The sequence below is a fragment of the Hemiscyllium ocellatum genome, chromosome 44 (assembly GCF_020745735.1).
Source record: "Hemiscyllium ocellatum isolate sHemOce1 chromosome 44, sHemOce1.pat.X.cur, whole genome shotgun sequence".
In the NCBI taxonomy this organism is placed as follows: Eukaryota; Metazoa; Chordata; class Chondrichthyes; order Orectolobiformes; family Hemiscylliidae; genus Hemiscyllium; species Hemiscyllium ocellatum.
In genome coordinates, this window is record NC_083444.1 from 5,200,444 (window position 1) to 5,257,704 (window position 57,261).

The following is a 57,261-nucleotide window of genomic DNA, read 5'->3' on the forward strand; positions in this document are numbered from 1 at the left end:
GATGGCCTGATGTACCCGCGGATCAGGAATGGTGGGATGGCTCCCACGCAGACTCCCCCTTGCCTTGCTTGACCCCCACTTCACCCACAACACCCATACCCCCCCTTTCCCTACTCACGCCTCCACACCGACGATGCCCCCCCACCACCACCGTCGATGACCGGTGTGTTAATTCTGGGAGGAGGGTCTCATAATTCACCCACCCGTTCGTCTCTCTCCCTTGCTCTGTTTGCGAAGACAAGGGTTCCGGCGTAGTTCTTTCTGCGAGTCGCTGTACTGAGTGTAAAGCTGTGTCAGCAGACTGATGCACCTCGTTACCCTTCAGTTAATAAGTCAACTGCTCGAGTCTCAAGGCGGCCACTGACCGGAGGGCTCAGCTCCCACAGCAGCCTGTCTCCCCTACCTGTTCGATCCTTGCCCCAGCACCACCACCATTACACTGTTCACCCCCTTATCCAAGTGGTCTGCAATACTGGACTCAGGCCCGTCTCCACAGAGGCAGCGGTTTGACCAAGGTGGTAGTGTCCCCACCTCTGAGCCAGGACGTCCAGATGATGTGTCGTTATCCACCTTGACAGATTGATTTAAAGACATCTACAATTCAGCCAGTCCGCAGGATTTGAGTACAGGACGAGTGAAGAGTTGCTTGGAGATTTTAGCAGTCCGGTCAGTTTAGAACATAGAATGTTACAGCGCAGTACAGGCCCTTCAGCCCTCGATGTTGCACTGACCTGTGACCATCTAACCTACACCATTCCATTTTTCTCCATATGTACATCCAATGCCCATTTAAATGCCTTTAACATCGGCGATTCTACTACTGTTGCAGGCAGGCCATTCCACACCCCTACTACTCTCTGAGTAAAGAAATTATCTCTGATATCTGTCCTATATATATATCACCCCTCAATTTAAAGCTATGTCCCCTCGTGTTAGCTATCACCATCCAAGGAAAAAGACTCTCACTGTCCACCCTATCTAACCCTCTGATTATCGCATACGTCTTGATTAAGTCACTTCTCGGCCTTCCTCTCTCTCACAAAAAACAGCCTCAGTTCCCTCAGCCTTTCCTCATAAGACTTTCCCTCCATACCAGGCAACATCTCAGTAAACCTCCTCTGAACCCCTTTCAAAGCTTCCACATCCTTCCCATAATGTGGTGACCAGAACTGTCCGCAATACTCCAGGTGTAGCCTTAACAGTGTCTTGTACAGCTGAAGCATGACCTCGTGGCTCCTAAACCTAATCCCCCTACCAATAAACGCCAACACAACATATGCCTTCTTAACAACTCTATCAACCTGGGTGGCAACTTTCAGGGATTTATGCACCTGGACACCGAGATCTCTCTGTACATAGCGAGTTTTGAGAAGATTTGTAGCTCAGGTTGAGGTTCTGGATGTAGGTTTGTTCGTTGAGCTGTAAGGTCCATCTCCAGACGCTTCGCCACCCCACTAGGTAACATGTCCAGTGGGCCCCAGGCAAAGCAGTGCACATGACCCCCGCTTTCCACCTACATGCCTGGGCCTCCCCGGGCTGGTGATGTCACCTACCGCTCCCCCCCCCCCCACCCTTCCCCCACCAGGGGATGGCAAATGGGGCCCAACCCAATGCGTTCGTCGACAGAGCCACGCTTCCAAGAATTCTCTTGCATGTCTCTGTTTGGCTTGTCCTAAGATGGATGTGTTGTCCCAGTCGAAGTGGTGTCCTTCCTTATCTATATGTAAGGATACTAGTGAGAGAGGATCATGTCGTTATGTGGCTAATTGGTGTTCATGTATCCTGGTGGCTACTTTTCTGCCTGTTTGTCCAATATAGTGTTTGTGTAGACCTGCACCCCAGAGTGCTGTTTTGGTCTCTTTATCTCAGGAACTACATTATTGCCACAAAGGGAGCACTGAAGGTCTACCAGGGATGGAGGGATTTGCCTTATGGAGAGGGATTGCATAAACTAGTCCTGTTGTTCTCTAGAATTTTGAAGAATGAGAGGTGATCTCCCTGAAATTTGCAAAATAGTTAAAAGGACTGACAGGCGATAGAATCCCTACGGTATGGATAGAGACTATTTGGCCTACAGCAATTCTCAAAGAGCATCTCAGAAATCCCTCTACCTGTAACTCTGCATTACCCTTGGCTAACCAACCTAGTCTGCATATCCCTGGTCAATACACAATAGACAATAGGTGCAGGAGTAGGCCATTCTGCCCTTCGAGCCAGCACCACCATTCATTATGATCATGGCTGATCATCCTCAATCAGTATCCTGTTCCTGCCTTATCCCCATAACCCTCGATCCCACTATCTCTAAGAGCTCTATCCAACTCTTTCTTGAAAGTATCCAGAGACTGGGCCTCCACTGCCTTCTGGGGCAGAGCATTCCATACACCCACTACTCTCTGGGTGAAGAAGTTTCTCCTCAACTCTGTTCTAAGTGGCCTACCCCTTATTTTTAAACTGTGTCCTCTGGTTCGGGACTCACCCATCAGCGGAAACATGCCTCCTGCGTCCAGAGTGTCCAATCCTTTAATAATCTTATACGTCTCAATCAGATCCCCTCTCAGTCTTCTAAACTCAAGGGTATACAAGCCCAGTCGCTCCAATCTTTCAGCGTAAGATAGTCCCACCATTCCAGGAATTGACCTTGTGAACCTACACTGCACTCCCACAATAGCCAGAATGTCTTTCCTCAAATACCACGGGACGATTTGAGTCTGACCAATCCACCTGGATTGTGGGAGGAAACCAGAGCAGACGCCAGGAGAACATGCAAACTCCACACAGACAGTCGCCTGAGGGTGGAATCGAACCCAGGCCCCTTGCACTGTGAGGCAGCAGTGCTAACCACTGAGCCACCAAGTTGGCACTGAGCTGCAGATGTGGGTAGATGCTGGTAAAATGTTGCCTCCTGTTCGGGGAGTCCAGAATTCAAAAATAAGGGGATGCCACTCAGATCAAGATGAAGAGAAAAGATTTAACTCAGGTGGGCTGTGAATGTTTAGAATTCTCACCCACAGAGAGGGCTGTGAACGCTCAGTCTAAGGTTGGGGTTACTGCATTATTGCTGTTTCTCAGTGGGATGTTAAACTGAAGCCCCATCACATCTCAGTCAGGGACACAATCGAATTGCTGACCCTATTGTGGGGGTCAAGTCCTGGGCCAAAGTCGACCACCAAATAAGTAAGACCATAAGACCATAAGATGTAGGAGTGGAAGTAAGGCCATTCGGCCCATCGAGTCCACTCCGCCATTCAATCGTGGCTGATGGGCATTTCAACTCCACTTACCCACATTCTCCCCGTAGCCCTTAGTTCCTTGCAACATCAAGAATTTATCAATCTCTGCCTTGAAGACATTTAGCGTCCCGGCCTCCACTGCACTCCGCGGCAGTGAATTCCACAGGCCCACCACTCTCTGGCTGAAGAAATGTCTCCGCATTTCTGTTCTGAATTGACCCCCTCTAATTCTAAGGCTGTGTCCACGGGTCCTAGTCTCCTCGCCTAACGGAAACAATTTCCTAGTGTCCACCCTTTCCAAGCCATGTATTACCTTGTACGTTTCTATGAAATCTCCCCTTAATCTTCTAAACTCCAATGAATAGAATCCCAGGGTCCTCAGCCGTTCCTCGTATGTTAGACCTATCATTCCAGGTATCATCCGTGTGAATCTCCGCTGGACACGTTCCAGTGCCAGTATGTCCTTTCTGAGGTGTGGGGACCAAAACTGGACACAGTACTCCAAATGGGGCCTAATCAGAGCTTTATAAAGTCTCAGTAGCACAACGGTGCTTTTATATTCCAACCCTCTTGAGATAAATGACAACATTGCATTCGCTTTCTTAATCACGGTGAGCTCTTGAGTGTGGCACCTGCAGCGTGAATTAGCTGCCCAGTTTCCTACCTTAAGTGGGACCCAAAAGTAATCCAATGACCAAAAAGCAGCCAAGAATGTCCTGAGGTTGTGAAAGGCGCTACAGAAATTCAAGCCCTTTCTTTGCTTCATGAAGAAGTTTCTCGAGATCGCTTTTGTAAATGGCTCCCCTTATCGCCACACTTTAATTCCTGTCAATTCGCCTTTAGCGAGTCAACCTACACCAGGCAACGTTCTCTACCAATACCCTGCCCTTACCTTCGACTGAACATAAAGGGACCCCTTAAAATAAAAATGGCTTGTTCTTTCATTCTGGAATGTTCCAGTCAGCAGCTAATCCTACCCGTTCCCAGAATCCAAGGGTAAACCACCAAACGTCCAACTCTCACCGCCTCCCCCAGTATCCCCAACCACAATGCGACTTCAGTTTAACATCTCACCTTTAAGTGGTACTTCTGACAGTATGGCATTCCCTCGGCACTGCAGCAGGAATGTCAGCCTGCACTTTACGCTCGCATCCCCTGGTGTGGGAGTTTTGTGGGAATGAACTCAACAGCAGATCCAGGTTCACAGTAGGTGCAATATTCATGTTTTGGCTTTGCCTGGAATGCTGTCTTGTGTAACAGAATGATGCCAACAGTGTGGGTTGAATCCCTACACTGGCTGATGTTCCATTTCAGACTCTCTTTCTGCAGTCTCTACCTGGGTGACCCTCAGGTTAAACCCTCACAGGTTACCTCTCTCTAATGAAGTAGCGCTATGGTGACCTAATGGTAGGGTCCTGGGGAGTGTTGCTGGACAAACGGCCTTAGGGCAGGAAAATCGACGTTTCAGGCAAATGCCCTTCAACACAAACGTCAATTTTTGCCTGAAACATCGACTCTCCTGCTCTTCAGATGCTGCCTGACCTGCTGTGCTTTACCAGCACCACTCTAATCTTGACTCTAATCTCCAGCATGTGCACAGTACCCACTTCTGCCCAAAGAGACCAGGTTCATAGTTTTGTGAAGGTAGAGTCGCAGGTAGACAGGATAGTGAAGAAGGCATTTGCTACACTTGCCTTCATTGGTCAGTGCATTGAGTATAGGAGTTGGGAAGTCATGTTGCGGCTGTACAGGACATTGGTTAGCCTGCTTTTGGAATACCGCAATCAATTCTGGTCTCCCTGCGATAGGAAAGATGTTGTGAAACTTGAAAGGGTGAGAGGGGAAAGATATAAAAGGGACTTAAGGAGCAACTTTTTCACGCAGAGGGTGGTGTGTGTATGGAATGAGCTGCCAGAGGAAGTGGTGGAGGCTGGTACAATTACAACATTTAAAAGGCATCTGGATGGGTGTATGAATAGGAAGGATTTACAGGGATATGGGCCAAATGCTGGTAAATGGGACTAGATTAATTTAGTATATCTGGTCAGCATGGACGAGTTGGACCAAAGGATCTGTTTCCATGTTGTACATCTCTATGACTCTTTGGCTTTACCTTTACAGGAGGGAGCTGGGACAATGCACCCTCTGCAGGCACCCTGAAGAATTGCAGTAAAATTATGGGCTCCCATCTCCTCTCAATCAATTCTGCGATTTGCCCCAGCTTGTCCATTCAGAGGGAGTGAAGGGGATCATTCATGTTCCAAAGCTGGTCAAATTCTCTTTTCGATTAAGTGCTTTTGTTTTGAAGAGTGGAACTTTGAAGGAAACAGCCCACAGGAAACATCACTGAACCCAGATGGAATGCTCCCATCATCTGTTTGGTTAGGGTTGTTAAACACTCTCACAGCCTCATCTTTAATCTAGCCGGTGACAGACCCTGGAAATGCAACGACCAAGTGGTTCTCATCAGAGACCCTCCATGAGTCACACTGCCTCATATCTACCTTCCTTGACAATGCCTAGAGAGAAATAGCTCTTAAAGGGACCCCCCCCAGCTCAGAAATGCTTAAACTGACCCTTTAAAGGGGGTCACCATCCATGTTCCTGCTAATAGGAGAGGGGAGAGTGGGATTATGATCATGACCCCAGACCCTACTTGGCACCAGGATGTTCTCTGATGAGATTCAGCCCACCCTCCAGGGGCATTAATGCACCAGGTAGACCAAATTATCTTCAAATAGTGAGGCCATTCCCATTTACCTGCTAGGCTAAGTATTTAAGTTGCACGTGGATGCTGCAGAAAATGCACACACACTGTCACAGAGAAGCAGAGACACAGACAGACATACGGACACACAGAAATAGAGACACAAATGTGCGCGCACACACACACACACAAAAACAGAGACACATACAAACACACACACAGTCACAGTCACACTCAGACATAGACACACAGAGATGGTCACACTCAGATTACACACACAGACACAGTCTCACACACACACACACACTCACAGAGACTGAGAAACAGAGACAGACAGACATACAGAAACAGAGACATATACAGACACGCACACAAACATTCACTCAGACACAGACGCTCAGAGATGGTCACACTCAGATACACACACAGATAGTCGCACACTCACAGATACAGAGACACAGACAGACACAAACACACACTCAGATACATACACACAGAGTCACACACAGACATAAACACACAGCAACAGACAGGGATGAAGGCACTTATATACAGACACATACGGACACATAAGCCCACAGACACAGTCACAAACAGATAGACATCCACACACACATACAGACACAGAGATACAAACACAGGGATACACGGACACATAAGCCCACAGACACAAACACAGGCGCACACAGAGAGTCACAGAGACATTGACAGATGTAGGAATAGACAGTAGAAACAGAGGCAGAGAGATGAAGACATTCAAACACACACACACACAGGGTCAACCACATAGAGACAGACACACAATTAAAAACAGAGATAAACTCACATGAGTATTGCAGCAACTGTGAAAATAAGCAATTGTGTTCGCCACCCACCTCTTGGTTCTTGCTTGTTTGCAGAAACTTTTAAGGAAGATTGTAAGGGAAGAGGATTGGCTGCTCAAGAGTGCATTCCAGCTCCCTGCTCTGGACTCGAACATTCAGAGGGCTGTGCTCTCACTCCCTGGCTACTTGTCTCCCATCGCTCAACCTGTGATCGAATGAAAGTAATCAGCTAAAAGCAGCACTCACTGTCTCTTTCTCTCTCAGTCCCTGTCCGTCCTTCCCACACCCTGACTTGCTGCTCACTGTTAAATGCTCTGCACAACGCAACAGCTGAGCATCTCGGTTCCCTTGCTTAACGCTTTAAACAAGCATTGGTTTACAAAGCCTTGCGAATGAAGTTGATCTTGGAGCAAAGGAGGTCGAGAGGGGAGCTGCAATTGGGGCGGACGAGATGATGAAGCGTTCGAGAAAAAGGTGCAGGAAGCAAAGCTGTGCCCTCGACCTGATGGAAAAGGACTGGGAGGGACACAAATCTCACAGTTTGGGCTCGAGATGCTGAGGGCAGATGGGAGGAAGAACTTTTATTGACATTGCGAGTGTTAATGGCCTGGAACCCCAAGAGAGGTTGGGAGCAGGGTGGCAGGAATGGAAGTGGGGATGGTGGATGATTTTGAAGGAAAACTTGGAGGGGCACTTGAGGGAAATGAACTGTACGGGGAAACAGGGATTGATTGAAATAGTATGGAACTGACTGGATTGCTCTGCTAGAGAGAGCTAGAAAAGATTTGATGGGCTGAATGGCCTCCATCATGACACTACATTATTACACTAGACTACACGACATTACTACCTTGGGATTCAGGTAAATAATTCTTTGACATTTGCATCACATATAAAGTGGGTGTTTATGAAGGTGTTTGGCAAGTTTGCCTTCAATGCTCAGCCCTTTGAGTGCAGGAGTTGGGACGTCGTGCTGAGGTTGTACAGGACATTGGTGAGGCCTGTTCTGGAGAACTGTGTCCAGTTCTGGTCACCCTGTTGTAGAAAGGACATTATTAAACTGGAGAGGGTTCAGAAGAGATTTACCAGCACGTCCAGTTCTAAGGGAGCGTCACTGGACTTTCTCCCCACAGATGCTGCCATACCTGCTGACTTTTTCCACCAGTATCTTCTTTTGTTTCTGATTTACAGCATCCGCAGTCCTTTCAGTTTGTATTTACCAAGATGTTGCCGGGGAAGGGAGGGCTTGAGATAATAAAAAATAAACTGGAAAGGCTGGAACTTTTCTCGTTGGTGCGTAGGAGGTTGAAGGGTGACCCCTTACAGAGATTAGATTACTTACAGTGTGGAAACAGGCCCTTCGGCCCAACAAGTCCACACTGACCCGCCGAAGCACAACCCACCCAGACCCATTCCCCTACATTTACCCCTTACCCAACACTACGGGCAATTTAGCATGGCCAATTCACCTAACCTGCACATCTTTGGACTGTGGGAGGAAACCGGACACCCGGAGGAAACCCACGCAGACACGGGGAGAATGTGCAAACTCCACACAGTCGCCTAAGGTGGGAATTGAACCCGGGTCTCTGTTGCTGTGAGGCAGCAGTGCTAACCACTGTGCCACCGTGCCGCCCTTTACAAAATCACAGGAGGGGCATAGACAAGGTGAATGGCAAGTGTCTTTTCCCTAGGCTCGAGGATTTCAAGTCAAGGCATTTATTTCAAATGAGAGGAGAAAGATTTAAAAAGGGACACTAGGGGTAAATATTTTACACAGTGAGTGGTTCGTGTGTGGAATGAACTTCCTGAGGATGTGATGGATTGTGGGTTCAATTACAACTTTTAAAAGACATCTGGACAAGTCCGTGAATAGGAAAGATTTGGGCCAGGCAGGTGGGACTAGTTTAGTTTGGGATTATGGTTGACATGGATTGGTGGGACTGAAGGGTCGGTATGACTCAATGACTCAATGACTACAATCTCAGGGAAAGGCTTGAAACCTCCTTCCAATTCACAAATACGCAGAATGGTTACAGCACGCAGGAGGCTATTCAGCCCAACTTGTCTGTACCGGCTCTTCAAATGAACTTCATTACCTAATGCCGATCGCCTGCATTTTTTTTCCCCCGAGGATTCTCCACACTCCCGGACTCTGCATTCCAGATTCTGGAAGAGCTTCCTCTTCCATCCCATTTCTGAATCCTTCTTGATATTGATTGACACACAGAACGTGAATAATGATCTTTCTTTTGCGACTGAACACTCTCCCCTCACCAAAGGAAACAAATTCTTCTGCTCAGACAAACTTCTCGAGAGTAATTTGAACTTTGTTGTTTAAAGGGTTTTAAGAGTTAAGGCCAATAGGTAAGTGGGGGCCATATACAGATCAGACTGGTAGGATAGGCTCATGGGGCTGAATGGCCTGTCTTAGAATCCCTATAATACAGAAGCAGGCTATTCAGGCCCATCAAGTCCACACCAACCCTCCAAACAGCATCCCTCCCAGACCCACTCTATCTTTGCATATTCCACCTCGCCTGCACATCTTTGGTCACTACAGGGAAATTTAACATGACCAATTCACCTAGCCTGCACATCTTTGGTCACTACAGGGAAATTTAACATGACCAATTCACCTAGCCTGCACATCTTTGGATTGTGGGAGGAAGCCCATGCTAACTCCACACAGACATTTGCCTGAGTCTGGAATCAAACCCAGGTCCCTGGCGCTGTGAGGCAGCAGTGCTAACCACTGAGCTGCCCCCTGTTTGATGCAGTAGTGTTTGTCTCTTTAAGGGATCTGATGCCTTCCTCCCCTCAATCCTTTACGTCAACTTCATCGTTTAGGGGTCAGTTGGTTGGATGAGTCACTGGAACACTCATCACACAAGTCCTGCCTCTCCGCCCAGTAGAAACATTCCCATTTTGGAGTAAATCACATAGCACTGATCAAAGTAAATGCAAAGTGTTTTTTTTTAATGCCCTCATTTCTTTCCTTCAGGATTTTACCCCCAGCTGGAAGTTCCAATTGCTGATCAGTGTTGGAGTGGGAGTGGGGGCAGGTTCGTGACTCTCGGTGTTCATACAGCAAGGCCAAACAGTAAAGAGTGATTGATGGGATATTGAGCGTTTGTAATTTCCTCAACCATCTTCTCTTTCAGTGTCAGGGAGTGGGGGGGGTGAGGATGTTGGTGAGATAGACAGCAGGAGAGAGAGAAGCTGGAAGAGGCAGAAAGAGAGAAAAGGAGAGAGATTCTGAAAGGGACAGAGAGATAGCTGGGGTTGGCATTGTGTGAGGCATAGACAGAGAGAGCTGAAAATTTGTTGCTGGAAAAGCGCAGCGGGTCAGGCAGCATCCAAGGAACAGGAGATTCGACATTTCGGGCATGAGCCCTTCTTCAGGAATAGACAGAGAGAGAGAGAGAGAGAGACACAGAGACGGGGAGACAGAAAGAGACAGACACAGGAGGAGACAGAGAACAGGAGAGACAAAGAGAAACTGACAGAGAGAGAGAGAAGGCAGGTTCTTGGAGAGTGAGCGAGAGAGAGAGAGAGAGACAGTGATCGAAACAGACAGAGCAGTGAGACAGACTGAGTAAGAGACTAACAGAGAGAAAACGAGGGACAGAAGATAAGGGCTGAGAGAAAGAAAACCAGGCAGATGGGGAGAGAAAAAAGGCAGGGACTGAGAAAAAAAGAGAGAAGAGACAGGGAAAAGAAAATGGGACAGACACAGAGTGAGAAAGAGCAAGAGAGATCAGGGACTGAGAGAGTGAGCACCTCTGTCAGCAGAATGTGTTTTGAGTTTGAAGGACTTGATAAAGTGGTGGCTATTTGAGAAGATTAAATATGTAAACAGCAGCATTCTGTTCAAACAGAAACCGAGAGTGATCAGGGCATTTGCCCTTAGTAACACAACGTCTTTAAGCCCAGCTTTATACACAGGGGTGGGCGGGGGGTGGGGGCATCAGGCAGGTTCCTGTGTCACTGTGGCTCAGGAAGCTCCCCCAAAACCCTGTTGGACGGGGACGTCAGGAAGTTGGGGGTGGGGGAGAGATCTATCCAAGTGATCCCACCCTGAGAAAGATAGCGAGCAATTGGTTGAAAGCCGTTCTCTGTAAGTGACATCTTCACATTGGCAGATTGCTGGGTTTTTATTGAGATGTGGAGGGAAGGAGGGATTGAGGATTACGGAACGTAGACAGGGAGTGAATCTACGTGGAACCAATACTTCTCCAAATGAATGTTCCTGGACCACAAACCACCTTCGAGTTTATCCAAAAGGCTGGAAGATGGGAGACTGAGCCAGGTGCGGTGGAAGCGAACAAAAGCCGAATGTTTGATTGAAGCTGGGGCGAAGTTTGGATGGGCTGTTCAGCCCATTGTGGCTGTGCTGTCCCATTACCTGCTTCCCCGTTTCCTCCCCCTCCCCCGACTGCGACCCTGAAAATTGTTCCCCTTCAGATGATGTATTGTGGAGGAAAGAGCTGTTTAGTTACAACATTTCATCAAGATAGTCACAAGAGTGTAAAGTAAAGGGGGGCAACATTTCATACTGCATGGGACAAGAGGGCCGATTGGTTAGCAAATGGATTTTGATTGGCAGAGGCAGTGCCACGGAGAATACACTGACTGACGATGATCGACAGTCAACTGCCACACTTCTAACCAGGTTTCTCAAGTCCATATTTAATCTGCTTCCACCGCTCTTTTAGATCAGAAAACTCAATCAGTCCAAATCTTTTCCCCTTTTTTTCATTGCTGAATATCATAAGATTAGATTAGATTACATACAGTGTTGAAACAGGCCCTTTGGCCCAACAAGTCCACACTGACCTGCCGAAGCACAACCCAACCAGATCCATTCCCCTACATTTACCCCTTACCTAACACTACGGGCCAACTCACCTGACCCGAACTTCTTTGGACTGTGGGAGGAAACCGGAGCACCCGGAGCACCCCCACGCAGACACGGGGAGAACGTGCAAACTCCACACAGTCAGTCGCCTGAGGCGGGAATTGAACCTGGGTCTCTGGCGCTGTGAGGCAGCAGTGCTAACCACTACGCCACCGTGCCGCCCACTGCATCGCCCTGGTTACTGACCCTCCAGCCATTGGTCACATTTCCTCCTTGTTCACTCAACCCTCAGTGAGATCTCAGCGCCTCAAATAAATCTGCCCCTTAATCTACTTTGCTGCAAGGGTGCTGGCAGGTGGGACTAGATCTGGTCAGCATGACGGCTATGACTCAGTGAGAGAAATCCCAGCCTCTCCAGGTGACTTACTGAAGTCTTGCTTCCCTGGAATCATTCTGGCAAATCTCTTTCCAAGGCCTTAGGTATTCTTCTGAAAGTCCAATGTCCATGAATTGGCTCTGTAGAGGGTATATTTGATCTGGAGCTGGACCTATCACTGAGTCTGACACTGGGGTTATGAACAGCAGCTGGAAGTGAGGGAGAAGGATGGATAGAGTCAGTGACTTGAGAGCAGGGCTTGTGGAAAGGGGTGGGGAGCCTCAAGACCTCTTCCCAGCCATTCCTTGAAGAGCCATTCCGGTTTAAAATGACCAATCCGATGGCTCTGGGAGGGAGGGGGTGGTTATGTCATGGGGTAGGGTGGATCTCCATTGGAGATTAGAGTGACCCTACTGGTTCACATAAGATCCTGAGGGAAATTAAAAGAGCAGGGATAAGTGCCAGCCAATTTGGAGAATTGTCATTCCCTGTTACGTTGTACATAATTTTACCAAAGTGGAAGTTCTTCCAGTGAGAATGAAAAGAACAATTCCAGGAAGATCGAGCCACAGCAGGCTGCGTTTTTTTTAAATGCACTTGTGGGATTTGGCATTGCTGGCTGGGCCCAGCATTTATTACCCGTCCCTATTTGCCCCTTGTGAAAGGGGGAGGGGGGGTGGTTGAGCTGCCTTCTTGAACCGCTGCAGTCCACCTGCTGTGGGTTGACCCACAATGCCCTTAGGTGGGGAATTCCAGGATCCTGACCCAGCGACACTGAAGGAACGGCCGGTATTTATCCAAGACAGGGTGGTGAGTGGCTTGGAGGGGAATCTGAAGGTGGTAGTGTGCCCACGTATCTGCAACCCTTGTTCTTCTAGATGCCCTTATGACTGTGACCCCCTGGGTTCTGGACAACACCTACCCCCTCCCCGGGTCATCAGGAACATTCTTACTGCTTTTACCCTGTCTCGACCTGTTAGAGGTTTATAAGTTTTTACAAGATTCACCCACCCCATCCTTCTATCCAGTGATTATATCTGATCCAAATCTCTCTTCATTGCCAGGATATCAGTCTGATTATCTTCAGAGTGTGGCATAAGCATGATCATAGATTAGACTCCTTACAGTGTGGAAACAGGTCCTTTGGCCAAACCAGTCCACACCGACCCTCCGGAGAGTAACCCACCCAGATCCACTTCCCCTCTGACTAATGCACCTAACACTACAGGCAATTTAGCCTGGCCAATTCACCTGGCCTGCACATCTTTGGACTGTGGGAGGAAACTGGAGCACCCGGAGGAAACCCACACAGACACGGGGAGAATGTGCAAACTCCACACAGACAGTTGCCTGAGGCTGGAATCGAACCTGGGACCCTGGTGCTGTGAGGCAGCAGAGCTAACCCCTGATGCTACAGTGTGGAAGCAGGGCATTTGGCCCATTGAGTCCATACCAATCTTCCGAAGAGTATCCTACCCCCTACTCTATCCCTGTAACCCTGCATTCTGCATGGCCAATCCACCCTGACCTGCACATCTTTGGACTGTGGGAGGAAACCCACGCAGACACAGGGAGAATGTGCAAACTCCCCACAGATAGTTATAGAGTCAGACAGCATGGAGACAGACCCTTCGGTACAGTCCATGTTCCCAAGCTAAACTAGTCCCACCTACCTGCTCCTGGCCCATATCCTTCCAAACCTTTCCTACTCATGTCCTCATCCAAATGTCTTTTAAACGTTGTAACTATACCCACCTCCACCACTTCCTCATTCCACACACAAGTAAAAAAAAAGTTACCCCTCATGTCTTTTTAAAATCTCTCTCCTCTCTCTTTAAAAACACATCCTTAGTCTTGAACCCCTCCCCCCCCCCCCAGGGCCTAGATTAGAGTGGTGCTGGAAAAGCACAGCAGGTCAGGCAGCATCCGAGGAGCAGGAAGGTCGACGTTTCGGGCAAAAGCCCTTCATCAGGAATGGAAGCAGGGAGCCTCCAGGGTGGAGGGATAAATGGGGGAGGGGGGAGGGGTGGGGCTGGGGAGAAGGTAGCAAAGAGAACAATAGGTAAATGGGGGAGGGGATGGAGGTGATAGGTCAGAGAGGAGGGTGGAGTGGATAGGTGGGAAGGGCGATTGGGAGGTAGGACAGGTCATGAGGGCGGTGCCGAGCTGGAAGGTTGGAATTGAGGTAAGGTGGGGGGAGGGGAAATGAGGAAACTGGTGAAGTCCACATTGATGCCCTGAGGTTGAAATGTTGAAACACCCCACCATCCTAAGGACAAGAAAACTACCATTAACCCTGTATATCCCCCTCATTATTTTGAAAAAGTGCACCACCCTACATGGTAAAAACAAGGACTGCAGATGTTGGAAACCAGAGTCTAGATTAGAGTGGTGCTGGAAAAGCACAGCAGTTCAGCCATTCACCCCTGGACACTTTACTAGCTTCCCCCACCCTCCTCTCTGACCTATCACCTCCATCCCCACCCCCATTCACCTATTGTACTGTGTGCTACTCTCTCACCACCCCCCCCCCCCCCCCTCATTTATCTCCCCACCCTGAAGGCTCCCTGCCTGTATTCCTGATGAAGGGCTTTTGCCTGAAAAGTCGATTTTCCTGCTCCTCGGCTGCTGCCTGACCTGCTGTGCTTTTCCAGCACCACACTCTGATCTAGACTCTGGTTTCCAGGATCTGCAGTCCTTGTTTTTACCTTGTTGATTTTAACCCGACTGCGAACCCTCTTGCAAGGATGCCTGCTCAAAGTTTGTGAGAAGATTTGTAGCCCGGGTACTCGTTGTTGTGGTTCTGTTCCCCGAGCTGGGAGTTTGTGTTGCAGACGTTTCGTCCCCCTGTCTAGGTGACACCCTCAGTGCTTGGGAGCCTCCTGTGAAGCGCTTCTGTGATCTTTCCTCCGGCATTTGTCGGGCACGCCCCTCTCATTTATCTCTCCCCCCTGCAGGGCTTCCTGCCTCTATTCCTGATCAAGGGCTTTTGCCCGAAACGTCAATTTTCCCGCTCCTCGGATGCTGCCTGAACTGCTGTGCTTTTCCAGCACCACTCTAATCACCACCCTATATGCCAGATTGACATTTATACTGCGATTGATGTCTGGTAAACACTGGCTGGGGACAGGAGTGGGGAAGTGGTCTGGATTCTGTATTGCAATATGGACCTGACTACAACCTGCACTGTAAAAAATGAGGTCTGCAGATGCTGGAGATCACAGCTGCAAATGTGTTGCTGGTCAAAGCACAGCAGGCCAGGCAGCATCTCAGGAATAGAGAATTCGACGTTTCGAGCACAAGCCCTTCATCAGGAATGAGGGGCTTGTGCTCGAAACGTCGAATTCTCTATTCCTGAGATGCTGCCTGGCCTGCTGTGCTTTGACCAGCAACACATTTGCAGCTACAACCTGCACTGATCAGCTTTCAGTAAAACACCACTTGTAACAGGCAGAGAAGAGCTAACAGACTTGATGGTGAAAACAGCTGGCCTTTGGTTGCTTGCTCAACACATTTTGATTCCGAACTGTTTGTTCAGGAGCGGAAAAAAGGACGAGGGTGCGTTTGCTCCAGAGATAATTATTGAGTGGAGGACAGATTACAGGGAGTGTGTCACTGTTAACTGAAGCCATTAGGGAGCATCTGTCAACAGTTAAGAAGAACAATATCAGTCAATTATTCTATCCAAGGCAGGGCCAGAAATAGCTGGGCTCCAGTGAGCACATTAAAGAGCATGTTAAAAGCATGAAAGGGTCATTGAGTGCAAGTCACTTGCTCCACCTCCCACTCCTATCCCTCTTCCTGCTCTTCGACTACGGAAACCCTCATCCGTGCTCCAGATTCTTCTAGTCCAATGCACTACTGTCCAATATCTGAAATTCAGATCATCCAACGCTGCCCCATGTCCTCACTCACATTAAACACTTTCCCCAACCCCTTTCTCCGTCTCGGTAACCTCCTCCAGCACCTGCTACCTCCAAGATCTCTGCAATCTCCTCCAGTTCCAGCCTCTCGCCTCTCTCCTGCTTCAAGACTCTCCTTAAAAATGTCTTTAAACTGAGCTGTCAGTGATCTGTGACACCGATGGCCGCTTCTGTCAATTGCCTGAGGTGGTGCTATATAAATGCAGCTGAACAGTTCTCTGAGGACTGTAGTAATTTATAGAATCCCGACAATGTGGAAGGAGGTCATTTGGCCCATTGAGTCTGCACTGACCCTCCAAAGAGCATCCGACTGAGACCCATGTCCCTTCTCCAGCCCTGTAACCCTGCATTTCAGCATATACTCATCCACATATCCCACACCCCCGGGCACGATGGGACAATTTAGCACGGCCAATCCACCCTAACCTGCACATCCCTGGGCACTATGGGACAATTTAGCACGGCCAATCCACCCTAACCTGCACATCCCTGGGCACTATGGGATAATTTAGCACGGCCAATCCACCCTAACCTGCACATCCCTGGGCACTATGGGACAATTTAGCACGGCCAATCCACCCTAACCTGCACATCCCTGGACACTATGGGACAATTTAGCATGGCCAATCCACCCTAACCTGTACATCCCTGGGCACTATGGGACAATTTCCCATGGCCAATCCACCCTAACCTGTACATCCCTGGGCACTACGGGACAATTTAGCACGGCCAATCCACCCTAACCTGCACATCCCTGGACACTATGGGACAAGTTAGCACGGCCAATCCACCCTAACCTGCACATCCCTGGGCACGATGGGACAATTTAGCACGGCCAATCCACCCTAACCTGCACATCCCTGGGCACTATGGGACAATTTAGCACGGCCAATCCACCCTAACCTGCACATCCCTGGGCACTATGGGACAATTTCCCATGGCCAATCCACCCTAACCTGCCCATCCCTGGGCACTATGGGACAATTTAGCACGGCCAACCCACCCTAACCTGACAGCTGAAACTGACACCTGGAAACGGCAAGAACATCCATCAACAGACACATCGACCTGGACCCCACATACAAATCACTGCAGCTGAAATTGACACCCGGAAGCGGCAAGAACCAACCAATATAAATACCGGAAGAAACATCAAAGCAGCGCTTCACACGAGGCTCCAACAGCACTGATGATGTTCCCTAGCCAGGGAACGAAACGTTTGCAGCAAAAACTCCCAGCTCGGCGAGCAGAACCACAACCACCCTAACCTGCACAGCCTTGGACTGTAGGAGGAAGCCAGAGCACCCAGAGGAAACCCACACAGTCACCCAAAGCTGGAATTGAACCTGGGACCCTGGTGCTGTGAGGCTGCAGTATAACCACTGAGCCACCGTGCTGTCATATTCACATTGCCTCTCCTCCAGCTTTGAGATTAAAGGAGTGTTTTTGAAAGTAACCACCTTTAGCACCACTCCTCCCACCATCAATACTCAGTAGCATCAGTGTGTACCATCTATAAGATGCACTGTAGAAATTTACCGGGCTCCTTTGAACTTTTACACCATCTTGAGTGAGGGCAAGAGCCTAGGTTCAAGTTCTCATCTGAAAAGCTGCACCTCCAGCAGTGTGGCACTCCCTCACTACTGCACCAGGCAGGCTCGGCCTGGATTTTGTACTCATTTTTATGGAATGACTTGAAGCCCAGACTCAGTGGTGACCAACAGAGAGAGAGAGAGACACAGAGAGAGAGAGAGAGAAAAATAGGAAGGTAGGTTTCAACATTCCTGGAGTAAAAAATGAGGTCTGCAGATGCTAGAGATCACAGCTGAAAATGTGTTGCTGATCAAAGCACAGCAGGCCAGGCAGCATCTCAGGAATAGAGAATTCGACGTTTCGAGCATAAGCCCTTCATCAGGAATGAGAGAGAGTAGCCAAGCAGGCTGAGATAAAAGGTAGGGAGGAGGGACTTGGGGGAGGGGCGATGGAGGTGGGATAGGTGGAAGGAGGTAAAGGTGAGGGTGATAGGCCGGAGTGGGGTGGGGGCGGAGAGGTCAGGAAGAGGATTGCAGGTTAGGAGGGCGGTGCTGAGTTGAGGGAACCGACTGAGACAAGGTGGGGGGAGGGGAAATGAGGAAACTGGAGAAATCTGAATTCATACCTTGTGGTTGGAGGGTTCCCAGGCGGAAGATGAGGCGCTCCTCCTCCAGCCGTCGTGTTGTTATGTTCTGCCGGTGGAGGAGTCCAAGGACCTGCATGTCCTCGGTGGAGTGGGAGGGAGAGTTAAAGTGTTGAGCCACGGGGTGGTTGGGTTGGTTGGTCCGGGCGTCCCTGAGGTGTTCTCTGAAGCGTTCCGCAAGTAAGTGGCCTGTCTCACCAATATAGAGGAGGCCACATCGGGTGCAGCGGATGCAATAGATGATGTGTGTGGAGGTACAGGTGAACTTGTGGCGGATATGGAAGGATCCCTTGGGGCCTTGGAGGGAAGTGAGTGTGGAGGTGTGGGCGCAAGTTTTACATTTCCTGCGGTTGCAGGGGAAGGTGCCGGGGGTGGAGGTTGGGTTGGTGGGGGGTGTGGATCTGACGAGGGAGTCACGAAGGGAGTGGTCCTTGCGGAACGCTGATAGGGAAGGGGAGGGAAATATATCCTTGGTGGTGGGGTCCGTTTGGAGGTGGCGGAAATGACGGCGGATGATACGTTGTATGCGGAGGTTGGTGGGGTGGTAGGTGAGAACCAGTGGGGTTCTGTCTTGGTGGCGGTTGGAGGAGCGGGGCTCAAGGGCGGAGGAGCGGGAAGTGGAGGAGATGCGGTGGAGGGCATCGTCGATCACGTCTGGGGGGGAATCTGCGGTCCTTGAAGAAGGAGGCCATCTGGGCTGTACGGTGTTGGAACTGGTCCTCCTGGGAGCAGATGCGGTGGAGACGAAGGAATTGGGAATATGGGATGGAGTTTTTGCAGGGGACAGGGTGGGAGGAGGTGTAGTCCAGGTAGCTGTGGGACTCAGTCGGTTTATAATAGATGTCTGTGTTGAGTCGGTCGCCCGAGATAGAGATGGAAAGGTAAGCAGGAAGTGAATTTGGCAGGATGGTGACAGGATGGAATACTGTCCAACGTTGCCCGAGATAATTCCTGAATGGGAAGACGTAAGCTCAGTGTCCGCTGCTAAATGCTCTTCATGGTCAATGAATAGCCAATTGTGTCCCTCATCTCATGTGACCCCCATCATTTCCAGGCTGACAGGACTGATGTACGAAGAGAGACCTGAAATTGGTTGGGACTACATTCTCTGGAGTTGAGAAGACTGAGGTGTGATCACATAGAAACCAATGAAATCCTAACAGGACGACCCAGGGTCAACACAGGAAGGATGTTCCCACCGATCAGGCAAGTCCCGAACCGAGATGGGGGGTGTTCACAGCCTTAATGGCACAGGGTTGGCCATTTAGGACTGAGTTGAGGAGAAATGTCTTCACCCAAAGAGTAGGGAGCCTGTGGGATTCTATGCCACTGCAAGTGGTGGAGGCTAAGAAGGAGTTAAGATATAGTTCTTAGGGCTAAAGGCTGGGAAAGGGGGCTGAGTTGGATGATCAGCCATCATCATGTTGAATGGTGGAGCAGGTTTGAAGGGCCAAATGGCCTACTCCTGCTCCTATTTTCTACGATTCCACGAGAGAAAATGGGCCTAACCGACCAGGTGACCCAGGTGGGCAGCTTGGGCTGGGAGTGAGGGCTCCTGGGCCCACACTAATCTGGACTTGACTCGGGGTGGGAGTGGGGGTGTTCTGGAGCTGGAGTGATGGGGGTGGGGGGGGTCACTCGCCAAGAGCAAACCCAACAAGCCCCTCGCACCTCCCAAAAGCGAGGCTTATCTTCCTCAAGGGCCCATGGAGTAGGCTGGTGTCTTGTCTAGGCCGTAACCACAGCCTTCTCCAGTGGGCCACGAATTCTGGGCGAGGAGGATGGAGCCTTCAGATCCGGGGCCCATGTTCCAGCAGAAAGGCAGCCAACCAGCTGCCCACTTCCCCCTAAGAACTGGTGGGAATTCTCACTCGTAGAATGTATTGAGTAGACGAAGACTGCACTCGTTATGATTTAGAAGAGTGGGGGGGTGAGGGGGGAGTCTTATAGAAACGTACAAAATTATGAAGGGAATAGATAGGATAGAAGCAGGGAGGTTGTTTCCACTGGCAGGTGAAACTAGAACTAGGAGGCATTGTCTCAAAATAAGGGGGAGGAGATTTAGGATTGAGTTGAGGAGGAACTTCTTCACCCAGAGGGTTGTAAATCTGTGGAATTCCCTGCCCAGGGAAGCAGTTGAGGCTATGTCACTGAATGTTTTTAAGGTAAAGAATTGTAAAGGAATTAAGGGTTAGGGTGAGCGGGCAGGTCAGTCCATGGAAGGATCAGCCACGATCTTATTGAATGGCGGAGCAGGCTGAAGGGGGAGGGGGGGGGGGGGCCGGCAGACGGCCTACTCCTGCTCCTAGTTCTCGTGTCCTTATGCCGCACGTTCGCCTCCCTCAGACACGGCCTGTGCACCGAGAAAAGAAAACGGCAACCTTCGAAGCACTTTTCTGAATATTTATTGCCTCCCCGAACATTTTATTTGCTCCCTCTTTTCAACAACGTGGTGGTAACAGTTAACATGTGGAAAACAGCAACTTAAAAAAATATATATCTAAATATATATATACAAAAAAAAAATGATTAATATGGGAATACTGACTGAGCTGTGGCCCTCATTGTCACAGCTAGGCCTGTGTTACAAGCAGCCTAAATAATACGGCCTTCACAAATAGGCTCAGAGCTGCAGGCCTTGTCTGGAACCATGTGGGAGGCACAGCGAGGGGAACGGAAGTCTGTTGGGACCAGAACAAGGTGTGGGACGGAAGGGACGGGAGTGGGGAGGGGGGCTGTTGAAACTCCTGAAACACAAATCCGCAGAGTATTTCATCCTCCCCCAACCGGCCTTTATCAATCCCAACCGACCTAATAGAACCTATTAACCTTTATAATAGAACCTATTAAACACTGAATGTTGGCCTAAGGGTTGAGGAAGGGATGAGGGTGTTAGACGTGTAAAAGTAGGGAAGTTCATTACAGTTGGGGGTGTCATTGATCAAACCACATCATGAAGATTGTACACTTTCTTATACTTCCTTGCTTGTAGAAAGACAGGCCTCCACTACCCCGAACTCTGGCTCATTGAGTATTTTCAAGGCTGAGATTTTTAATCAGCAAGGGAATCAGGGGTGACAGCGATAAGTCGAGAAAATGGGAGTCGAGGATGATCAGATAAGCCGTGATCTCACTGAATGGCAGAGCGGACTCAAACTCCTACAGCACGGAAACAGACCCTTCACCCAACCAGTCCGTGCCGACCATAATCCCAAACTAAACTAGTCCCACCTGCCTGCTCCTGGCCCATATCCCTCCAAACATATCTAAATGCCCTTTAAATGTTGTAACTGTACCCACATCCATCACTTCCTCAGGAAGTTCATTCCACACGCGAACCACTCGGTGTAGGAAAATGTTGCCCCTCATGTCTTTTTAAAATCTCCTTCACCTCACTTTAAAAATATGCCTCCTAGTCTTGAAATCCCCCCTCCACTCTAGGGAAAAGACACCTTATCTGTACCCCTCATGATTTTATAAACCTCTATAAGGTCACCCCTCAGCCTCCTACAATGTACAAAGCCCCAGCCTTTCCTTAGAACTCAAAGCCTCCATTCTCAGCAACACCCTGGTAAATCTCTTCTGAGCCTCCTCCAGCTTTATAACATCCTTCCCATCATAGGGTCACCAGAACTGCACACTGTACTCCAGAAGAGGCCTCACTGATGTCCTGTACAACCTCAACACAACTCAAGGGGCAGAATGGCCTACTTCTTCTCCCGTCCCTGTCGGTCATTGAAAGCAGCTTGGAGATGGTTCACTCGAGTGATTCCCGCAAAACCAGGATTGCCTGATGGAGGAGAGACTGAGTAGGTTTGGATGTGTACTCATTTTGGGGTTTAGAAGAATGAGAGGCCCCAATATTTCGAGGGGGATTGACCGGGGAGACGCAGAGATGCTTTCTCCCCTTGCGCAGCGATCTAGAATTGGAGTGGAGGGGCACAGTTTCAAAACATAGGGCCCCCTTTTTAAGGTGATGAGGAGAATCCTTTTCTCTCAAAGTCGTCATCATTCGGAATTCTTTCTCCCAGAGAGCAATGGGCACCAGGACATGGAGTAAAGTTAAGGGTGAGATAGAATTTAATTAGTAACGGGTTATGGGGAACAGGCAGGAAGGCGAGTGGAGGCTGAGGTGACCGTATTGAAAGGGGGGAGCAGGTACAAGGGGCTGAATGGCCTACCCCTTGCTCCTAATTCTGATGTGCCTGACTCTCAAGTGCCCTCTGCAATGGCCCAGGAAGTCATTCCGTGGCAGTTAGGGATGGGCTATAAAGGAATAAAGGGAAAAGCAGCACAGGGAATGGGGAGAATATGGACAGAACAAAAGCTGGAAAATACTCTCCAGGTCATGGAGAAGCCACGTTAATGTTTCAGATTGAGTGACTTTATCTCGTAAAGTTTGGATTCTGCATCATCTCAGACCTGTTACGGAGTTATTCCAGCTTTTATATCAGTCTTATTTCAGATCTGCCCCCTTCCTCAGCATTTCAGAGTCACTGAGATGTACATCACGGAAACAGACCCTTCAGTTCAACTCGTCCATGCTGGCCAGATATCCTAAATTAATCTAGTCCCAGTTTGCAGCATTTGGCCCATACCCCTCTAAACCCTTCCTATTTATTTACCCATCCAGATGCCTTTTGAATGCTGTAATTGTACCAGCCTCCACCACTTCCTCTGGCAGCTCATTCCATACGCGCACCACCCTCTGTGTGAAAAAGTAGCCCCTTAGATCCCTTTTAAATCTTTTCCCTCTCACCTTAAACTCTTCATCCTATCCACGCCCCTCATTATTTTATAAACCTCGATAAGGTCACCCCTCAGCCTCCAGCGCTCCAGGGAAAACAGCCCCAGCCTGTTCAGCCTCTCCCTATACCTCAAATCCTCCAACCCTGGCAACATCCTTGTAAATCTTTTCTGAACCCTTTCAGGTTTCACAAGTTGGTGCAGACACGATGGGTGTTATTACTGTAACAATTCTGTAACCATCACCTCCACACTAACCAGAAAACGATGAGTGTCCTGGGCACGTTAAGCCTACATTTATCAAGTAGGAGAAAGTGAGGTCTGCAGATGCTGGCGATCAGAGCTGAAAATGTGTTGCTGGAAAAGCGCAGCAGGTCAGGCAGCATCCAAGGAGCAGGAAATTCAACGTTTCGGGCATAAGCCCTTCATCAGGAATGAGGAAAGTGTGTCTTTAATTGCGCATGGCTGCAAGGGTGGAGCGGAGGATCCGGAGGGAGGTCTGTTGCTGGAGGCTTCGGATTCCTTGTAGGTACAGGTTGTCCTGGTTGGGTCCAAATTTTGTTGGTCGGAACGTAGTCCGGAGTCTGTGCGGGATCAGTCGGTTCCGTAGGCAGGTGCTGAGGAAGGAGATCTGGCTGTGGCTCTGGTGGTGAGTCTGTTTGAGAACGTGGCTCACTTTCCTCATTCCTGATGAAGGGCTTATGCCCGAAACGTTGAATTTCCTGTTCCTTGGATGCTGCCTGACCTGCTGCGCTTTTCCAGCAACACATTTTCAGCTACATTTATCAAGTAGCCTGGTCATGGGGCTTCTCAAAACCGGTGTGCAATCTCACCTCTGTTTCGCAGGCAAGTCTAAGACAGACATAAAAGGAGTAGATTCACCCCAAACCCCTGTGTTCACTGGCCAATTTGGACCATTTAAAACTCACACCGCTGTTTCCAAACGCTTCCTGCGTCTCACCTCCTCCCCGTCTCTGTAATCTGCTCCAGGCCCACAGTCATTTGAGATCTCAGCTCTCCTTTAATTCTGCCCTGATATGTATTACTCCGATTTCCATCTCTCCGACTCTGGGCCCTCAGCAACCTAGGGGACCCTAAGATCTGAAATTCCCTCCCTAACCCTCTGTCTCAGAGACACCTTGTCAAACTGACCCACTGTAACACACATGTCTGGGTCTTGTCCCTCCTTGATGTGACTTAAGTTATTCCTGACGATGTTTCCAATGATCGCGCCCTGTTCAGGGCACCACATAAATGCAGGTTGTTGTTGGCCCACAGATTTTAGTCCACCTTCTCAGACCCAGGGTCTGCACACGGACTCATTTTACCTCAGGATGAGAGGGCATCCCACCTTTCCCACAGGAAAGACGGAACTTGCATTTACGTGACGCCTGATAAAAAAGAAATCCCAAACAGAAAAAGTGCTTCACAGCCAATTAATGTAAGTTCTGAAGTGTAGTCATTGTTGTAATGCAGAAAACACAGCATCCATTTTACGCATAGCAAGATCCCACAAATGTCACTTTTTTTTTGTAGGTCTGATCTTGGCTCAGGAATAAATATTGATCAGAGGACATCTGGGAGACCCCTCCCCAGTGTGGGACCTTCCACGGTCCTTCCACGGTCGCTTAGAGGTTAGACATCATTTCAGTCGAGATGGCACCTTCAGCAGTGCGGCACTCCCCCAGCGATGGCACTGAGGAGGGAGGGAGGGCCAGGCCAGGGAATTAATCGCTGGATAAAGGTGGATCCATGGTCGGCAAAATCCAATGGCGGCAGATGGAGCGAAGATACAGATGGGGCCCCGAGATCTCACTGAGCGGCGGGGTGAGGGAGGGGTAGGACAGGTTCGTCAGGCCGAATGCCCTCCCCCTTGTCTCGTGTTTCCTGCAGGCCCCTGGACACGAACTGAGCAGCTCCAAAGATACAACCCTCCCGACTTTGGAATTCAGCCGGATTCGAATCCTGGACTGGAACCCGGAATCGGAGATTTCCCACTGGTGCAAAATTCGCAAACAAATGAAAAAATAAAAGACAGGAAAGGAAGGAATCCCTATCGTATAAACCTCTTCACTTCTGTTTTTCTTTGGTTGAATTATTCAGAACCTGAGGGAGAGAGGAAACAGATCAATCAGACTCACAGAATCAGAGAGATGTACAACATGGAAACAGACCCTTTGGTCCATGCTGACCAGATACCTTAATTAATTTAGTCCCATTTTCCAGCACTTGGCCCATATCCCTCTAAATGCTTCCTATTCATACACCCATCCAGATGCCTTTTAAATGCTGTAATTGTATCATCCTCCACCACTTCCTCTGGCAGCTCATTCCACACATGCACCACCACCTCAGTGTGAAAAAGTTGCCCCTTAGGCCCCTTTTATATCTTTCCACTCTCGCCCTAAACCTGTGCCCTCTAGCTTTGGACTCCCCTACCCTGGGGAAAATTCCTTGTCTATTCACCCTATCCATGCCCCTCATGATTTTATAACACTCTATAAGGTCACCCTTCAGCCTGTGACGCTCCAGGGAAAACAGCTCCAGCCTATTCAGCCTCTCCCTAAAGCTCAAACCCTGTAATCCTGGCAACATCCTTGCAAATCTTTTTTAACCCTTTCAAGAAGCACAATATCCTTCCTCCAACAGAGAGACCAGAATTGCACGCAGTTTTCCAAAAGTCGCCAATTAGTGTCCTGTATAGCCACAACACGACCTCCCAACCCCTGTACTCAATGTTCTGACCAATAAAGGCAAGTGTACCAAACACCTTCTTCACTGCCCTGTCTACCTGTGACTCCACGTTCAAGGAATGATGAACCTGTATCCCAAGGTCTCCTTCAGACTGGATCCAGCTACACGGCTGGTGCTGTCAAACAACAGGAGCAGTCAAAGAAATTCCACTGCTTTATCACCTTTCATCACCTCCGGGTGTACCACAGCACTTTTAATGTCAACTGAAAGTGTGGCACACAGCAAGCGTGGGGCTGAGGGGCGAGCTGATCGAAGTATATAAAATTATGAGGTGTACAGATAGGAAGGGGATAGTCTTTCCCCAGTTTGGAAATATCAAATATTCGGGGGCACAGGTTTAAGGTGAGAGAGGTCGAAAAGTGTGGCGCTGGAAAAACACAGTAGGTCAGGCAGCATCCAAGGAGCAGGAGAGTCGATGTTTCAGGCATAAGCCCTTCTTCAGGAATGTGGCTTTAAGGTGAGAGGGGGCCATTTCAAAGGAGTTGTGCGAGGCAAGTGTTTTTTTTAAACACAGAGGATGGTATTCAAAGTTTGTGAGAAGATTTGTAGCTTGGGTGCTCGTTGATGTGGTTCTGTTCGCCGAGCTGGGAGTTTTTGTTGCAAAATAGTGGGACAACACTACTATTATAGGGCAGGCCAAACAGAGAACAACCAGGGAATTCCTAGAGGCATGGCACTCATCCACAAATTCTATCAACAGACACATCGACCTAGACCCTATATACCGACCACTGCAGCGGACAGCAACTGACAACCGGAAGCGGCAGATTCAAACCACTATAAATGCCGGAGGAATCAGCACAGAAGCGCTTCACAGGAGGCTCCCAAGCACTGAGGATGTCACCTAGAAAGGGGACGAAACGTTTGCAACAAAAACTCCCAGCTCGGCGAACAGAACCACAACACAGAGGATGGTAGTTGTATGAAATGCACTGCCAGGGGAGGTGGTCAAAGCAGAAATGGAGGCATTTAGACAGACACATGAACAGGCAGAGAATAGAGGGAAATCAATCATGAGCAGGGAAGTGGTCGACACAGACATGATGGGCCAAAGGGCCTGTTCCTGTGATGTACCGTTCTATGTTCTACATAAACCCAGATCAGTTGCCTACACTGGCATTGACTCAGAAGTAAATATTGGCCTCAGGACCCTGTGTGGAATTTTCTCTGTATGACAACCATAACCCCCCCCACCCCACTCCAATATCTCCATTTACAGCCCCCTTCAGTGTGCAGTGCACTAGGGACCTCAGCTTAACATGGCAGCCAAAAGAAGGCACCTCTGACAATGCAGGGCTCCCTCAGGCCTGTTCAAAGAGTGTCAGATTGCTGCTTAATCCTCTGGACTGCTGGAAGGTGTCAGCTCAGTGAAGGCCTTGTTGACATGCAGCTCCAGACAGAGCTCTCCCCCTGGACTGCAGCCTTGTGGTCCAGAGAAGGGAAGCTAATCAACTCTGCCAAGAAAACAGAACGGCATGCATACAGGAAGAGAGAAGCCTTCTGAAAGGAGGTAGTGCAGGCAGCCATTGGAACTCGCTACATGCTTGGGATGATTGCATAGCAGAGTAGTCACCCATTCCCTTTAAAACTAGCACATTGGTCAGCCATCCCCTTTAAGACTAGCACATTGGTCAGCCATTCCCTTTCAGACTAGCACAATGGTCACCCATCCCCTTTAAGACTAGCACAATGGTCACCCATCCCCTTTAAGACTAGCACACTGGTCAGCCATTCCCTTTCAGACTAGCACAATGGTCAGCCATTCCCTTTCAGACTAGCACAATGGTCACCCATCCCCTTTAAGACTAGCACAATGGTCACCCATCCCCTTTAAGACTAGCACATTGGTCACCCATCCCTTTTAAGACTAGTACATTGGTCAGCCATTCCCTTTCGGACTAGCACAATGGTCACCCATTCCCTTTCAGACTAGCACAATGGTCAGCCATCTCTTTTAAGACTAGCACAATGGTCACCCATTCCCTTTCAGACTAGCACAATGGTCACCCATTCCCTTTTAAGACTAGCACAATGTCACCCATTCCATTTCAGACTAGTACAATTGTCACCCAATCCCTTTAACAGACCCATGCACTCACCTTCATTTGCACTCAGTGTGTCAAGTCTCCAATTTCGACCAGTAAGGCATCTTGCTTGGTCTTCAGCTCATCCCGGGTTTCCAGAAGCTCCATCAGTTGGGTGTTGAGACCTGAGCAGGAGAACCAAACCAGGGTCAGTATTGACCAATCAGAATTCAGTGGCTGCAAGTGTCCATGGGAGGCCAGTCGCATGATCGATGTCAACAGGACGTTGATGGAAGGGAATTGATCGTGTAATCTCCAGTGCACATACAAAAGACCTCCTCAGTTCTTGTGGCGCAGTGGTACTGTCCTTACCTCTGAGCTGAGAGGACAAGGTTCAAGTCCCACCTGCTCCACAGGATATGTCATAACATCTCTGAGTGGGTTGGTTGGAAAGTATCACTCGAGGTGTCTGTTCTCCAATGGTTACATCCACTCCTGGGGCATTCTGAAGGAGGACCCTTCCAGCACACGATCTATGATCAGTGGGCACCACAGAGGCATCATCTCCCCACATACAAATATATTTTAATTTAAATTTACTCAGATTCCTTTCACAATTTTTTGCCACAGTAACCCTTTAAAAGGGGATGTCATCTGGATTCATTGGCTTTTCGATTTAAAACTGGGATCATTAATTAACCATTACTCAGGCGACTGTCTGTGTGGAGTTTGCACATTCTCCCAGTGTCTGCGTGGGTTTCCTCCGGGTGCTCCGGTTTCCTCCCACAGTCCAAAGATGTGCGGGTCAGGTGAATTGGCCAGGCTAAATTGCCCGTAGTGTTAGGTGAAGGGGTAAATGTAGGGGAATGGGTCTGGGTGGGTTGCGCTTCGGCGGGTCGGTGTGGACTTGTTGGGCCGAAGGGCCTGTTTCCACACTGTAAGTAATCTAATCTACTCTAATCTAATCTAATTACTAGACTTTCCTCTCCAGAGCTCCTGGATGTCCTTAGAGAGTGCTCCCTCTAGAGGCCCCCATGATGATGACAGGGCCTCCAACACATTATCTCCCCCAGTGCAATTTTATATTAATCTAAAATATATACTTTTTGTTCCACTGTTGTTATTTTTTAAAAGGGCCATTAATCAATATGCCACCTTGGTTAAGGTACAAATTAACAGCTAGGGTCACCACCACCACCACCCATTAAATAATAACAGAAGTAAGCCACTCAGTCCCTCGAGCCTGCTCCATCACTCAATGAGATCATTGCCGGTCTGTGGCCTAAATCAGCAGACCTACCTTTGGCCCATATCCCCACAAGATCTTTGCTTAACAAATATTTATCCATCTCAGACCTGCTGCAAATCTGTTGTTTGAAATCACTCAACAATCAAGGGTCAAAATCTTATTTAAAAATAAAAGAATCTTGAGCTCAGAAGGCAAAATACAAGGAAGTTAACATGAGCTGAGCCATAGAGTGAACATGAGCAGAGTTATAGAGTCGTACAGCACAGAAACAGACCCTTTGGTCCAACTAGTCCATACCGACCAGATATCCTAACCTCATCTAGTCCCATTTGCCAGCACTTGGCCCATATCCCTCCAAACCCTTCCTATTCATATACCCATCTAATGCCTATTAAATGCTGTCATTGTACCAGCCTCCAGCACTTCCTCTGGCAGCTCATTCCATACACGTACCACCCTTTGCATGAAAAGAGTTGCCCCTCATTTTACATTCTTTCCCCTCTCATCTTAAACCTATGCCCTATGAGCTTTGGACTCCCCTACCCTGTGGGAAAGATCTTGTCTATTCACCCTGTCCATGCCCCTCATGATTTTATAAACCTCTATAAGGTCACCCATTAGCCTCTGACGGTCCAGGGAAAACAACCCCAGTCTACTCAACCTCTCGCTGTAGCTCAAACCCTCCAATCTTGGCAACATCCTTGTAAATCTTTTCTGAACCCTTTCAAGTTTCACAACATTAAAAATCACATGACACCAGGTTATAGTCCAACAGGTTTAATTGGAAGCACTAGCTTTCAGAGCACTGCTCCCTTCACAACATCTTTCCTACTGCAAGGAGACCAGAACTGAGTTTTTATGAACCACTGCTTCAGACTCAGTTGGAGGACTGGATCCAACTCATTAAGGCTTTGGAAACGCTGCAGAACAGACTTACGAGAAAAGGTCCCAAGAGATGAGGAGAGACTGGAGTGGTCAAGATTATTTTCTTTAGAAATGTTGAAATATGCTTAACGATAATGGCACTGGCAGAATAAAGGAGGGGAATCAGATTCCACTGACAATGGGCCAATACCGAGAGCGATATCGATTGTAGATGCCAGCTAAAGGATCTGGTGGTATTGGAGGGGGGGAGGGGGGAGGGGAACGAGGAGAATTGGTTTCTGACGCAGCAAGCGATCTGGAATGCACTGCCTCAGAGAGAGCAGATTCAAGAGGAACTTTCAAAAAGGGAAGTTGAGGAAACATTTGGAAGGGGGGGGATGGGGTAGGGAAGAAAGTTGCACGGCAGTGCAGAAAGAGCAGGGAGGGAAGTGTGATTTATTAGCAAGCTCTTCAAGAGGGCCAGTACGGACACAATGAGCCGGGTCACCTCCTGTTCTGATTTTTCAGGGGCATTTTTTTTTGAATTCAAAGAGAACGATGGTTCACTTTGTTTTTTCAGACTGTGACCCCCTGCAGTGGGGTAAAGGGTCCACTGTTGAACCCAGTCTTCAGACCATTGGGGAGCAAGGTATGGGGAGCAAGGGGGAATGATGATGATGTTTATGCAGTGAATCAGCAGAATCCCTGCCAGCAGCTGGACAAATAAAAACAAGGACGCATCCCAAAGGCCAGTTCCACGCACACACTGAACAAAAAGTCTGGGAATCACGCCAAATGGCTGCACTGATACAGGGGGAACATAGGGGAATGTACAATTCTTCACATTTTAGGCCTTTCACAGGCTCACTATCCCAGAGCGGGTTACTTTTTGGAGGCATCATAAGGGGACATAGCTTTAAATTGAGGGGTGATAGATACAGGATAGGTGTCAGAGATAGGTTCTTTACTCACACAGTCGTAGCGGCGTTGAATGCATTGCTTGCAACACTGGTAGAGTCGCCAAATTTAAGGGCATTTAAATGGGTTGGCACATAGAGTCGTAGAGATATACAGCACGGAAACAGACCCTTCGGTCCAACCCGTCCATGCCAACCAGATATCCCAACCCAATCTGGTCCCACCTGCCAGCACCCGGAAGATGGGCTTCAGATCGGTTCCACAGGTCGGCATCACAGAGGGCTGAACGATCTTAACTGTGCTGGAATGTTCTACATTCTAATTTGTACACAGAAAGTTCCCACAAGGAGCATTGTGCCAGTGGCACATTACAGCCGTCTGGGCTCAATACTAAGTTCAACACCTTCAGGTTGTGAACCCACTCCCATTCCTTCCGTTTTTATTTTAGCTTTACTGCTTGCATTCTCTGTCAACATGCCCTCTCTCTGCTCCCTTCCCTACTCCAGTTGGACTGTGTCTGTCCTTCCCAGTCTGGCAGTTGGACACATCATTCTTCTGCCATTCTCACATTCCAGGTCCTTCATTTGCCCTAATCAGCACCCTTCCTCCCCCGGCACTCCACCACCACACCCCTCACTAAGTGCAAGTGCTACCCCCTCCACACTGATGAAGAGTCACCTAGACTTGAAACATTAGCTTGCTCTCTATCCACGGATGCTGCCTGACCCGCTATGATCTCCATCTTCAGTGACTGGCACTCCGGACAATTAGGGATGGGCAATAGATGCTGGGCCTAGCCAATGACAATCACATCCAACTGTTGTGTCACATGTAAGCCAGACCAGGTCACAGAGTCATAGAGATGTACAGCATGGAAACAGACCCTTCGGTCCAACCCGTCTATGCTGACCAGATATCCCAACCCAATCTAGTCTCACCTGCCAGTACCCGGCCCCTATCCCTCCAAACCCTTCCTATTCATAATCCCATCCAAATGCCTCTTAAATGTTGCAATTGTAACAACCTCCACCACTTCCTCTGGCAGCTCATTCCATACACGCACCACCCTCTGTGAAAAAGTTGCCCTTTAGGTCTCTTTTATATCTTTCCCCTGTCACCTTAAACCTATGCCCTCTAGTTCTGGACTCCCCGATCCCAGAGAAAAGACTTTGCCTATTTACCCTATCCAAGCCCCTCATAATTTTGTAAACATCTCTAAGGTCACCCCTCAGCCTCCGACGCTCCAGGGAAAACAGCCCCAGCCTGTACAGCCTCTTCTTGTAGCTCAAACCCACCAACCCTGGCAACATCCTTGTAAATCTTTTCTGAACCCTTCAAGTTTCACAACAACTTTCCGATAGGAAGGAGACCAGAATTGCACGCAATATTCCAACAGTGGCCTAACCAATGTCCTGTACAGCCGCAATATGACCTCCCAACTCCTGTACTCAGTACTCTGACCAATAAAGGAAAGCATACCAAACGCCTTCTTCACTATCCTATCTACCTGCGACTCCACTTTCAAGGAGCTAAGAACCTTGAAGGTCTCTTTGTTCAGCAACACTCCCTAGGACCTTACCATTAAATGTATCAGTCCTGCTAAGATTTGCTTTCCCAAAATGCAGCACCTCACATTTATCTAAATTAAACTCCAACTGCCACTTCTCAGCCCATTGGCCCATCCGGTCCAGATCCTGTTGTAATCTGAGGTAACCCTCTTCGCTGTCCACTACACCTCCAATTTTGATGTCATCTGCAAACTTACTAACTGTACCTCTTATACAAATGATTTGGATGTGAACATAAGAGATGAAAAGTAGTGGACCCAGCACCGATCCTTGTGACACTCCACTGGTTAAATGACTCCAGTCTGAAAAACAACCCTCCACCACCATCCTCTGTCTTCTACCTTTGAGGCAGTTCTGTATCCAAATGGCTAGTTCTCCCTATTCCATGAGATCTAACCTTGCCAACCAGTCTCCCATGGAGAACCTTGACACACGCCTTACTGAAGTCCACATAGATCACATCAACTGCTCTGCCCTCATTAGTCCTCTTTGTTACTTCCTCAAAAAACTCAATCAAATTTGTGAGACATGATTTCCCACACACAAAGCCATGTTGACTATCCCTAATCAATCCTTGCCTTTCCAAATACAGTACATCCTGTCCCTCAGGATTCCCTCCAACAACTTGCCCACCACCGACATCAGGCTCACTGGTCTATAGTTCTCTGCCTTGTCCTTAGGTGAGGATGACTAGTGAACCATGTGGGTATTGCCCCCCCCAATAATTGACAAAAGACTCATAGTCATCATTAATTTCAGATTTTATATTACTGACTTTAAATTCTGGTGTGGTGGGATTTGAACCTGGCTCCCCAGAATGTTTATGTGCTGTCTGGATTAGTGAAAATACCACTAGGCCATCATCTCCCTTACATTTCTACTCGACGTAAGCCCTTTTCCCTTCCCCAGCTCTCCCACGTCTCCTTAATCATCACTGCAATTTCCTCTTAAATGTCTCATTATTATTAACTGCAGCCACACCCTGGGAGTTTCACTTTCCCTCGCACTGCCCTCGTTTGCCTGAACTGAACTTGCTCTCTCAGCAAACCACTTCCCCTTCAAATCCGCTCACTTCCTCTCAAATGAGAGGTGTCGCTAACAGAACGTCTGTAGGTCCTAGCTCCTTTGTTTCCTTTGCACAGCCTGATACAGTCTCCCTTCCCTCTCCCGCCACCCGACTAAGGACTCAACATTATCAAACCCTTGCTGAATTTCAAAGGCCAATTGCAGGTTGGCTTTCTGTGTCCAGAGAGAAAGTAAATGCCCCAACCTGCATCAACCCATGCAGAGATGTATCCGCTCTCAATTCCGTTGGGTTTTTTATTGCACCTTCTTCGCTCAGTTGGCTGGAAGGCTGGTTTGTGATGCAGGGTGACGTCAACTGCATGGGTTTTTATGGGTGGCACGGTGGCACAGTGGTTAGCACTGCTGCCTCACAGCGCCTGTAGACCCGGGTTCAATTCCCGACTCAGGCGACTGACTGTGTGGAGTTTGCACGTTCTCCCCGTGTCTGCGTGGGTTTCCTCCGGGTGCTCCGGTTTCCTCCCACAGTCACAAAGATGTGCGGGTCAGGTGAATTGGCCAAGCTAAAATTGCCCGTAGTGTTAGGTAAGGGGTAAATGTAGGGGTATGGGTGGGTTTCGCTTCGGCGGGTCGGTGTGGACTTGTTGGGCCGAAGGGCCTGTTTCCACACTGTAAGTCTAATCTAATCAAAAAACTCCCAAGTGACTGAGTTTACCGTGAAGATCCCCCCTTCTCTACCCTATGATTTCTGACATTAAGAGATTATTTTGTCTGGTTTTTGTTTTGAAGAAACGTTGTAAGGCAGAGGCGCTTGAACAACTGGAGTAACCAACTTCAGAGACCTGGGGTTCTTTTCTAAGACAGTTTGAATGAGTGTGGCCGGCTCTCACTGATCCAGATGTCTGAGTCTTGCTTTTTTCCGCAATGTACTCTCCTAGCTCCTGGATTTTCTCTTGATGTCTATTTCCTCCTGGATTGGATAACTGCATGTGAGAATCTGTGTCTGAATTTACCAAGGGGTGTGTTTATGGGATGTTCCTATATTGTAACAGTTGATTAGTAATAGGTACTATATCTGTTACTTAGTTAAGTTTTCCAATAGTTGAAGTATTCTAAATTCCTCTTTCTTTCAGTTTGTATTTTAACTGTAGCGTTTTAAAAAATTGTGTTTTGCTTAAAGTTGTGTAGTTTGACGAGGTGCATCCCATCTGCAACACAGTACTTCACATCTATCTTTAAAATAGGAAAATGTTAAGGTCTAGGCTACCTTCTTAATGGGCGGCACGGTGGCTCAGTGGTTAGCACTGCTGTCTCACAGCGCCAGGGACCCGGGTTCAATTGCAGCCTCGGGCGACTGTTTGTGTGGAGTTTGCACATTCTCCCCGTGTTCGTGTGGGTTTCCTCTGGGTGCTCCAGTTTCCTCCCACAGTCCAAAGATGTGCAGGTTAGGGTGGATTGGCCATGCTAAACTCCCATAGTGTTAGGTGCATTAGTCAGAGGGAAATGGGTCAGGGTGGGTTACTCTTCGGAGGGTCGGTGTGGACTGGTTGGGCCGAAGGGCCTGATTCCACACTGTAGGGAATCTAATCTTAAAGTATTTTGATGGGGTCTGACCTGCTCCATAACAGAGTGGACCCTGAGGTTAAACCCACCATGATTGTCTCTAGCCCCATGGTATGGTAGGTCAATGTGACTTTATCTTTTATGTCTTTTGATATTACAGAAGCCAGAACTGCACCCAGAAGCATGTTCTAACAAATAGCACGGGCTTCTTAAATAACATTTCTCTGCCCCTCAACTACAAGTGAGGGTAATGCCCCAATCCAAGAGGCAATATCTTTCATGAAGCAATGGTTACAGCGAAGTACTCAGCTCCCCAAGTTCAGGCTTGAATTCACGACCTTCAGATCTGGGATCAGAAAAGCCGACCCAGTCTTGTTGGCACCACTGACTAAGTATTCCTCAACTCTTACGAATCTCTCAGGAGACAGAAAGCAAAGTCACCTTCAAGGTAAATGCTGACAATACAAGGCAGACCAGAACAGGTCTAAAACCGCAGGTAACAACTCCTATGTGACTCACTGTCACTGGGTCAGAAGTCTGGAATTCCCTTTCTGAACAGCACACCACACACACACACACAGTGCAGCTGTTCAGAAAAGCTGCCTCTTCTCACAAGATCAGAAGGAATAGGGACAGGAGTGGGCCATTCAGCCCCTTGAGACTGCTCTACCGTTCAATAGGCTCCTGGTTGATCTGACAGCTGTAACCCTCGATTCCCCGACTGATCGAGAATCTATCTCAGCCATCAATACACACAAGGACTCTGCCCCCGTGACTCAGCCTGCTCCCTCTGTTTTCTGTTTCCATCAGGCAAGGGCAGATAGTGGGAATAGGCGACTGAGTTGGATGGTCAGCCATTTTGAGTGTCAGATCAGGCTCGAAGGGCCAAATGGCCGACTCCTGCTCCTATTTTACACACAGCTCACCACCACCTTCCCAAGGACAATAAACTCTGGAAGACCTGAACATCACTCACATTCCACAAAAGGAAGCAAAATAAGGCTTTAATGTAACAAAATGACTCCACGTGCTCTGGAGGAGGGCTAGGAAGGACACCACGATACATAAGGAGATATTACGTGTTGCTGGAAAAGCGCAGCAGGTCAGGCAGCATCCAAGGAACAGGAAATTCGACGTTTCGGGCATAAGCCCTTCTTCAGGATTCCTGAAGAAGGGCTTATGCCCGAAACGTCGAATTTCCTGTTCCTTGGATGCTGCCTGACCTGCTGTGCTTTTCCAGCAACACATTTCCAGCCCTGATCTCCAGCATCTGCAGACCTCAGTTTCTCCTCCAAGGAGATATTACGAACAAGTGACCAAAGGGGTTGGTCTTACGTAAGGAGTGGGGTGACAGAGGGGTTTAGGGAGGGAATTCCAGGCAGCTGAAGGCACAGCCCCCAGTGGCAGAGCGGTGGGAATCGGGGGGATGGTCAAGAGGCTGGAATCGGAAGGGCAGAGATATCTGGGAGGCTTGAGGGCCAGGAGGAGATTACTGAGCGGGGAAGAAACAGTCAGTGAGGCACTGGAGAGATTTGAGAACAAGGGTGAGAATTCTCTGGTCAGGATGTTTGATAGGGAGAGTTTGGACACACACACAGAGTTTTGGATGATCGCAGACTAGGAGGGTAGGACCTGGAGAGCAGACATGAGTCAAAGGCCTGGATGAAGAGGCTTTCAGGGAGGTGGAGTTGGAAGAGTGTGGGGCCTTGGGTCAGTGATGCTACAAAGGTAGAAATGATCAAACCTTCACAAAGCTGTCAAACTGAGGGCAGAAGTTGCTTGAAGTTGGAGGTTGGTGAACAGACTGGTTTAATCCCTGAATGTCACTGGGGAAAGGGATGGAGAATCAAGTGAGGCCTGAAATTAGTCGTTGTCGAATTTAACGGCAGTAACTTTCTGCTGGACGTTGGGGAGACTGCCTGAACATTTACAGACAGCAGAAATGGGCATTAGAGTCACACACAAAAAGCTAACTCTGGGGTTTCAGACAACGCACCAAGGGGCAGAATGGAAATCACAACTTTGAGGTTTCAACGATAAATGCTTAGTGAATTCGAGGGCATAATCGTGAGGGAGCAGTAAAACAAATCATTTGGACTGCTGACAGTGAACAAGCTCCATTCTGGTATCTCACATTTGCAACACTGGGGTTAGATACAGAGTAAAGCTCCCTCTACACTGTCACCCTATCACACACTCCCAGGACAGGGACAGCACGGGGTTAGAAAAAGAGTAAAGCTCCCTCTACACTGTCACCCTATCACACACTTCCAGGACAGGGACAGCACGGGGTTAGATACAGAGTAAAGCTCCCTCTACACTGTCACCCTATCACACACTCCCAGGACAGGGACAGCACGGGGTTAGAAAAAGAGTAAAGCTCCCTCCATATTGTCACCCTATCACACACTTCCAGGACAGGGACAGCACAGGGATAGATACAGAGTAAAGCTCCCTTTCCACTGTCCCCCATCAAACACTCCCAGAACAGGGACAGCACAGGGTTAGGTAAAGCTCTCTCTACACTGACCCCCATCCAACATTCCCCAGGGACAGGGAAGCACAGAGTTAGGTACAGAGTAAAGCTCTCTCTACACTGTCCCCCATCAAACACTCCCAGGACAGGGACAGCACGGAGTTAGATACAGAGTAAATCTCCCTGTATACTGTCCCCCATCAAACACTCCCAGGACAGGGACAGCACGGGGTTAGATACAGAGTAAAGCTCCCTCTACACTGTCCCCCATTAAACATGCCCAAGACAGGGACAGCACAGAGTTAGATACAGAGTAAAGCTCCCTCACACTGTCCCTCCCCCCATCAAACACTCCCAGGACAGAGACAGCATGGGGTTAGGTACAGCATAAAGCTCTCTCTACACTGTCCCCCATCAAACATTCCCAGGACAGGGACAGCACGGGGTTGGGTAAGAGTAAAGTTCTCTCTACACTGTCTCCTTATTCCCACCCGTGGAGATTCACAGACTTACCGTGAATTTGCGAGTAGAGGTGCGATTGCAGATCCCAGATTTGCGGCAGCTTCATTGTTTGCAGGTCACTTCGCTCCATAGATTTGCCCCTGCCCTCGGCATCTTTCAGCTGAGGGAGAGAACGACCACTTCTGTTATGGAACTCACAGAGTACAGGAAACCAAAGAAGATTTCCATAGCATCTTTTCCAACCTCAGCAAGTATCAAGCCAATCAGGGACCTTCAGAGGCGGAATCACGTTTTTACTGTTAAAACCAGCAATGACTCTGTACACAGCCTCCGCGGAGCAGCTCACTTTCAATGAAAGAACGAGTTGGAGGAGCTGGTGTTGGACTGAGGTGGACAAAGTTAAGAATCACACAACATCAGGTTATAGTCCAACAGGTTTATTTGGAAGCACTAGCTTTCAGAGCGCTGCTCCTTCATCAGGTGGTTGTCAATGACAGACAGACAACTACCCGATGAAGTGCAGCGCTCTGAAAGTTAGTGCTTCCAAATAAACCTGTTGGACTATAACCTGGTGTTGTGCGATTCTTAACTCGTTGAAGGAAGGTAATGGGCCCAGGGGATCAGAGAACCTCTATGTTTTTCATCAAATTACTGGATATCTTACACGCAGCCAAGATAGCACAGATTGTCTGATCTTCATCGCATTTAAAGATGGTTTGCCCAACAGTGCTGCATTCCCTCAGCGCTGACCCTCCGACAGTGCCCACGCCCTCAGCGCTGACCGTCTGACAGTGCCCGCTCCCTCAGCACTGACCCTCCGACAGTGCCCACGCCCTCAGCGCTGACCATCTGACAGTGCCAATCCCTCAGCGCTGACCCTCTGACACTACCCACTCCCTCAGCGCTCACCCTCCAACAGTGCTGCACTCCCTCAGCGCTGACCCTCTGACAGTACCCGCTCCCTTAGCACTGACCCTCCGACAGTGCCCGCTCCCTCAGCACTGACTATCCGAAGTGCCCACCCCCTCAGCACTGACTATCCGACAGTGCCCACTCCCTCAGCACTGACCCTCCGACAGTGCCCGCCCCCTCAGCACTAACTATCTGCACTCCCTCAGCGCTGACCCTCCGACAGTGCTGCACTCCCTCAGCGCTGACCCTCCGACAGTGCCCACTCCCTCAGCACTGATCCTCCGACAGTGCCCGCTCCCTCAGCACTGACCCTCCGACAGTGCCCGCCCCCTCAGCGCTGACCCTCTGACAGTGCCCACTCCCTCAGCGCTGACCCTCTGACAGTGCCCACTCCCTCAGCGCTGACCCTCCGACAGTGCCCGCTCCCTCAGCGCTGACCCTCCGACAGTGCCCGCCCCCTCAGCACTGACTATCTGACAGTGCCCACTCCCTCAGCGCTGACCCTCCGACAGTGCCCGCTCCCTCAGCGCTGACCCTCCGACAGTGCCCGCCCCCTCAGCACTGACTATCTGACAGTGCCCACTCCCTCAGCGCTGACCCTCTGACAGTGCCCACTCCCTCAGCGCTGACCCTCCGACAGTGCCCGCTCCCTCAGCGCTGACCCTCCGACAGTGCCCGCTCCCTCAGCGCTGACCCTCCGACAGTGCCCGCTCCCTCAGCGCTGACCCTCTGACAGTGCGGAGCCACACCCATCCTGGAAGCTTGTGCCTGTGCGAGTTTGGAATGCTGAACAAACTTGCTCTTGAACAACAGTCGGCCGAACTCACCCGCTCGGCGGCTGCCCGCAGCAGCTGCTTCTCCTGGTCGAGTCTCTGCTGTAACAAGGCGAGACTTCTTTTGGCCTCACTCTCCAGCTCCTTCCTGCGGGATTCCAGACTCCCCTCAATGGGGGAGGATTCACCTGTAGTTGGCTGCGAACACAAACATTACAGTCGCACTGTCACAGATGGAAACTCCGCAGCCTGCCTTTCGGACCCTCCTCACTGTTTACTACAATCCCAAACTGTGTGTGCACTGCAGGCTTTGAAAAGATGGTGTTTTCCAAAGGGATGATGGGCTGAATTTGCCTTTCTGTGCTGCTTACCCCCACACCTCTTAAACTAAACCCTCATTGTTACAAGGTTCCCAGTCTACAGGGCCAAACATCACAATGAGATGTCAGAGAAACAGCACTGAACCAGTACGTTTGACCTTGCTGCACTGACAAATAGGGCCTGTCTCCCATGGACAGTAGCAAATGAACGCTCTCAGTACCTGAGGGGACGGTGTGCTGGAAACTCCCCCGACTGCCTCCTCAGCCTCACTCTCACTGCTGCTGTCATTGATGAAACAGAGCTGCAGGTTCATCCGACTGTGGAACCTGTGGGAGAGAGAGAAACAACGAACAAGGATTCACTGAGACACCATGAGGCAGTAGGATCTGAACAGGGGGCTGTACCCAACAGCGAGGCAGAATTGGCACACCCACCTCAGGTCGAAGGTCAGTGCCAAGGGAGTGGGTGCTGTTGGAGGGGCAGCGCTGAGGGAGTGGGCACTGTCGGAGGGTCAGTGCTGAGGGAGCGCCGCACTGTGGGAGGGTCAGTGCTGAGGGAGTGGGCACTGTTGGAGGGTCAGTGCTGAGGGAGTGCTGGACTGTTGGAGGAAAAGTGCTGAGGGGGCACCGCACTGTCGGAGGGTCAGCGCTAAGGGAGTGCCGCACTGTCGGAGAGTCAGTGCTGAGGGGGTGCCGCACTGTCAGAGGGTCACTGTCAGAGGGTCAGCGCTGAGAGAGTGCCGCACTGTCAGAGGGTCACTGTCGGAGGGTCAGCGCTGAAGGAGCGCCGCACTGTCGGAGAGTCAGTGCTGAGGGAGTGCCGCACTGTCAGAGGGTCAGCGCTGAGGGAGTGCCGCACTGTCAGAGGGTCAGCGCTGAGAGAGCGCCACACTGTCGGAGAGTCAGTGCTGAGGGAGTGCCGCACTGTCGGAGGGTCAGTGCTGAGAGAGCGCCGCACTGTCGGAGGGTCAGTGCTGAGGGAGTGCCGCACTGTCGGAGGGTCAGTGCTGAGAGAGCGCCGCACTGTCGGAGGGTCAGTGCTGAGGGAGTGCCGCACTGTCGGAGGGTCAGTGCTGAGGGAGTGCCGCACTGTCGGAGGGTCAGCGCTGAGGGAGTGCCGCACTGTCGGAGGGTCAGCGTTGAAAGAGTGCTGCACTGTCGGAGGGTCAGCGCTGAGAGAGTGCCGCACTGCCGGAGGGTCAGTGCTGAGGGAGTGCCGCACTGTCGGAGGATCAGCGCTGAGAGAGTGCCGCACTGTCGGAGGGTCAGTGCTGAGGGAGCGCCTCACTGTTGGAGGGTCAGCGCTGAGGGAACGCCTCACTGTTGGAGGGTCAGCGCTGAGACAGTGGCGCACTGTAGGAGAGTCAGTGCTGAGGGAGTGCTGCACTGTCGGAGGGTCAGCGCTGAGAGAGCGCCGCACTGTCAGAGGGTCAGTGCTGAGGGAGTGCCGCACTGTCGGAGGATCAGCGCTGAGAGAGTGCCGCACTGTCGGAGGGTCAGTGCTGAGGGAGTGCCGCACTGTTGGAGGGTCAGTGCTGAGGGAGCGCCTCACTGTCGGAGGGTCAGTGCTGAGGGAACACCTCACTGTTGGAGGGTCAGCGCTGAGGGAACGCCTCACTGTTGGAGGGTCAGCGCTGAGACAGTGGCGCACTGTAGGAGAGTCAGTGCTGAGGGAGTGCTGCACTGTCGGAGGGTCAGCGCTGAGAGAGCGCCGCACTGTCGGAGGGTCAGTGCTGAGGGAGTGCCGCACTGTCGGAGGGTCAGCGCTGAGGGAACGCCTCACTGTCGGAGGGTCAGTGCTGAGACAGTGCCGCACTGTAGGAGAGTCAGTGCTGAGGGAGTGCTGCACTGTCAGAGGGTCAGCGCTGAGAGAGCGCCACACTGTCGGAGAGTCAGTGCTGAGAGAGCGCCGCACTGTCGGAGGGTCAGTGCTGAGGGAGTGCCGCACTGTCGGAGGGTCAGTGCTGAGAGAGCGCCGCACTGTCGGAGGGTCAGTGCTGAGGGAGTGCCGCACTGTCGGAGGGTCAGTGCTGAGAGAGCGCCGCACTGTCGGAGGGTCAGTGCTGAGGGAGTGCCGCACTGTTGGAGGGTCAGTGCTGAGGGAGTGCCGCACTGTCGGAGGGTCAGCGCTGAGGGAGTGCCGCACTGTCGGAGGGTCAGCGTTGAGAGAGTGCTGCACTGTCGGAGGGTCAGCGCTGAGAGAGTGCCGCACTGCCGGAGGGTCAGTGCTGAGGGAGTGCCGCACTGTCGGAGGATCAGCGCTGAGAGAGTGCCGCACTGTCGGAGGGTCAGTGCTGAGGGAGCGCCTCACTGTCGGAGGGTCAGCGCTGAGGGAACGCCTCACTGTTGGAGGGTCAGCGCTGAGGGAACGCCTCACTGTTGGAGGGTCAGCGCTGAGACAGTGGCGCACTGTAGGAGAGTCAGTGCTGAGGGAGTGCTGCACTGTCGGAGGGTCAGCGCTGAGAAAGCGCCGCACTGTCAGAGGGTCAGTGCTGAGGGAGTGCCGCACTGTCGGAGGATCAGCGCTGAGAGAGTGCCGCACTGTCGGAGGGTCAGTGCTGAAGGAACGCCTCACTGTTGGAGGGTCAGCGCTGAGGGAATGCCTCACTGTTGGAGGGTCAGCGCTGAGACAGTGGCGCACTGTAGGAGAGTCAGTGCTGAGGGAGTGCTGCACTGTCGGAGGGTCAGCGCTGAGAGAGCGCCGCACTGTCGGAGGGTCAGTGCTGAGGGAGTGCCGCACTGTCGGAGGATCAGCGCTGAGAGAGTGCCGCACTGTCGGAGGGTCAGTGCTGAGGGAGCGCCTCACTGTCGGAGGGTCAGCGCTGAGGGAGTGCTGCACTGTCAGAGGGTCAGCGCTGAGAGAGTGCCGCACTGTTGGAGGGTCAGCGCTGAGGGAGTGCCGCACTGTCAGAGGGTCACTGTCGGAGGGTCAGCGCTGAAGGAGCGCCGCACTGTCGGAGAGTCAGTGCTGAGGGAGTGCCGCACTGTCAGAGGGTCAGCGCTGAGGGAGTGCCGCACTGTCAGAGGGTCAGCGCTGAGAGAGCGCCACACTGTCGGAGAGTCAGTGCTGAGGGAGTGCCGCACTGTCGGAGGGTCAGTGCTGAGAGAGCGCCGCACTGTCGGAGGGTCAGTGCTGAGGGAGTGCCGCACTGTCGGAGGGTCAGTGCTGAGAGAGCGCCGCACTGTCGGAGGGTCAGTGCTGAGGGAGTGCCGCACTGTCGGAGGGTCAGTGCTGAGGGAGTGCCGCACTGTCGGAGGGTCAGCGCTGAGGGAGTGCCGCACTGTCGGAGGGTCAGCGTTGAAAGAGTGCTGCACTGTCGGAGGGTCAGCGCTGAGAGAGTGCCGCACTGCCGGAGGGTCAGTGCTGAGGGAGTGCCGCACTGTCGGAGGATCAGCGCTGAGAGAGTGCCGCACTGTCGGAGGGTCAGTGCTGAGGGAGCGCCTCACTGTTGGAGGGTCAGCGCTGAGGGAACGCCTCACTGTTGGAGGGTCAGCGCTGAGACAGTGGCGCACTGTAGGAGAGTCAGTGCTGAGGGAGTGCTGCACTGTCGGAGGGTCAGCGCTGAGAGAGCGCCGCACTGTCAGAGGGTCAGTGCTGAGGGAGTGCCGCACTGTCGGAGGATCAGCGCTGAGAGAGTGCCGCACTGTCGGAGGGTCAGTGCTGAGGGAGTGCCGCACTGTTGGAGGGTCAGTGCTGAGGGAGCGCCTCACTGTCGGAGGGTCAGTGCTGAGGGAACACCTCACTGTTGGAGGGTCAGCGCTGAGGGAACGCCTCACTGTTGGAGGGTCAGCGCTGAGACAGTGGCGCACTGTAGGAGAGTCAGTGCTGAGGGAGTGCTGCACTGTCGGAGGGTCAGCGCTGAGAGAGCGCCGCACTGTCGGAGGGTCAGTGCTGAGGGAGTGCCGCACTGTCGGAGGGTCAGCGCTGAGGGAACGCCTCACTGTCGGAGGGTCAGTGCTGAGACAGTGCCGCACTGTAGGAGAGTCAGTGCTGAGGGAGTGCTGCACTGTCAGAGGGTCAGCGCTGAGAGAGCGCCACACTGTCGGAGAGTCAGTGCTGAGAGAGCGCCGCACTGTCGGAGGGTCAGTGCTGAGGGAGTGCCGCACTGTCGGAGGGTCAGTGCTGAGAGAGCGCCGCACTGTCGGAGGGTCAGTGCTGAGGGAGTGCCGCACTGTCGGAGGGTCAGTGCTGAGAGAGCGCCGCACTGTCGGAGGGTCAGTGCTGAGGGAGTGCCGCACTGTTGGAGGGTCAGTGCTGAGGGAGTGCCGCACTGTCGGAGGGTCAGCGCTGAGGGAGTGCCGCACTGTCGGAGGGTCAGCGTTGAGAGAGTGCTGCACTGTCGGAGGGTCAGCGCTGAGAGAGTGCCGCACTGCCGGAGGGTCAGTGCTGAGGGAGTGCCGCACTGTCGGAGGATCAGCGCTGAGAGAGTGCCGCACTGTCGGAGGGTCAGTGCTGAGGGAGCGCCTCACTGTCGGAGGGTCAGCGCTGAGGGAACGCCTCACTGTTGGAGGGTCAGCGCTGAGGGAACGCCTCACTGTTGGAGGGTCAGCGCTGAGACAGTGGCGCACTGTAGGAGAGTCAGTGCTGAGGGAGTGCTGCACTGTCGGAGGGTCAGCGCTGAGAAAGCGCCGCACTGTCAGAGGGTCAGTGCTGAGGGAGTGCCGCACTGTCGGAGGATCAGCGCTGAGAGAGTGCCGCACTGTCGGAGGGTCAGTGCTGAAGGAACGCCTCACTGTTGGAGGGTCAGCGCTGAGGGAATGCCTCACTGTTGGAGGGTCAGCGCTGAGACAGTGGCGCACTGTAGGAGAGTCAGTGCTGAGGGAGTGCTGCACTGTCGGAGGGTCAGCGCTGAGAGAGCGCCGCACTGTCGGAGGGTCAGTGCTGAGGGAGTGCCGCACTGTCGGAGGATCAGCGCTGAGAGAGTGCCGCACTGTCGGAGGGTCAGTGCTGAGGGAGCGCCTCACTGTCGGAGGGTCAGCGCTGAGGGAGTGCTGCACTGTCAGAGGGTCAGCGCTGAGAGAGTGCCGCACTGTTGGAGGGTCAGCGCTGAGGGAGTGCCGCACTGTCGGAGGGTCAGCATTGAGAGAGTGCTGCACTGTCGGAGGGTCAGCGCTGAGAGAGTGCCGCACTGCCGGAGGGTCAGTGCTGAGGGAGTGCCGCACTGTCGGAGGATCAGCGCTGAGAGAGTGCCGCACTGTCGGAGGGTCAGTGCTGAGGGAGCGCCTCACTGTCGGAGGGTCAGCGCTGAGGGAACGCCTCACTGTTGGAGGGTCAGCGCTGAGGGAACGCCTCACTGTTGGAGGGTCAGCGCTGAGACAGTGGCGCACTGTAGGAGAGTCAGTGCTGAGGGAGTGCTGCACTGTCGGAGGGTCAGTGCTGAGGGAGTGCCGCACTGTCGGAGGATCAGCGCTGAGAGAGTGCCGCACTGTTGGAGGGTCAGTGCTGAGGGAGCGCCTCACTGTTGGAGGGTCAGCGCTGAGGGAACGCCTCACTGTTGGAGGGTCAGCGCTGAGACAGTGGCGCACTGTAGGAGAGTCAGTGCTGAGGGAGTGCTGCACTGTCAGAGGGTCAGCGCTGAGAGAGCGTCGCACTGTCGGAGGGTCAGTGCTGAGGGAGTGCCGCACTGTCGGAGGATCAGTGCTGAGGGAACACCTCACTGTTGGAGGGTCAGTGCTGAGGGAGTGCTACACTGTTGGATGGTCAGTGTTGAGGGAGTGCTGCGCTGTCGGAGGGTCAGCACTGAGACAGTGCCGCACTGTAGGAGGGTCAGTGCTGAGGGAGTGCCGCACTGTCGGAGGGTCAGTGCTGAGGGAGTGCCGCACTGTCGGGGTCAGCGTTGAGAGAGTGCTGCACTGTCGGAGGGTCAGCGCTGAGGGAGCGCCTCACTGTCAGAGGGTCAGTGCTGAGGGAGTGCCGCACTGTCGGAGGATCAGTGTTGAGGGAGTGCTGCACTGTTGGAGGGTCAGTGCTGAGGGAGTGCTGCACTATCGGAGAAGAAAGAGAGAGAAAGAGAGAGAGAGAGTGAGAAAGATGGAGAGATTGTGAGGTAGAGACAGTGAACTACACACTGAGCAGCACTGCCCCATACCATGATGCACAGTGCTCTGAGGACTGTTTCCGTTCGGTTGCCGGGAGTCTATCGACTTGCATTTGGGCCAGTCTTGGTTAAGAGAGAATATTGACCAGCTCACATGTTCTGCCCCTACCTCGTGGTGCAGTGAAAGTTCGTCATCTGCCAATTGCTGTTGCTTGCTCTTTCCCAGGAGCTGAATCTCTCCATTCTCCTTCTGCTCCGCGGCTGGAATACAAAAGGGAATGCCGTCGGACTGGGAATGCAAACCAATGACATCGGTTAGGCCACTCTCGGAATACTGTGTGCAATTCTGTTGTGGGAGAAAATCCGCTACCCTGTCCACCCACATAAGGAACCATGTCTCCTAGGCCGCAACGCAAACTACCCAGAGTGCCTCAGCCTTCACCAAACAGACTAACTAAGACTCAAGGCAGTAAACAGGGAGATGGCTCAAGCTACTTCCAGACTGGGGAATCCATTCCCCGAGACAGCCTGACAATAGACTTCCTCACCCTCAGTAACCACAACCCCTCCCAAATCCCTAAGGGCAGCCTCGCTCCTCACACGCACTGAATGCAGTATTCCAAAAGCCGAAGGACAGTAGAAGGGGAGAGATTATAATGACAAAGGGATGGAGGTTACGAAAACAGAAATTGCTGGAAAAGCTCAGCGGGTCTGGCAGCACATGTGGAGAGAAATCAGAGTTAACGTTTTGGATTGAGCGACCCTTCTGAGGAGAAGGGATGGAGGTTTCCAAATGACAAGGTGTTGTTGATGGGGGTCATGAAGAGAGATCGAACTTTTCACAGCACAGAAACAGGCCATTCAGCCCATTCACTGCGGTGTAGGGATAGGTTGAACAGGCTGGGGCTGTTTTCCCTGGAGCGTTGGAGGGGTGACCTTATAGAGGTTTATAAAATCATGAGGGGTATGGATAGGGTAAATAGTCTTTTCCCTAGGGTCAGGGAGTCCAGAACTAGAGGGTACAGGTTTAGGGTGAGAGGGGAAAGATATAAAAGAGACCTAAGGGGCAACATTTTCACGCAGAGGGTGGTACGTGTATGGAATGAGCTGCCAGAGGAAGTGATGGAGGCTGGTACAATTACAACATTTAAGAGGTGGATGGGTATATGAATAGGAAGGGTTTGGAGGGATATGGGCCGGGTGCTGGCAGGTGGGACTAGATTGGGTTGGGATATCTGGTTGGCATGGACGGGTTGGACCGAAGGGTCTGTTTCCGTGCTGTACATCTCTATGACTGGCTTTCCCAGCCATTCCCTGCACTTTCCCAGGGCTCCGGGAGTTTGGAAATCTGTCTTATTGCAGCAACATGTTGGCTCCCAGGCGCCAGGGCAACAACTGGCCACCCCACTACCCGTGCCGGTGGGCGGTTGGCACACTCACCGACCCTTCTCCGGCAGCGGTGCCTGTTTTGCGGTTCCGCTCTCGGGCCTGCTGCCTCTCGTCCTCCTGTAGCTGGAGGCCGGCGATGTGACTCTCCAGGGTCTCCCAGTTCATGATGGGCAGCTCGCTCGCTGCTGCCTCCGACGGAGAGGTGCCCTCAGCAGGGGGTGGGGGCCCAGCCGGCGCCGCTCGGAGCCCCCAGCCAGACAGGCTGCCTGTCGGACTGGCACTGCTACCCTCCCCCACGGCCAGGCCCACTGGCCCATCCTGCGCCTGACCCTCGGGCGTTCTCAGCTCGCAGTCCTGAAAGCCCTCGTCGTCGGAGGAGCTGGATCCCAATCCCACCGGGGGCTTCTGCCCGGAGAGCCGGAACCTTCCGGAATCTGGCCTCGCCGTCAGGGAACTGAAGAGTTCACCTCCCGAATCCATACCATAGCTCTGCACCATTAAAAGAAAATAAAGGACATCCAGTTGGTCAGTGGCAATGTCACTGGAATTACAGCTGAGACATTCATCTTTGGGGGACATTTGTTTAAATCCCACATCAACAACTCATCAAACTTTCATTTGGCCAATCAAATGGGTCAGCACTTAAAAATGACAGGACATATGTACCAAGTGCAGGTGAACGGGATTGGTGAGCGGTTACAGACATGGCGAGGCACATGCTAAGTCTGGAACAGAAATCTCACCTCAGTGATGAGAAACCGGGCGTCGTGAAAGTCCATCTGGGGGTCACCAAATTGCGTTAGGGAACAAAATCTGCCATCCTTACCCGCTCTGGCCTACACATGACTCCGGACCCACGGCAATGGGGTTGGTTCTTAACTGCCCTCTGAAATGGTGGCACGGTGGCTCACTGGTTAGCACTGCTGCCTCACGGCGCCAGGGACGCGGGCTTGATTCCAGCCTCGGGCGACCGTCTCCGTGTCAAGATTGGAGTGGTGCTGGAAAAGCACAGCAGGCCAGGCAGCATCCGAGGAGCAGGAAAATCGATGTTTCGGGCAGGAGCCCTTCATCAGGAATCATCCTGATTCCTGCTCCTCGGATGCTGCCTGGCCTGCTGTGCTTTTCCAGCACCAATCCAATCTTGAGTCTGATCTCCAGCATCTGCAGGCCTCACTTTCGCCTACACTCTTCCCAGGACTGTGTGGGTTTCCTCCAGTCTCCTCCAGGTGCAGGTTAGAGTGGGTAGACCACAGGAAATGTTGGGTTATGGGGATAGGGAAGGAGGGTCCAGGTGGGATGCTATTTGGAATGTTGGGGTGTACTGAATGGGCCGAATGGCTTCTGCTTTCACTTCGGCATCTTGTGAACAACAGGAAACACTTTGGAGTTCTGTAAGAAAATGTCTGGGACAGCGAATAGGAAACTGGAGGATTATCACGTCAGCCATGATCTCACTGAATGGCTGAGGAGATCCAATGGGCTAAATGGCCTACTCCTCCTGATAAAGAGGTCAGTTTTCAGACATGGTGAGAGAGTGAAAGAGTGCGAGTGTGAGGGAGAGAGAGGGAGAGTGAGGGAGGGGGAGGGAGTGGGAGGAACTTGTGGGGAGGCTACGTATCTTGGAGGGTTGCTGGACTGGAGGAGGTTAAAGAGATCACTTGGTTAGAACATCATGGGTTTAAGGGATGTGTTCGATCACAAGCAAAAACAAAAAAACAGCACGAGCACAATCCAATCCCAGCTGCTCTCAGGTGAAAAACATTTGAACTGGCTTTTCAAAGGTTAAAGTACACAGGCAGAGCACAGAAACATGACTTACTGTAGTCCTTTGATTACAGAAGATTGAGCAGTGACAGAGAGATAATGGCCTCCAATGTTTGAAAAACAGAAAACAATATCACATCGCAACCGAGGCGGAGTTGGGACATTCCCCAAGATTTTCAATCTGCTGAACCTAAATGGCATTTGTATAGCACCTCTCTCGCAACCCAGTGTTCCACAAGGATCTGTTTTGGGACCATTGCTGTTTGTCATTTTTATAAATGACCTGGAGGAGGGGCTTGAAGGCTGGATGAGCAAGTTTGCGGATGATACGAAAGTCGGTGGAGTTGTTGACAGTGAGGAAGGATGTGGCAGGTTACAGCGGGATATAGATAAGCTGCAGAGCTGGGCAGAAAGGTGGCAAATGGAGTTCAATGTAGGTAAGTGTGAAGTGATACACTTTGGTAAGAGTAACAAGAAGATGGGGTACTGGGCTAATGGTCGATACTTGGTAGTGTGGACGAGTAGGATTTTGGTGTCCATGAACAGATCTCTGAGAGTTGCCACCCAGGTAAATAGTGTTGTGAAGAAGGCATATGGCGTACTGGCTTTTATTGGTAGAGGAATTGAGTTCCAGAGTCCTGAGGTCATGTTGCAGGTGTATAAGACTCTGGTGCGGCCGAATCTGGAGTATTGTGTGCTGTTTTGGTCGCCATACTATAGGAAGGATGTGGAGGCACTGGAACGGGTGCAGAGGAGGTTTACCAGGATGTTGCCTGGTATGGTAGGAAGATCGTATGAGGAAAGGCTGAGGCACTTGGGGCTGTTTTCATTGGAGAAAAGAAGGTTTAGGGGTGACTTGATAGAGGTGTACAAGATGATTAGGGGTTTAGATAGGGTTGACCATGAGAACCTTTTTCCACATATGGAGTCAGCTATTACGAGGGGGCATAGCTTTAAATTAAGGGGTGGTAGGTATAGGACAGATGTTAGGGGTAGATTCTTTACTCAGCGAGTCGTGAGTTCATGGAATGCCCTGCCAGTAGCAGTGGTGGACTCTCCCTCTTTATGGGCATTTAAACGGGCATTGGATAGGCATTTGGAGGATAGTGGGCTAGTGTAGGTTAGGTGGGCTTGGGTTGGCGCAACATCGAGGGCCGAAGGGCCTGTACTGCGCTGTATTTTTCTATGTTCTAACCCTCAAAGCAGTTAGCCATTAGTGGGTCCCATCTGCTGGGACACGGAAGATGCAGTGACCAATTCGCACACAGCAAGTTCCAGCAGACAGCAGTGAATAATTAACGTGATCAGATTTCGATGACAGTAGATTCGAGGGATAAACTGGGATAGAAACTGGGGAGCACACCCAGTGCTACCAACCTCCCTTTCACCCTTCATGGTACACTTGCCTTTATTGGTCAGTGTATCAAGTGTAGGAGTTAGGAGGTCATGTTGCGACTGTAGGGGACATTGGTTAGGCCTTTTGGAATACCGCGCTCAATTCTGGTCTCCCTGCTGTCGGAATGATATTGCCAAACTTGAAAGGGTTCAGAAAAGATTAACAAGGACGTTGCCAGACTTAGAGGGTTTGAGCTATAGGGAGAGACTGAATAGGATGAGGCTGTTTTCCCTGGAGCGTCGGAGGCTGAGGGGTGACCTTATAGAGGTTTACAAAATCATGAGGGCCATGGATAGGATGGATAGTCAAGGTCTTTTCCCCAGGGTAGGGGAGTCCAAAACTAGAGGGGCATCGGTTTAAGGTGAGAGAGGAAAGTTTAAAAGGGACTTCAGGGGCAACATTTTCACACAGAGTAGTACGTGTATGGAATGAGCTGCCAGAGGAAGTTGTGGATGCTGGTACAATGACATTTAAAAGGCATCTGGATGGGTATATGAATAGGAAGGGTTCAGAGAGATATGGGCCAAATGCTGGCAAATGGGACTAGATTAATTTAGGATATCTGGTCAGCATGGACGAGAAGAATCAAAGGATCTGTTTCCGTGCTGTATGACTCCACGGGGTGTCTGGAGAAGGCAGGATTGGTTTTACCTGAGGGGTGGCACCTCTGACAGTGCGGCACTCCCTGTGCAATGGCACAGGGTGTGTGTGCGCCCGCGTGGTTTACAACCAGTAGTGAGTGACTGGCTGTTAAAGAGGGCAGGTCCCACAGGATGATGGGTGTGCAAAGTGCCCAATTTGGGAGCCAAGGCAGAGAGAGATGGGGTACGCGTGAGGAATTTCAATAGGCAAGTCACACTGGGACTGGAGGATAATCCCAGCCTCTTGAGAATTGAAGGAATCTGGGGGAGGGAAAGGGGGAAGAAGCTTGCCTTAACACAGAAAAATACATGTATAAAAATTACCCTCCCGGGGTTGGCCCCTATTGCAACTGAAACGTGAAGGGGGTTTTAAAATGCTTGACTTTTCATGAAAACTGAAATCGTAGCCAACCCCTACAGCAATCACAGGAAGTCTCACTAATCGCGCTATTTTAAGATACTCACACAAACGCATTCTTGGTTTAAAGTGAAGTTTCCTTTTTTGTAACTTCCGGGTTTCCAATCTCTTGAGAATTTTTTTCTGCTCCCTTTCCTATTCCCGAAGTGTGAAACTCACCAAAAAGGGACGTGGATTCCAATTCTGGTTATCAGTGTCTGCTCTCTCTCCTCCTAAAAACTGCAGACTGGCCCAACCCAGTGCAGCCAACTCACTCCTGGATTCCCTTCCTCTTAAACTTATGAAATCAGACTGACTGCTTAAGTTCCTTTCCAACTTTTTCTCGCTGTTTTAACTCCTCCCAGTTCACTGGAGAGTCGGGGAGCTGTCACTTTCTCTCTCTCTCCCCACCTCCAGCAATAACTAGCATCTGATGCACTGATCTGTCAGTCAAAGACTTTGGCCAGAATAAATCCAGCAGAAAAGTAGCCCCGCGTAGATCATTATTAAGGCAAATAAGATCAACAGAATTAAATTTTAGGCAGAAATCTGCTGTAACGTCCCAATGCAGGAATACTAACTGATGCACATGGAGGAGATGGGGACACCACTGAAAGGTTTGACAGAGGAAGTCATGGAAACACACCCCTCAGTCCAACTGGTTCATAATCCCAAACTAATCTAGTCCCACCTGCCTGCTCCTGGTCCATATCCCTCCAAACCTCTCCTATTTAGACAGACTGTGTGTATGTGTGAGTGAGTGTGTGTGTGTGTGTGTGTGTGTGTGAGAGAGTGCCTTTGCATGCATCTATCTGGTTGCAGCTCTGTGTTTTTGCCTGTGGGTGTGTAGCTCGCTGCATCTTTTTGTGACTTTACTGACTCTTAGGGAGTCCACAATGACTCTGTGTGGAACGGAGCCACACTACTAATACCTTGGACTGAAGCTAAAAGTGAAATTAAGGATGAAGAGAGGCCATGGGGTATTCCCCCACACATGAACCCTCCTGCTAAAACTCATCACCCTAGTTTTTTTTAGATTAGATTACTTACAGTGTGGAAACAGGCCCTTCGGCCCAACAAGTCCACACCGACTCGCAACCCACCCATACATTTACCCCTTTACCTAACACTATGGGCAATTTTTAGCATGGCCAATTCACCTGACCCGCACATCTTTGGACTGTGGGAGGAAACGAACCGATGAAGGGCTTTTGCTGTTCCTTGGATGCTGCCTGACCTGCTGCGCTTTAACCAGCAACGCATTTTCAGCTGTGGGAGGAAACCCACGCAGACACGGGGAGAATGTGCAAACTCCACACAGTCGCCTGAGGCAGGAATTGAACCCGGGTCTCTGGCGCTGTGAGGCAGCAGTGCTAACCACTGAGCCACCGTGCCGCCCACAGGGCAAAAGATCCAGAGAAGTAGAATAAAGTTTGGAAAATGGAGAGCGTGTAGGACAAGAGGCAACCTGATTGAAGTTTATAGAGTAGTGGGGGTTGTAGATGGAGTCAGTGAGAGTTGTCATTTCCCTAGGATGGGGAATTTCAAAACCGGGGCACATTTTTAAGGGGAGACAAGAGAGATTTAAAAAAGACACGGGGGGGCAACATTTTTACACAGAGAATGATTCACGTGAGGACTGAACTTCTAGAGGAAGTGATGGATGCAGGAAGAATTACAATGTTTAAAAGACATTTGGATAAGGACATGAATAGGAAAGGTTTGGAGGGATATGGGCCAGGAGCAGGCAGGTGGGACTAGTTTAGTTTGGAGATTATGGTGGGCACGCACGGTATGTACCAAAGGGTCTGTTTCTGTGCTGTTCTGTGAGACTCTATGACCTTTCCTATTCATGTGATTATCCAAATGTCTTTCGAGTGTTGCAACTAACCCACATCCACTACTTCCTGTGGTAATTCACTCCACACACTGACCCACTCTCAGTGCAGAAAAGTTGCCCCTCATTGTCCTTTTAAAATCTTCCCTCTCTCGTCTTAAGAAAATGCCCCCGGTTTTGAACTCACCCATCCAAGGGAAAATATCTTGGCTATTCATGTTACCTATGCCTCTCATGATTTTCATAAACCTCTTAAAGGTCACCCCTCAAACTGCTGTGCGACAAATGGGGGAAAAGAAGGTAGATTTAAAACATCCCAGGGGAGTAGAGTAGGGCTGAAAATATGTTGCTGGAAAAGCGCAGCAGGTCAGGCAGCATCCGAAGAGCAGGAGAATCGACATTTCGGGCATGAGCCCTTCTTCAGGAATCCTGAAGAAGGGCTCTTGCCCGAAATGTCGATTCTCCTGCTCTTTGGATGCTGCCTGACCTGCTGCGCTTTTCCAGCAACACATTTTCAGCTCTGATCTCCAGCATCTGCAGTCCTCACTTTCTCCTTCCAGGAGTAGAGTAGGGGAAAGCAGAGAGATTTACAGACAGAATTCCAGAGCTCAGAGTGCCAATCAGCTGAAAGTACAGCACCAATGATGGTAGGAATTGAGGGGTGCCCGAAGAGGTCAGATTTAGAGGAATGCAAAGATCTCGGAGGGGTATGGGCCTGGAGGAATGTACAGAGACAAGGAGCTGATACAAGGCCACAGAGGGTTTTGAAAGATGCAAGAATGACTTCTAGATAAGAGGAGACACCAAAGTTTGAAGCAGCCTCAGTGTAAGTTAGAATACAGGGCAAGGTCAAAATCATAAATGGTAGAATACCAGTTTGGGATTCTTAGAATAATAAATCACGATAGGTATTTATAACAGGAATTCACAACAGCATTGACAGCCACTTAATATCTTGGCAGCGTTCACTGCCCGTCATGTATTTCCCTTACAGCATACCTGGGCACAGACAAGATCAGAGGATGAGAAGTAGACAGCCATTGAATGTACACTTTCTGAAGCTATTGCTAACCTTGCGAGATTGAAGCCTGACCCAGCTGCATCATTTTAAGGGAACTGAGACTAAGGTGTCCACCATTTATAAGGCATGGGTCAGAAATGTATACTCTCCAACATGCCATTCCGCTCAACATCATCCATGCCAATGCAACCCCACATGATTGGCACCCCATACGTCTTAAACGTTCACACTCTCCACCACCAATACAGAACGGCAGCACCTGGAGTTAGTCCCACCAGGCAGAACCAAGACTGACACTCCCACTACACAACCAAGGGAATGCTGTGCTGTCGGAGATGCTGTCTTCTGGAACAATATGGATTAGATTGGTCTGGAAAAGCACAGCAGGTCAGGCAGCATCCGAGGAACAGGAAAATCAACATTTTGGGCAAAAGCTCTTCATCAGGAATAGATGAAGGGCTTTTGCCCGAAACGTCGATTTTCCTGCTCCTCAGATGCTGCCAGACCTGCTGTGCTTTTCCAGCACCACTCTAATCTAGACTCTGATTTCCAGCATCTGCAGTCCTTGTTTTTACCTTCTGGAACAATATGTTTAACCAAGGCAGTCTGTCTGCTCAGTGTCTCCCTCTCATGAACTGAAATCCATGGGTGGTGGCTAACACCCCTCCTTCAATCAGTCACATCCAAAACAGATCATTTACCATTCCTGACATCTTGCCTAACTGAGAGTTGTGAATGCATGGAACGCATTGCCAGCTGAGGCGGTGGAAGCAAATTCATTGGGGACTTTAAGCAACTGCAGGACATGTACATGGATAGCAATGAGTTGAGGGGTGCGTAGGTTAAGTTACTCTATTTTACATTAGGATTAAGCCTCAGCACAACATCGTGAGCCTAAGAAAAATACAACACAGAACAGGCCCCATGTTCTAAACAGTGACTGGGTTTTCAAATTCACTTTAGGATGTGGTAAGAGCCTATTTCAATTGCAGCCTTTCCCGTACTCCTGAAGGATGAGATAGGGGTGACAAAAGAAAAAAAAATAGGTTAAGGGTGGAGTTACAGAATATGGCGGTGTAGGAGTTAAAAGGTGGTTAGCAGAAATAGTGGTGCAGAGGGAATTAGGTGTAATCTGGTAGCAGGTGCAAGAACAGGACATTTATTTATCAGGAATAAGAGGAGCCTATTCCATCTGTTGTACAGAGGACAACAAACTGAGTTATTCTGGCAAAGAAATCAGTAGCTTGCTTTTTATATCAGTGCACAGTGGTGTCACTGACTAGAGAAGCCAGCCTGCCGTGTCCAAGAGCCTGAGATCTTTGTGTTGTTACAACTCTGGCCTCCTGCATCTTCTCTCTCCCTTCACAACTGACGTTATAAGAAGGACCTAAATACGTTCCCTCCCTCAACCTCTCCCCTCACTTGAGAAGCTCCTTAAAACCTATCTCTTCAATGAAGTCTGTCCTAACATCTCACTTTGTTGTAGCATGAATTTCATTTGACAACTGGTCCAATGGGATGGTTAGATTGGTTCAAGATGCGACATTGATGTAACTTATTGTTGGCTGAAATCCTGCAGTTGCACTCACCCTTACTGGCCATGAGATGGCATCTCATACACACTGCAGGGATGCCTTCAGTGAGCTGCTGGATGAAATTGAATTTGACAGTCCCAGTTCTGTAGCTGACAGTGATTTTACAGGATGGTCTGTGCATGGGTGCTTTTAAAACAATGTTTAATTTATTGCTCATCACTAGTCACCCTGATAACTGACCGGTATTGCATTGATGTAGCAACATATTCCAAGAAAATACTGGTGACTGAAAGTTGGTCTTGAATATGAGAAACTTGCAGGGTCGCCAACAAGGTGGAGTGCAGAGAAGCACAACTGCTCCCTCACACAGAACCAGCACAGGCACAGCGGGTCGATTGGTCTCATTTGGCACTATATGTTCCCACAAAGGGGTGCAGACAGAACACAAGGTCAAACAACAGCTAATCGTGAATTCTCCAGCAAAACGCAGTCAGTAAGGGGAAATACAAATGAGCAAAGATGCACCCATGCTAACATTGATCTGCAATATTTTTTATTGATGACATACAAAACAGTACAAAAATCAAACTCTGCAAAACACCCCCAGGCAACATGCCCAAAATACTAAGAAACAGGAAGACTCTGGACAGATGCCATAAACAGTTAACATGCTCAGTTAAAGTGTGCATTTTATTGTGAGATAGTCAGTCCAGGTCACCCCTGAACAGACTGTTCATTTTTTCAAGACTTCTGTTTGTTTGTCCAGACTTGCCACTATTGCCCTGCGTGAGAAATATTTCCACTGCTCTGCCCTACTCTCACAGATCAACTCCCCACCTCCCTCCCCACACAACCAAGCAGTGAAACGACAGCCCAAAAAGGAAACAGAAAATGTCTCTGCTAGACTGGCTGTTTCCTGGGCGATAGTGGGTGACGGCCTAAAGCCCAATCCCACTCACCCTGGCACTGAGCATCCAGGCAAGGTGCAAGTCAGTCCATTTCCCAGCCACAAGGTGAGGTCTTCGTGCTGCCAGGTCAAATCAGCGCCCCACGCTGATCCTCACCCTAATCACAGTGGACGACAACGGGTCACCTCGAATGCAGAGGTGGGGGGGGCAAAGAAGTTTGGCCTCAATGATGCAGGTCTCTGCAACTGTGCAGAAGGTGCTGATGGCTTTGCCACTTTGAGAACACTGATGCGAGGTGGTGGGGCAGGCATGGCAGAGAATTCACTTCTGTGACAAGAAGCTTTTTTTTATATTAAAAATGGTACACTTCTGAAATAGGTAAAACTCCACACAACTTATTCAACAGACGAAGATCAAAGAGATCTCTATGGGGATGAAGAGCGCCCCTTCGAAGTGCATGTGAACCAACTCAGTTACGATAGGGGCTGCTGCACATGCAGGTTGTCCAACTGTACGTTTATACTATTTGGGACCAATGCATTGGACACTAGCTGTCCTCAATACCCTGCCCCTTATTAACGTT

General features: G+C 50.5%; 1 protein-coding gene across 1 annotated transcript; it reads right to left on the reverse strand.

Moving 5' to 3' along the window:
• Positions 1-23,630: 23,630 nt before the first annotated feature.
• Positions 23,631-51,723, reverse strand: LOC132835245 (schwannomin-interacting protein 1-like). Its single transcript, XM_060854627.1, has 8 exons — positions 51,558-51,723; positions 47,231-47,668; positions 45,960-46,051; positions 39,974-40,079; positions 39,487-39,630; positions 37,799-37,907; positions 27,700-27,809; positions 23,631-24,952 (listed from the first exon to the last, which is right to left on the reverse strand). Exons 2-7 carry the CDS (start codon positions 47,657-47,659, stop codon positions 27,712-27,714), a joined length of 978 nt encoding a protein of 325 aa, XP_060710610.1. The 5' UTR covers positions 47,660-47,668; positions 51,558-51,723; the 3' UTR covers positions 23,631-24,952; positions 27,700-27,711.
• Between the last annotated feature and the right edge of the window lie 5,538 nt (positions 51,724-57,261).

Coding starts and splice junctions, on each gene's coding strand:
- LOC132835245 (XM_060854627.1), bottom strand. CDS start 47,659: ATGGATTCGGGAGGTGAACTCTTCAGTTCCCTGACGGCGAGGCCAGAT. Junction 39,631..39,973: donor CCAGCACACCGTCCCCTCAG/GTACTGAGAGCG, acceptor TTGTGTTCGCAG/CCAACTACAGGTGAATCCTC. Junction 27,810..37,798: donor CCTCTACTCGCAAATTCACG/GTAAGTCTGTGA, acceptor TCTCCTGCTCAG/GTCTCAACACCCAACTGATG.